The sequence below is a fragment of the Lissotriton vulgaris genome, chromosome 3_1 (assembly GCF_964263255.1).
Source record: "Lissotriton vulgaris chromosome 3_1, aLisVul1.2, whole genome shotgun sequence".
NCBI classification, from domain to species: domain Eukaryota; kingdom Metazoa; phylum Chordata; class Amphibia; order Caudata; family Salamandridae; genus Lissotriton; species Lissotriton vulgaris.
The window spans coordinates 278,346,260-278,418,348 of record NC_141689.1 but is presented as its reverse complement, the minus strand read 5'-3'; positions in this window follow the sequence as shown (position 1 = coordinate 278,418,348).

Sequence of the window (72,089 nt, the reverse complement as noted above, 5' to 3'; positions counted from 1 at the left end):
AATAATACCACATGGCAACTCAAACATTTTTCCAACTGCTATACAAATGGGGTGGTGTATTTGATCACATGTACCTGTAATTTACATTATGTAGGCATGACCTCAAGGAAAGTCAGCACTTGAATTGTGGAGCACAGGAGCAGTATTCGCTGTAAGAAATCCACCACACGCATGACTAACCATTTTATCGAAAAGAACCACACACCAAACGATCTGAGATGGGTGGTTTTAGAATGTGTGAAGAGCAAAGATAACCTTGAAAAAACCCTTCATGAACATGAGCAGCGTTGGGTTTTCAGACTGCAAACAGATGTTAATGGGCTGAACGATGATATACCCTGGGGTGCTTTTAACCGCTGATACAATCAACACCAAGTACCCCAATACTGTATATACTAGAACAGAAGTATGCCTTAAACAGGACAAAGAGGACCTGTAAAGTCCCTTGGAAGAACCAGAGACAGTATCTGTTTTTGAATGGTAACTGAGATAATCCCCTTTTTCTCTAAAATGTTCAGAATTTTTTTGGATTATATGCCATCAATTATGTGACCCTGTGAGCGGTTATATTTGTCGCCTTTGTCAATAACTTTTCCAATTTTCCAGCTATGCATGAGGATGTCGTTTATGTTATGTTATGTTATCCCGGGGTTTTATATAGCGTACGGCTACTCAGAAGAGTGTGCCGACGCTTTGAATTGCACACAATCTCATAACACAACAAGGAGAGTAAATAAAAACAGAGAGAAAGAAACCAAATAGGGCCAGGAACTAAGAGGTAAAAAGCCAAGTTTTGAGCCCCTTCCTAAATGTTAACAGGTTAGGGGAGCTACGCAGGGACACAGGCAGTTTATTCCACAACTGGGGCGCTAGTAGTTTAAAAGAACGGCCTCCGATGCGGGCTCTCTTGACACGAGGAACCGTAGCAAGAAACAAGGCTCCTGACCTGAGCGGCCTAGCAGGGTGGCAAAATGTTAGCCTTTTCTGAAGGTATTTTGCTCCGGAGGAATGCAAGGCTTTGTATGCCAGAGTAAGGGTCTTAAAAATTATCCGCTTCCGGACAGGAAGCCAGTGCAGAGCCTCCAGGAGACCCGAGGCTCTAGCACGGCGAGAAAGTCCATAAATGGCGCGTGCTGCCGAGTTCTGGACAACCTGTAACCGTTTGAGCAGGTATTCTGGCAGGCCGAGATATAGGACGTTGGAATAGTCAATTCTCGAACCTATAAACGCCTGAACCGTGATCTTCCTGTGTTCCTCCGATAACAGGGGAAGGAACTTGCGTAGCATCCGGAGCAGTCCAAAGCAGGTGCCAGTGAGCCCGATTACCTGTGAGCGTAGTGTGAGGCCATTGTCGATCTTGATCCCAAGGTTTTTTGCCACCTGGGACGAACTTGCTGGTGGAAACATGTTCTCAGGCCACCACACTTTCCAGTCCGGATCCGAGCTGCATCCAAAAAAGAGGACCTCGGATTTATCCGAGTTGCACTTGAGGCTGTTATGTTGGAACCACTGAAACACAGCCTCAAGGCAACCCTGGATCCTACCTCCATCGAAGTCCGCCCCCTTCTCACAGGTGAAGAGGAGCTGGGTGTCATCGGCATAGGAAACGATCTGAGCCCCGAAAGACTCCGCCAGTGCCGCCAGAGGGGTCATGAAGATGTTAAAAAGAGTAGGGCTCAGTACTGAGCCCTGAGGAACTCCGACACCCAATGGCGACATCTCGGCGGAGCAAGCAGAAGCCCAGACCGTTTGTCGACGGCCTGCCAGAAAAGATCGAAACCTCTGGAGCACCGTCCCCCGGAGACCGATCTCTGAGAGTCTTTCAAGAAGACCCTCATGAGGGACGGTGTCAAAGGCCGCCGACAGATCTAACATCACCAGCATCGCTCTCCCACCCGAATCCAGCACCTCCTTTATCGCCTCCGAGACTTCCAGGAGAGCTGTTTCGGTGCTAAGATTGGCGCGGAAACCTGACTGGGTAGGGTGCAGTAGGTCGTGGGATTCCAAGTAATCGGCAAGCACCTTATGCACATGCTTTTCAATGACCTTCGCGAAGGCCGGCAGGAGCGAGATAGGTCTATAATTCGCCAACACCTCCGCATCCAGACCAGGCTTTTTAAGCAGGGGAATAATCATTGCCTGCTTCCAGGCCTGGGGAACCACGCCCTGTGCAAGAGAGCAGTTCAACAGGGGGTTCACAAGTGGATTAATGACAGCTGCCATTTTAGCCAGAAATTTAGCGGGGCAGGCATCCCGCGGGGAGCCATCAGGTCAAATGACGCGGCCATCGAGAGAGGCGGGAAGGCTGCCAGGGCCACACCTGCGTTAGGCAGGGTAACAGCGGTATTCTCCACCCGATCGGGCATCTCAGGCTCCAGCACAGGGAAGGAGTCCTGGATCCGTTGGATCTTAGATGTGAAAAAGTCCGCAATCGCCCTGACCCACGGCGCAGGAGGGGGGGCCTGAGTTGGTGCCTCGCGTGAGGTTGTAAACTCCCGCACAATGGCGAAAAGCTCCTTACAGGAATTGGAGGCAGCTTCAATTTTTCTCGCGAAGTAGGCCTTCTTCTCCGAGAGGATGTTCCGATGATAGGCTTTAGCCAAAGACCTGTAGGCGAGTTTCGCCGTTGCGTCGTATTTCACGCGCCATGCTCTTTCTGCTACCTTGCATTGCTGACGAGAGGCCGCCAATGCTGCCGTAAACCAAGGGGCAGATGCACCTTTTTCAGGTTTGCGGAGGGGTTTCAGAGGCGCCAGGTCATTAAGTCTCTCTGAAAGCCAGACCTGCACTCGCTCCACATCCTCCTCTAAGACCCCCGTTAGCGCACAGGGATGGTCCACGCAGGACTGAGCCAGCAATTCCGGAGTAACCCGGTGAAGTGCCCTGAATCCCACGGGAGTCTGCCGGGGGGCAGCGGAAGGCTTCCTAACTTCCGGGAAATAAAATTTCACCAGCCTATGATCAGACCAAAGCACCTGAATAGGAGCCAGCATCTCTATGGGAGTCGTAGAAAAGGTCAGATCTAGGGTATGTCCCTTCTCATGGGTCGGTCCAACATGATAGGGAGCCAGGCCCAGAGGGGCTGTGGCATCCAGCATTTTAATCGCGTCAGCATCCGTTTCCACGTCCATGTGGACATTAAAGTCCCCGGCAACAATACAATGCTCTGACGTGAGTAGCAAGGAGGAGGTCACCGACTGAAACTCTTCAAAGAAAGAGCCCGTGGGCCCTGGCGGCCGATAAACTAGAAGACCCTTCAGCGATTGGTGTGGAGAAAGGATAATGGCAAAGGCAAGGGATTCGCAATCCTTAATCGCGTCCGAGGGGATGATGGTACAGGTGGCCATTTTGTTCACTATTAGTGCAACTCCACCTCCACGCCCCTTTGGCCTATCCTGCCTGAAGATATTATACTCGGGCGGAATAGCAGTGGCAATATCTGGGTTGGACGCCTCGCCGAGCCACGTCTCGGTGAGCATCAAAAATAAAGGTTTTTCTGACTCTAACAGATCGAATATATCCAGAGCATGCCGACCAAGAGATCTAGTATTAAGCAGCAGGCCCAGATGTTTAACGCAGATCGCTGCCTTCTGCGGCGCACCGACCAGAAGTTTCTGCGGGCGCCAGCCACACTCAGGGCAGCAATGCTTGCCCTTGTGGCGGGCAGGAAACACCGTGCGGCAGGAGCCATTAATATGCTGCCAGGAGCGGAGTTCAGATCCTGAGTAGTGGAGCATAATGCTCACATACAGAAGAAAGAATACCGAATAGATGGCCCAGTCCTGCCCGTCGCCTCGTACGCCTCCGGGACGCTGACGGGCGCAGACGGGCAGGACTCTGGCACGACTCCGGCTAAGCGACGGCGTCCCGCTGCGCGATCCCGCTGCGCGGGAAAGGACGACTTTAAATAGGCGTCTCCCACATCCACTCGAGCGTCGGGACGCTCCAAGATGGCGCCCGCGCACACAGACACTCACCCCAATCAAAGATGGCGCCCGCAAATGAATCAGCCCCGGAACCCGGACCCGCCAAAAGGCGGTGTGTTTTCCTAAATTAAATGCGGGTAAGGGGACAGAAGCCCAGTGGAGCGGCGATTAAAATCAAGGGTTAAAGAACCTAAACAACAAAAATAGACAAAGGGAGTTTTAAAAATAGCAGTTGTCCGAGCTAGGTGTCAGCGCGACCAGCGCTCGTGTAGCAATTCACAGGAAGCCTGAAAAAGTCAAGTCCGCCTTAAATAGGCGTCTCCCACATCCACTCGAGCGTCGGGACGCTCCAAGAATGCGCCCGCGCACACAGACACTCACCCCAATCAAAGATGGCGCCCGCAAATGAATCAGCCCCGGAACCCGGACCCGCCAAAAGGCGGTGTGTTTTCCTAAATTAAATGCGGGTAAGGGGACAGAAGCCCAGTGGAGCGGAGATTAAAAACAAGGGTTAAAGAACCTAAACAACAAAAATAGACAAAGGGAGTTTTAAAAATAGCAGTTGTCCGACCTAGGTGTCAGCGCGACCAGCGCTCGTGTAGCAATTCACAGGAAGCCTGAAAAAGTCAAGTCCGCCTTAAATAGGCGTCTCCCACATCCACTCGAGCGTCGGGACGCTCCAAGATGGCGCCCGCGCACACAGACACTCACCCCAATCAAAGATGGCGCCCGCAAATGAATCAGCCCCGGAACCCGGACCCGCCAAAAGGCGGTGTGTTTTCCTAAATTAAATGCGGGTAAGGGGACAGAAGCCCAGTGGAGCGGCGATTAAAAACAAGGGTTAAAGAACCTAAACAACAAAAATAGACAAAGGGAGTTTTAAAAATAGCAGTTGTCCGAGCTAGGTGTCAGCGCGACCAGCGCTCGTGTAGCAATTCACAGTGGACAAAAGCGAGGTTCACAACATACCTTTTTTTGCCAATTTTATCGACATTATTGTTTTGTTTTCTGTTTGTTTGCAAAAGCTGAACCTAGTGAGACTGAAAAAAGACTAACTCGCCAGGTTCGTTTGCATCCCCCTAAAATGGCCACTCTAGCAATACGGTCTAGTTTTCAACCCGGAAATGGGAGTAAACAAAAACAGAGCCCGCGGATCGCATTCTAAGATGCGGTCCGAGGGGAAGCAGCTAGGTAATACTGTGCGGCGTTGCTGAATAGGAAGTAAGTGAACCAGCTCGTTTCCTATGACAGAGAAAAGAAAAACGAGTCTCTGATACAACTACGGCCTCAAAACTTTTCGGTTATTTCGGAAATTAACCGCGTTTTTTTACAATCCCGTAATTTTACAGCATTGTTTCCACCGAGGCGACACCGCCCCCCTCAGAGACCATGATGTGCTATTAAGCACATACAAATGTAAATATTTGGCATTTTCTCTGGTTATGTGTTAAATGTGTGTTCACTGTCTTTGTCTTGTTAAGTCACTTCTGGATGTTTGTATAAGATACTTCACGTTACAATCACCTCACATGTTATTTATCTAGCAGACACCGGACCTGAAAGCGTGCACGCACCAATATGGTGAAAACAACACCATATAGAGTGTGCATATATACGTACGTGTATTGGAAACGTGCATCATGAAAGACATAATTGACCCCGATCTCTGCTGAGAAAGGGGCGAGGTGTTTTTAAACTTTGTTTATTCATTTTTCTTACAGGTTCTTCAGTGAGCAATACATTCGCCCTAAAGGTTTCGCGTATGTATTCTGAACCACGCATGTATCTGAGTAGAACAGCGTCATTCACTGTAAATACTTTGTTCACTAATAATTCCTTAACCCTAATTTAGGTTTCTAGGAGTGGCATAATACAGGGCTGGCCCATGTATGGTCCTGACGAAACGCTAGGGGTAGCGTGAAACATGTTGACCATATACTGAACCTACCTACATTATTGGTCGGTGTACAGTATAACCCCATTTTTAACATACCAGTCTAGGAGCAAAATAAAACATTGAGGCCCACTAGCACGGTATTTTTAACTCACACACTCCACTTTTTTCTGCACCACACATAGTCCTTCACAACTACAGTGCTCCTACGTAGTTCGCAAGTCGCAGCACGCCCTTTTTCGTAGAGAACTGGGATGGCCCCGATGATGAAGCATGTCACCGTGAGGAAACTCTGGTGAGTGAGTGGACTAAAGAAAGACATTTTTCTTTCTTTTTTGGCTACACTTAGACTTTATTTTGTAGTTAGCCACTACACAAGACAGGACTCCGAACCCAGAATCTGGGCTCATTTTCTTCATGGGTCTTGTTCAAAGCCAGGAAGAGCCAACAATATCTGTCTCCATCTGGCTGCAGGTGTCTACATCCAGCTCAACCCACCTCAATTAGTTCTTCAGCCTCTACCCGGAATCTGTTGGTGACAGATTTTGTTTGTCTCGGAAGGGTGCACCACGTCTACTCTTGTGGTTTTCCTAGTGTCAACCTGTTGTTCGTCCTCACAGTTGAGGATCATCTTCTTTGTCCCAGGTGAATCTGTGGTGATCTTTGGCTAGCCTGTCTGATGAAAAAGAATGTGAACAAAAGCCAATATGTTCCACACTGTATATCAATTTAACTGTATTTCATAGAACCATTATACCCCTAAATAAAAGAACATACATCATGCAGTCTTGACCAAACTTGTAGCAAGCGAGTGTTTTTATCTAATATTTGTTATGAACTTCCTACTTGTACGAAAAAAGATGTTCCCCCAAATTTTGGAAACCAGGCATTCAGAATAGGTGAAAGTGTTGTGAAGATAGAATGTTTTTCTTTTCATAATGCTATGCTTAACGCTTAAAAAGATGTGCTGCAACATCTTCAACACATTGCCTATCTTAGATTAGAGTGCATTTGTAGACAGCAACAAAGCATTCTGAAGGACTGTGTCTTATTTTAATTTTATTGTAAAAAGTGTTTACATTTTTAAACAAAACAATATTTATATATATTTTATATATAAAATATATGAATATAAATATAACGTTTTGGAAGCAAGGTTAAGGTGCACAATTTCTCCATCCCAACTGCAGAGATCTGCACCCCACCATGTGGGGCAAAGTCTTTGCATGGGGGAGGGAACCCCTGAATGTAGAGAAAACCCAAAATGATTTATTGTGTCCGAAAACTAACAACGTGAATTGTTTTGTACATAATTTATGTGTTGATAGTAAGGTTTTAAGTTTGTTAATTCTACAACTTGAAAGTTATATGTGAATGTTTGTACTTAAGTGTTTCTTACTAAAAAAGCAGTTAGACTTTACAGCAAATAAAAGTGGCAAATTATTTTTAGCTAGGGCATGGCATGTTTTTGATAGCATTATGTAAATTACACAGAGTTGTCTGAGGGTGATTTATATGGATTGTGTGGTAGTCCACCATTCATCATTACCAAGATACTGTACAGAAACCAAACTAGCATTACAAGGCAAAAAGAGGTTAACTAGCCAATCACTTACCAGCCTAACCTGATCTCTATTCTGTACCATACACTGGATCCCTTGATGTGGGTATAAAACAGGGTCACCAAAAGTACACCTTTTCTGAAAGGCTTGTTAGGATTTGTCAAAAGGCAACAACGTAATTAGCAAAATAAAAAAGGCCTTTTCCATGGAAATGCACACCTAATTATAAATACCCAAATATATTTATAGTTTGGTGCAGTAGGTGTCCTTTTTGTGATTTGGTGTCAATATGTTCAGTAGTTATTGTGAAATTAAGGATCAGAAATATTTGTATGTGGGGGCGTGGCTTCGGAGCCGTTGGAGATGGCCCCATCCTGTGGGAGCTCCGCCGAGACGTGAGGTGTTGGGCCTCCAGGGGGCTTTTCTTCATCCCGGTCTACATTTCCTCACAAAACGGACGTAGGAACACTCTCTGCCTTGAATAAGGCGCTGGGGACCGCACGCGGTGAGGCCGGTACTATTAGTTTTGCGATTCTGCTACCGCGCTACCGTGAAGATATTGCGGCCACCATTTTGTTTTTGCGGAGGTCCCGTTTTTTCTCTGTACTAATTAGTGAGATGTTATTTCCTCACAGAGAGCGCTTCCTTATTGCTACTACACAGAGTTTTTGATGCTCTTTGGACTTATGATGCTTCTCATATACTGCCAACGTACATGCTGTATCAGTTTGCTGCCGCTCCAGATTTTCATGTCTTGACCACCATTTTGTTGTATGGGAGTTCCATTTTCCCCTCATAAAGGTCATGAGATGGCTATTTCCTTACAGGAAGCGCTTCCTTTTTGCTGTTCCTTTTGTTTTCTGGTGCTTTTTAGGCTCACAACTTAGCTAGTAGTCTACCAATCCGCATAATTGGACGGTTTGCTGCCGCTTCGAACTATGGTATTTCAGCCACCATTTTGTTCATCGGCTGTTCTGTTTTTCCCGCCTACAAGTTGTGAGACGCTATTTCCTCACATAATTCATCTATTTTTCATTAAGGCACTTGTTTCTTCTGCTTTTGATCTACAACTTTTTGTCTCTCAGTGACTGGTTTGGGACTGCATAGCTGCTTTAATTGTCCCAGATGGCGATGTCACGCAACAGTCATACTGGACCTGTTCAACCCAAGGAGGCAAGTTTAGAGGACTTTATTCCATTCAATGTCCTACAAGACCCGACGGGGACCTTATTAATGGTGCTGTGACTGGTTCTAAGGGGTCTGCTCCTAATGTCTCTCATGTTGGTACCAAACAGAATAATAAATCTTCTTCTGTTCCAACATCTGCAACTGGCAAACGTGTGAAGGTGATTCCTCCTTCTCCTATTAGTCAAAGCAGAAAGTCCCCTTCGGTTAACACAATCATGCTACACAATTCGTATGGTATCGTGGTTGGAGCGGTTGTATTAAGGACTTAATGTAGTATAACTAAAAAATTGCATCAACGCGTTTCGGTGGGCATGAAAGTGGAGAGCGAACACCTTCTTCAGGATTAAAATACAAGATCCCACACAAAGATAAAATATCTGCATTGTAAACACAATACATAATATAAGATAAAATGTCATTAAAATTAAAAACAGTTCACAGTTAGATCACTAACTGTGAACTGTAAAGGTGTTGGCTCTCCACTTTCATGCCCACCGAAACGCGTCAATGCAATTTTTGAGTTATACTACATTAAGTCCTTAATACAACCGCTCCAACTACGATACCATATGAATTGTGTAGCGTGATTGTGTTTCTTGACTATTGTAGTTCTCTCTAAACTATAGGAAATATTTTCCTTATTATTTTTGTTCCCAATGTATGTTTGTAATTCACTAATGGTGACTACTGACTTTTTAACGATGTATAATTTTTTTACTGAAATAAATTGCATACTTTTCATGCACTTTTCATTGTTATTATCTTTATATGCTCACTTTTTGCTCCATTTTTTGAATGTTGTGTTGGTAAACATTTATGCTTTTAGGCTGTGCTTATTAGTAAAAGATGAAAGAGTGAATATTAACCAAAGGGGACTTTCTGCTTTGACTAATAGTCTTTTGGTACCCCACCCCTTTGGTCTGTGGGTCCCTCTCTTTAAGTAGAGAATCCTCCTTCTCCCACAAGTTCACCATCCTTGATCTCTATGGAACTTATTCTTGATGAAATCCGCGCTCTAAAGCCTCATATGGAAGAAACGAATGCTCGTCTGCATAATTTAGAAACTAATTCGTCGCTTACTGAGCAGAGAGTTGGAGAAATGGAAAGTCATGTTGATCTTGTTACTAATCAAGTCCCTTTTATGTCCAAGGAGATAGTCCAGCTTAAATAACAGATCGAAAATTTGGAAAATCGAAACAGGCGTAACAACCTACGCATTTATGGTTTGGCTGAGGGTCTTGAAGGTCCAAATCCGATTTCCTTTTTTCAAACCTTTTTACCAACGCTTCTGGGTCTTCCTGATAGTCCACCATTGAATATCCAACGTGCACATCGACTTGTTCCAAATTCTCTCTCCTCATCCTCTTCTGCAAAACCTAGGGGTGTTATACTATATTTCCCCGAATATACTGTTCTACTCCAGGTGCTTCAGGCTGACAAACAACGTGGAAAGATCATTTGGAATGGTTCTACTCTCTTTTTTGAGCAAGACTATGCCAAAGTCACTGCTGATCATCGGAAAAGATTCTTGGACATGAGACGAGCGCTGCATAACATAAACGCTAGATATGGACTTTTTCGTCCATGCTTGTTCAAAGTGACCTATAATAATAAAACGACCACCTTCGAAGATTCTGAACTGCTAAAACAATTCCTGCACAGCTGCCGAGTGGAATCCATGGAAATTCCTAGATCTTAGTTATCTCTTCTTTACCTTTTTGTTACCGTTCGTCTTTGATCTGTGTTTATTAACATATTTTTTCTTCCCTTTTTCCTTTTTGTGAAATGTTTTATTGCATTTGATCTTGCTGTTCCTGTTTCATCTCTTCTCCTTTCATATAATGTATTAGTTCTTTTTTCTTATTAGTCTTTTTATTACTTGGTATTTTTGATAAGAAGAGAACATTGTCGTGTCCTTTGTTTGTAATTGGTATTTAATCTCTTTTTCCTTTTACATTCTTCAGGTTGCCGATTTTGTGACCCCTCACCGTTTATCCCCTCAGCCTTCCTGGAAGTCGTCTCCTCCCTTGCCGTCTCGTTTTGAAGTCTTCTGCCCTGCTTTTCGTCTCCCTTATGTGGTTCCACCATCTCCTTTCATCTTTTCTTCTTGTGGTATGTCTTTTGTTGCAATATTTCTTCATTAATTGTTTCCTCTACTGTAGTTCTTCTTTTCTACTCTGTTTATTTCTTTCTTTCCTTTTCCCCATCCTTCCTCCTTCTCCTTTCACTTTTGCTTTTTCCTTTAGTCCATCTTTTTTCTGCTCACTTTTTTCTCTCAATACCTGTCCTATGTTGTTACATTTCTTCTCTATTTTCTCCTTCCGTATTCCTTGCTGTTTTCTATTTCCATTCTTTTTCTATTTCGATCAGTTTGCTCATTTTGTCTTTGTTGCACCTATGTTAACCAATTTTGTACTATCTTGCATTATTACAGTTGTTCATTACAGTTTATAGTTCTAGATGTCAATTAGTATAATCTCTAGGAATGTGAAAGATTTGGGTTCTCCAATTAAGAGACAACATGTTTTATCTCATTTAGCTCATTTAAAAGGAGATATAGTGTTATTACAAGAAATTCATATCAAAGAAACTGAGGTCTCCAAGTTACGCCGTAATTGGGTTGGTCATGTTTTTACTTCTCCGGGCTCGGGGAAACATAATGGGGTTGCAATTCTTTGTCATAAGCGTTTAAATATACAGCTTCTTAATCAGGAAAATGACTCTGAGGGCAGATGGGTTGTTGTTTCTTTGTTGGTTAACAAGATTCCATTAACTATTTTCAATGTGTATGCTCCTACTGTTCATGATAAGTTGTTTTGGCCCCAAGTTCTTTCTTCTTCAATGCAATATAATGATGATTATTTTATTTTAGGTGGAGATTGCAATATGATTTTAGACACCTTTTTGGATAGGAAATCTAATGCCGTTTTTCTTCCTCACCAGCTCACACTCAGTTTACTTCTACCATAGCTCAAAGATCCCTTGTTGATGCTTGGAGGCTTTGCCATCCTTCCTTACAAGAATACACTTACTTTGCTCCTGTGCACTCTTCCCAATCTCGGATAGATTATTTGTTTATTTCCAAAGCTTTGACACAACATATTCGTCATTCTGACATAGGATCCATTTTAATCTCTGACCATGCCCCAGTCTCCTTGCTTCTTGATTTGCTACCCCCATCAAAGGTTCTAGGAGATGGAGGTTTAACAACTCTCTTCTTTTAGACAAAACTTTTACACCAGCTTTCCTTGACTTTGCCACTCGGTTTTTCGCAGATAATGAGTCCCCTCAAATCTCTTCATAATTGGTATGGGATACTTTTAAAGCTGCTTCTAGGGATTTCATTATTGCCTTTGTTGCTAAAAAATGGCGTTTAGCCGCACAGTCTATTTCGAAACTTACTACGCAAATTAAACAATTAGAACTTTCTTATCACTTGTCCAAGAGTCAGTCGGATTTGAATGATCTCCTCAAAGCAAAAATTTCCTTCAATAAACTCTCTACTGATTCTGCTAACCTATTTTTACTTAAAGCTAGTGCCAAATTCTACTCTACACAGGATAAAGCAGGTAACCTCCTTGCAAATTATCTTGAAGTTAAAAAAGAACGTACGAAAATTGATTCTATTGTGACTTCTGCTAATACTATTACTCATAAAGATGAAGACATTCTATCTGAATTTTCTAACTTTTATCAACAACTATACACTCCGGAATCACCTCCCTCACCAGCTCACATTGAACATTATTTCTCTTCCATTCCTTCCCCCTTATTACCTGATGTGGACTTTTCCTCGTTAGAGAGGGACATTCTTCCCAAGGACATCTTAGATGCTACTCGTGTTCTAAAAAGAGGTAAAGCTCCTGGCCCAGATGGATTTACAATAGAATTTTACTCTCACTTCTCAAATTTTTTGGTTCCTAAACTTCATCAGTTATTTTCATTTTATATAGCTTCTGGAAAATCGGAGGGATCCTTTCAAGAAGCTTTGATTTGTTTGTTACCCAAAGAAAATAAAGATCATACCCTCTGCAAAAATTATAGACCTATTTCCTTGATTAACTTGGATTATAACATTTTTGAAAACATTCTTGCTCTTCGTTTGGATAAAAGTCTTCCCCTATCAATTGGTAAAGAACAGTGTGGTTTTATCAAGGGTCGTCATCTTTCAGACAATACACGTCTTTTCTTTAATGTACTCAGCAAATCACAGACTTATAATCATTCATTGGCAGCCGTCGCATTGGATGCTGAAAAAGCTTTCGATAGAGTGAACTGGGAGTTCATTTTTTCAACTTTTCGCTGGTTTGGTTTTGGCCCAGTTTTTCTTTCGTATATTTTATTACTATATTCCTTTCCAAAGTCCTTTATTTTCGCCAATGGCCTTGTTTCCTCTTCCTTTCCTCTTTTCCAAGGTGTGCGCCAAGGATGCCCTCTTTCTCCTCTTCAGTTTATTCTTGCATTAGAACCATTTTTAATGAGAATCCGAATGAATTACAATATTACTGGTTTCCCTAATGGTTCTACTCAACTAAACGTTTCTGCTTATGCTGATGACATTCTTTTATTTATCTCTAATCTTCAGCGTTAGACCTGTCAGCCCTAGGGTGGTCTTTCCCTATTGTTTTTCGCTCTGCCTCATTTTTCCCACCTTCTTTTTGTTGGCCTTAGGTCTCCAGGCACCTTCCCATTGCTAATCAATGCTAAGGTGCAGGTGCCCACTCCCCCCAACATGGCTGCCACTGACCCCTGCTACCGCTACGTGGTCTTGTTAGACGCACTCTAGTAGCCAGGAGCTGGCTGGAATCCCTAAACATTGTAGCAATGCCAGCCTGCCTGCCTGGCCATAGCTAGAATGAGAAAGCCCCTGGAACCTTCCAGAATAGGGAAGTGGTCACCAACTGCCAACTGCCACTATAAAAGAAAAGGGAGGGAAACTTTCTAGTCAGTTGGGGCATCACTTACCTGGGGGACCCTAAGCAGGAGACTTAGGCGGGAGGGCCTAGTCAGGAACCTATACCACTGGGGGTGACAGCATTTAGGCGCTGCCCACCAAGCTGTGTGAGGAACACTGAAGTAGCCCACTGATCTGGCCCGGTTGGAGGGGAACCCAGGGACCACCTGAAGTGACCTGCTGAGGAAAGCCTTCAATTCAACCCCCCCCCCCTCGAATTGTAGTGCCTCTCCAGCGCTTCCCTCTGTGTCCTTGGAGAAGCGCTGGATCCCTGTCACCAGTGCCTGCTACAGCGCTGCTGCCCCTGAGCGCTGTGTCCTGAGAAGCGCTATTGAGGAAGCCTCCCCCAAGCGCTGTAGCCTGTTGACGTGCTGTCTGCCTCTAAGCAATAGCACCCCAAGGGCTGTGATTTGTGAACGGCTGTGCCGGGAAGCGCTGTTGACCCTGTGAGATCTCTGACAAGAACTCACCATCGCGGCCCGGCACCATGCGAGAGGGGTGCCGCTATCATCCTCGGGGTCTCGGAGGGAATCGGGGCCTCGCCATCGCTGACGAGACCTTGGTGCTTCTCCCTGCGTGAGCCCGGCTGCTGTGTGTGCCTACGCGGTGGCCCCCCGGTATCAGGAGAGGGCTGCCGGAATCCAAGGTTGGCCGCGCTAGGCCTTGCGAGGCCTGATGCCGCCTACACCCGCATCACGTGATGGGGCGCCTGGCCGCATCATAGGCCGCGCCCCCGACTTCAGCTGTGATTGGCCGTCTGGCCGAACCCCTGCCATCCCGGCCTCTGATTGGCCTGTTCCCGAAAAAGCTACGGTCCGGCCCCCAGTTCATCGCGTAGGGGGCCAGAAGGAGCGACAGCCCCCTTGCTACTTGCTGCACCCTCGGGCCGGCGGAACAATCGGTGTGGGGGTCCGTGAAGCCCGGCTGCGCCCCGTCTCCGGCTCCGCCTTGCAAGACCCACAGGAGGGCTCCAGAAGGACCACAAGCCCTCCCTCAACAAGCTGTGCCGCCGCAAGGGGCCTAGAGGAGGCCTGAAGTTGAAAGGTAAACCCCCGGGGAGGAGGACGGAAGGCCGAAGGAGGCCCTGGGTTCGCCCCTCCCCTGGGGAAGCTGAAGTTGGGCCCCGTTGGCCCCCGATTAGCCCCTGAACCATTTGAACTGGGCTAAAACTTTGATATGCCCCTGGAGCCGGGGCTAGATAAGTTAACCCCTGCCTGGGATAAAGTTAAAGGCTCATTTAACTCTATACATGTTTGACCTGGCTACCAAAATGCTTTACTTCTGCTAATTAACTGGTCTGCATTTAATGAAACGTCCAGCCTACCTAATGAGTTGCCTGTTCTCTTATAATGAGATGTCGCATGATCTTTACTGACATGTCTATTTTTACCAAATGAAAGGCGTACTTTTGCCTAATGGAATGTTAGCTTTTGCCTAATGCATGATTGAGGAAATGCTGACTAATTGTTCTACATGCGGAGACGTTATTCCTGCTAAATGACACATTATTCGAATGCCTCTCTAAGGAATTTCTTGCAGGTGCTGACTAGGAGCAAGGCTGATGCCAGGCCTATAGTTATTTACTATTTAATATTTATTTATTTATGTATGTATGGCTGAGTAATGAAAAATATGTGTTTTTAAGGAAAGGTAATGAGCTATTACTACTGTGATCTTTGATTGCCCTGATCTTGATCTTAAATAAAATGTATTTATTTGAATCAAACATACTGGTGTGGTCTCTGCATGCACTTATTGTCTCAGTGGATGCGTGTGCTGTGCAGTCACTTAACACCTAAGCTTCGGGTGCCTACCTGCTCGGTCCATGCTACCCCACCGGGGATCTGGTGAACCCAATTCCTACACTCAGTCATCCATCCCAGCCTTCTTATCTGAAGTCACTGACTTTGCTACAGTGTCAGGTTATAAACTTAATGTTGATAAGTGTGAAATTCTTCCTCTCAACAAGTATTGTTTCCATGCGGACTTTGCGGTTTCCTCTTTTCACTGGAGTCCTACTAAAATCAAATATTTAGGCTCATTGTTTACCCCCTCGATTAAAGATACTGTGGCTCTTAATCTAAATAACTTACTCTCTGCTCTCAGGGATTCTACTGCTAGATGGAATCCTTTATTTTTATCTTGGTGGGGTCGATTGGATCCCATTAAAATGATGTTAGTTCCAGTAATTTTATTTTATCTTTCCAACCACCCTGTTAATATTCCGAATTCTTGTATAAATAGAATTTACTCCATTCTCTCTCAATTTTTATGGCAAAACAAGAAAGCCAGGATGTCTTTCTCTAAACTCAAATGTCCTAAACATCTAGGTGGCGTCAACTTTCCAGATTTTCACTCATACCATGTTTCTTTTTCCTTGCTCACTCTGCCTCTTTGTTAGCTCATCGTTTGTCTGATTCTTCATCTGTCCCATTGTTGGTGAAGCTTGAGTCCCCTTTTTTCCATCCTTTTTCTTTTAAAGAATTTGTTTCTTTGCCACATATTCCTTCAGAAAATGTCTCTCCCTATTCTTAAAAATTCTAGGAAAACTTTTCTTCCCTTGTTCTTAGATGGTTTGGATGATCGTTCGCGCTTTTTACAATCTCCTATTTGGTATAACCCTCATATTAAAGTTAAAAATAGAACTATTTTCTGGAAGGAGTGGAAAGACCTTGGTCTCACTTGGACTCATCAACTTTTTAACGATGGTGTTTGTGTTCCTTTCTCCTCTCTCCAATCTTCTTTCTCTCTCCCATTATCCTTTTACCCCAAATATAAATTACTTAGTGCAGCAGCTCAGACGTCTAATAATTTCTTTCCTTTTTCGTCTTCTTCTTCTTCTCAATATAAATCCTCACCTCTCAACCTTCCTTTTCTACTATCCTCTTCTTCTGCTACCCAAATCTACAAGAAATTACGAGAAGTCTCCCCTACTAGAGATAAATCTAAAATAGAGCAGGACAGGGAGTTAGATCTACAAGATTCCTTCTCTGCTATGACTTGGCACAAGATATGGTCCAAAATAAGGAAGTCCTCTAGAGCAGCTAATACCACACAAACTTTATTTTTTATTTATAACAGACTCTTCCTCACTCCTGCCAAATTACATACAATAGATTCCTCTATCCCCTCCACTTGCTGGTCTTGCTCCGTCCCTATAGCGGACCTTAAACATATGCTTTTTAGCTGTCCATTGATTCATTCATTTTGGTCTAATGTCTGGCAACAGATTAACAAAATCTTCTCAACTCGGTTCCCCTTTTCCCTTACTCACGTTTTCCTTGGTAGTCTTTCTGAAATTTGGTCTTCTTCAGATTATAACACCTCCATTATTGACTTACTTATTGCAGTGGCTTATCAACAAATTACTAAATCTTGGAAAAATTCCTCCAATGTCTCCTTTCAGGCCTGGTGGTATGCTGTTTGCTATAAACACAGATTAGATAGAGCTTACGTACATCCTATTACACTTGCCATCAAATGAGATTTGTTGTGGTTACCTATTATGAATTATTTAGATATATCGGCTCAGTCCCATCTTGTACATATTCCACGTATTGAAGAAGTATCCAAACCTCCTTGAGAACATAACTAATTGTTTAATTTTCTTATAGTTTTTCTTATAGTTTCCCTTATACCTTGCTACAGACCGTATTGATATGGTTCTATTGTTAAGATTTGATTGAAAACATTTTTAATATCTAACTATATTGCCCTCTCCCTCCCCCCTCCTTTTCTTCCCCTTTTTTCCTTTCCCTCCCTCCCTTCCCTTAATTTCTTTTCCCATTCTATTTATATGCATTGTCCTATTTACTCACTTTTAAATTTATTGTATGTGAAATGCATTTGTGATTTCAATAAAATCCTGTTTAAACTAAAAAATGTTTGTATGTCTAGACAGTTGGGTTCAAGGGACTCTCACAAGAGTTTCTTGAACCCAATTAAAATAAATAGAGCATTCTGATTGGTCATGGGGCCTTTTTTGCCCTAAGGTCACTATATCTTACACTCTTGGCACGCACAGCTAATTACACCCCATATAACATCACTCATGCCATGTTTTACAACATCATTGATAACATCACTGCAACAACTGAAATAACATCATTGATGACAAGACTTTACATGGTGGTGGCGTGAGTTATAATTGCCATAGGGCAAGAGTTATAGTTATGAGAGATAACTCTCCCTCCTGGTGAATTTCTGTGTTTTTCTTAGACTGGATGCTATAGTAAAATAGATTGTTTGCACACAATCTGGAGTGCCTGTTTTTTGGCGTCTGTGACATCCAGGAATATATACATACAAACACACACACACACACACACACACACATATACACACACACACACACGTATATTTATGTTTATATATACACACACAGACATAGATATGGATATAGATATGTAGAGGTTTAACTTAATGTAACAATACTTACCTTGTATGGTAAAGGCATGCGTGATAAAGGCATATGCATGGTAAAGGCATGCATCATAAACGCATACGTTGTAAAATCATACATCCTTCAGAAAAGCTTTGCAATAAGTTCTCAAATGTTGCAAAGTCATATTGTGTGCCCTTGTCACCCCCATTTTATTCTGACTGGCACCGGTAGTAAAAGACTCTGACTGTCCCTGGGCACAGTCTAAAAAGGCCCAGGGCCAGTGCTATTAGGGAACACTTATTATTGTTTATTTATTTATTTGCAAAGTTTTATATACTGCTGGCAAGACCCGGAGGTATCAGAGCGCTTTACATGAGGATCAGCAAGATACAGGTTACGAAATTATATAGTCAAGTATAACCAGAGGAGAAAAACATGAGATTACACAATAATGTGAGATATTAGCGCGAATACACATCTTCTGGGGAGTGAAAGGCAGAGGGGGAATGGTAAACAGGGGTAAGGAATGCAGGTAGGAAACACAACGGGAGACGAGGAAAAACAATGTCCGATGTCCAGCTGGGTAGGTGACGGCCAAGGGGTGAACCAGAGCCAAACTCTATAGCTGCACAGGACAGATCCACCGGGCATCGGCCAAGGTTGCTCAGGCACCGCTGTAGGTACAGACAGGTATGGTTTCCGCCCATTGGGCATCGTCATATTTCCATCGAGAGCACCAGTCATGGTGTTGCTGGGAAACGCCATCCTCCTCATCCTCCAGCTCGCCCCCTGATCAATAGTGGTGAGAGGAGAGGTGGGAGGGACAGTTCGAAAGTCCGTAGATCTTTACCCATTCCCAGCAGCAGTAGTGAGTGTTGGGCATTTGAGCAGGATCCCAGTGGTAGGGGGACTCTGGGCGTCTCAGGGTCAAATAGTGATGCCGCTACCCGGAAAGAGGTAGGACGCCATTAAAGCCTCCTTGCCTGCACCAGGGTCTCAGAGCACCCAGAGGTATAAGAGAGTATAAGAAAGTAAAAGTGGATTGCCTCCCTCGCTCCAGTACCTCCAAGGCGGTGTCCTTCCCATGTGTCGATCTCTCCTGCTTCCTTGCCTTGCAGTCACAAACAATATGCAGCCGGCGTCATCTTGGGGTCAGGTATTCTTCATTGAGATCAGGGGTCTAGATCAGACCTGCTGAGGGCCGCAGCTCATGTGGGCGCTCCCCACCGGAGGGAGGGGTCTCAGCGATTCCTTTCTCTCCAACGTTAACTTCAGGTCTCCCCACTCAGCAAACAGCCCATCTGCCGTATTCCTGCTACCGTGTCTCCAGGGAGGCGGGCGTCTTCACCTGGCAAGCACGGCTTGGCTTGGGCTTCTGTCCAGCCAATTCCCCACCTACTCACTGGGCAAGCGGTGAGATTCTTCAGGGTGATCGCGGCCTCTGCCGGCACTCCTCCTCAGGTCCGCGATGATCAGCACCATTAGCTGCTTACGGTCAGACTGGAGGGAGCTGCCATCTTGAGCCAATCTGTATTCCAAAGTCCCATCCGGTCTGAGCCTCCAGCGAAGTCTTCCAGGCAGCTGTTAGAGGCTTCAGGTGCCCCCACCCCCGAGGTCGCGCCACACTCAGCGCCCTTGCATTGGCCCTAAGCGCCGCACTTACCGCCTCAGGCCGGTTTATGCTGTGGTACCAGTAGCTGTGTTGCATTTCTTGGCAGAGTTCTGCCTCGTATAACTGCTGTGCTCTGTAATGTGGAAAGTGCTCCTCAACACTGACGGAGTGGCTGGGAAAGCCACTCCGTCAGTGTTCAGGTCCTGGGGGAAGGCCAGTGTAGGTACTGAAAGCCAGCAATCTTGTTGCTCATGCAGCACGGTCCGCGGTGTGCCGGTGACCCAGAGGCAGGCAGAGACTCTTCACGGGACGGAAGAGAGTTAACTCCTCCGGCAGCCAAGAGATTACCGCCAGTCGAGGGACGGACAAGCCTATATATATTGTTATGACCTACCCTCTAAGTCCCTAGTAGATAATAGGGAAGAGGGATTAAAACTATCTATAAGTCTCTAATATATAATAGGACATGGCAGTTTAAAGGCCAGCAGCCCTTTCTGTACTTGCATTTGTGCACTGCTGAGAGCCAGTGGTCATTTTAAAAGCAAACCTGTGTTGCAGCACTGCTTTTAAATGCCAATTGTGCCCAAACTTGACTTTAGTTGTAAGGGCACTTAAAAAGAGATAAAATACAATGTTTGGGCATTTTAGGTAACCACAAGGTTTCCCCTATGTGTCCCGGGGGGGGGGGGGTCATGTCAATATAAGAACGGCCTTTATAAAAAATGTTTTATATGCCCTCAAGATAGAGAAATTGCACTTTCACTTTCCCATTTTAGTAAAGTGCTTTCCAAAATTGACTTAGGTGCAAAGAGCACTGTGGAGTGAGGATCTACACTATTTTAGCATATTCAGGACCTATAAAGTCTCCACTAGGTGCCCCAGGGTGGGGGTGGGGGTATGTAACTATAAGCAGGGCCTTTATAAAAGATGTTTTATATGCCCTGGTGATGGAGAAATTGCACAGTTCATGTTCCCCATGTGGTTCTGAAAATTCTGAACCTGTGTTTTAAATATCATGATTCTGTTATGAATTTGGTATCAGCGAACAGCAAATGACTAATGCGGTATGCATGAGGGTTTTCATCATGTTACACCAATGGATTCACTGTGTATTTGAAGGTTCTGTTTTAACCCTTGGGTTCCATCTTGTGAATAGCAGCCATTTTGTGCATTGCCCTTACAGTAGGCTCTCACCATGGGAGAACAAGTATTTAAGGACATAACCTTAGCATGGGTTTGAGCTGAAAGGACACGTACACCTTTCCTGACTCCTCTGTGACCTGGGCAAGCTGACTCCACTGCCTCAAGCCAAACCTGTTCAGGCAGTTCCTTTTACAGTGGCCAAGCGAGATTAGTATCAAGGCACAACATACCATAAGCCTTTCATCGCACACAAACCATGTCTAATCTTACACACACCTGTCTCTGTTTCTTTCTTTATGATCTGTTTTACAAGGAGGAGGTGCCCGATTTTATTAGGGTTTCATCGATATCTGATGGAAGTTCTGGGCCTGGCTGGGTAATCCATAACAAACTGGACATATGAAAATGTGGGCTGTCATCATGACTCTGCTTTTTCTTTGTAGTAAAAATATTTGTATGATACACTGTAAAGTGAAGAATGTTTGCCTAGGGCATAATAAACGGTATAAAAGGTCTGTGCGGAGACCATCCAGCAGACTACTTCATTCAGTTGCTTTAGGTGTGACTGGGCGACGTAGCCTCACAATTAATTGTAATAAAGATGTCTTTTTGGTATTTCAGATTCTCTGTTGATTTCTTTGCTGCTTTTGAATGGACTACTTATTGGTAAGACCCCTGGGCAGGAGTATGAAGTATTTTTGGGGTATTACCGTTGGCGTCCCAACTGGGGGCCTCATCAAGAAGTGACTACCTGGAGGAGTAATCTTGTCAGAGGACAGAAATCTACTGGGGAAGGCAAGACAGAAATCTACTAAAAGAGGTACTCTGTGCACGGAGGTTCTGGGGTATTCTCTGTCTTTGCGGCTCAGTATATTTTTGATTTTTCTGACTTAAAATCTCCAAAAGATGTCGCTCCTGACTGGGGAACCCTTTTGGCGTAAGTTTTTATTAAAAAGAGACTGTAAGTGCAGTTAGAACTTGGCAGTTAGAATTTGGACAACTATTTGTTTGGTATAGCTTTGATAGGTTTGTATAGGTTTGTATATGCGAATTGCAATTTGTGTAGGCAGGTAAGGAAGGGATTTTTTTTCTCTCCATCTGTTTTAGTTGAAGAAAAAGTGGGTCGCTCCCAGTCCTTTGTGGTTCTTTGCTTAGTCCTTAGTATTATTTGAAGATTGCAATTTTCAATAACCGAGGGTTTTCTATATTTACAAGTGTATCGATAGAGATAGCCCCTTGAAGTTTGAAGCTAGATTAGTGAGCTATAAGATGCCTGATCTTAGCAAATTTGAAGATTTGTGTTGGCCAACTTTGTATACGTTTGGATTAGCCGGTTAAATAGGTTAGGTTTACAAACATATTTCTTCCTTGGTGATTTTGTATCCCCAGGGAATTAAAATATGACATGATACAAAACAAGGATCCTTTGCTCTGTGCAATTTTATGAATGGAGATGCAGAACGATTTTTGGTGTTCTGCCAGCTGCAGCTAGTGAATTGAGTGTATTTTTGGTTTCCTGCACATTCTGTTTCTGCAGTCTTTTGGAACACTATTGAGAAGTGTTTCTTGTAAATATGACTTACAGCTACGTACAGTCTGGACTGTCCTGTTTTCGTCCTGAGTGTTGATTTGTGGGTTTAAATGTGTGTTTAAATGTTTATGTGGTTTTTCTCATTAGTGTAACTTCGGTATGTTCATAGCGTTCGCGCAATTTATGAAAGCACTTTTTTGTGTCCTGAATGTTTCAACACTTTTGTCTATGTCTGAAATGAGCTCAATGTGTGTGGGTCACATTTAATTGATATAAATAAGGCCCCAAACAAAAACGAAATTACCTATTTTTTCAAAAATAAATACATTTACAGCATTTTTCCTTAGATGCACTGTATTAGATGTTCACAGGCAAACCTTTCAGCTGCAGTATATTTGATTGGAATGTTCATTCAGCCAGCACTTTTTCAGTTAAACATTTGCATAACCGTCCTTTCACATAAATGTGGCGCAGAAATGTGACGCAGGATTCTGACGCGTTTTTAGTTAGGCATATGCGCTTAGGTTTGTGAGTTCATGCATCTAAATGATAGGCAAGGGATGCAGCGGACTTTTATATGTAGAACAATCACAAAAAGGAATAATTGGTGTTTTTTTTTAGAAGACAAAAAATTATTAATTATGAAAATAATTATTACAAATTTGTGCTACAAAAATCGTTTTTTTATATTTATAAAGCTTAACACTCATACTATGACCTCCTAGCATTAAAATTTGATTTAAGTTACGTTGCATCACTAAAATGACAAGTATTCGTGTGTATAATTTCCCCTTGCCATAGGCGCAAGCAATCTCATTTTTATAAAGTATAAGTAATTATTTTCAAATGCCTGATTCATGGGTTATTTAATAGACATTCTAGTAATGCAAGAAAATTGTAGGATATTCATTTTTTGATGCCCAAAATATGAAAGTCGATTTTGAGTAAAAGCACTGTTTAAACTGCATTTTGCTTCCATTCAGAGTGTTTTTTTTTTTTGTGTCTCAGGCTTATGCTAATGCATACATTTAGGTTTTGGTATATATTTGCAGGTTGTGCCTTCTTATGATTCAGTGGGTTAATGTGCCAGTACACAGGCTTGTTTTAATATTGGGGTTGAAGGTTCTAGCTTCAGCTAGCCCTACGGAAAGTTAAGGCTGATGAAGTGTGTACCATAGGATCGCAACAAGCATTCACTCTAAAAAAACTGGTCTGTGTGTCTTTAGGTTTTGAGAAACATTGACAGTTAATGTATTTTAATGATCTGGGACTAGAGATAATTTTGGCGCCTAAAAAAAAGAGAAATTATTTTCCAAAATAGAGTGAATTATTGTAGGTTAGATAGAGCCTACTGGCTTTGTCAACTTCAATGTGGCAGAGGCCGGGGGCCGGGAGAATCTGCAGAGGCTGGCTCAGTGCGCTGCTGAGATGTTATCTTTTAGTTTCCTGTAAACAATGGAGAAGGCTGTCATGTTGACATTTGTGACCCTTTAATTAGGACTTTGCCTCTGAGGAATGCAGAATGACCTCTCTGAACGGGCCTCTAGAGGTGAGGTTTCTGGTTTCTCTGTGAGGACATCAATAAAACGAAAGAACTTAATTTAAAAGGGAAAATAAATAGGGGTTTCTCTGAAGGTCCCAAACATCTGTTAACCTCTTCGCCGCTAATGACAAGGGTAACTCGTCATGGACTTTCCATTGATTTCAATGGAAATTATATGAGCCTTCAAATAATGCCTTAGCAGCCAAGTGGTTAAATAATCGGCAGAAATTATACATTTTTGTCTCCACGCTAAGGAAAATAGTGTTTGCTAGCTGCGTTTATTTTACAGAAAACGAAGTGTTGCATTAAGTCTTAGATAGAAAATAAGATGCAGCCCTTCTCCAAATTTTGATGGCTACAGCCTACAGGCCTACGTAAAAAAAAGATTTGCTCATTAGGTATTATTTTTTTCAGTGCACATTATAGGTGCCAAATTAATATAGAGTGTCAGTATAACCATTTCTTTTAGAACGGTAAAAATATGATGGCTTGATGTATCGATGCGAACTGACAAGAGAGTAACAATTAAGTAATGTAACTTTATTTTTGTGTATGTTACAATGTTTTTTGTGCTGTGTATTTTTCTGCTTCTGCCAACAGATTATTCATGGATTGTTCTAAGGCAGACAAGACACGTGAGTTTGGTTAATTGAAAGGAGATGTGTTTTATTTGCGTAATTTCTTTGAATTTTTTTTTTCATGTTTTCGTTTGTGTATTTGGCCCTATCGTGAAATGTTTTAATTGGTCCTGTATGTTAGGAGAGAGACAGTAAAGTTATACTTGACAGTAGACTCCAACTATGTTGTGTTCTACTGTCAAAAGGATGGTGCAGGCCCAAATATTGGGTTTTGGCTGCAGGTTTGCAGTGCATAAAGTACATATGCCATGGTGCTATGTGGCACCGCCAACAAGTATATCTGATGGCATGACACGTGCATTTTTATTTTTTTTGTATGTTTTGTTTTATGTTGTTACTATTACAAGTTCTCCTGTGTTGTGAAGGGGTCCGTATGACGATACGTATCGTTACACAAGAGTTGGATGGATTTGGTATAATGATAAATTTCACAGATATGGTTTTCATACTGTGAGGAAGACAGGCAGCATTTTTACCAGTGCATGCCTAAATCCGGCTGTAATGATATTGAAGAAAACTAAAAAGATATACAGAATCAAAGTGTATCACTTGATGTTAGTCACTTACTGCACATTCCCTTAAAGGAATAGGCAGCCCTAAATTGTTATGTATCCTTGATTGGACCTAAGGATGGAATTATAGATCTGTGACTCAAGGTGACCTAATTTCTATATTGCATTATTTAATCATGTTTTGTTTCCCAAATAGCATATGGCTTTGTCCCTTGAAAGGAAACCAGGTTTCAGTTAGGATTACCGTATATGGTGTAGTTGCCAGCAGAGTTAGAATTTGTGTAACTTTGGTCTTTTGTGTATCCCCCCGTACTCTTGGTCGCTGTGTCACATGCCTGAGGCACCCAAGCAAACTCTTGTTCTTCCTATAGATTTTTCTTTTGTTGCTTCTCCCCTGACCAATGTCGCATTATGCTGTCAGCCCATTTATTATGGGTGTATTGTTTATGAACACACTTCTAGACTGTAGTGATGTATCAGGGACCCCCCATGTTATGTAAAATGTTTTTTTCAGACTGACTGTCAGGGTAGTGATAGGCTGGTTAACTGACCCAATATTATAGCAAGACAAGTTTTCCATCTCAATAGGAGATACCTTAAGTTTACCCTTTTGAACATGACGAATTTTCAATATCTATTTTTTAAATTTTTCAGTTCTCTTTTGTTCCTGCTGCTTTAATTTTTGGTGGGATCAGATGTGTTCTAATCATGCAAATACCAGGACTTTCTAGTGCTTGTCCTTTGTCTGCACATTTGATCATTAGCCTTTGTATTGCATAGTGCACTTGATGCACATTTTTTAAAGGGACTTTTCTTCATGTCCTTGATAATCTGTATTATGTAATTTCTCTATTTTGAGATGTTCTAAGATAAGGAATTTAGGAACACCTAGGCTTAATAATTGAGGGAAATATGTAATTACTCCATTAGACAATGTCACTGTGTGAGGACATCCATTTAGATTCCTATGGTGTATTGCCACTCCCTTGCAGATTGCAGGCCACCTGCTAGGAGTCCCCTTGTTAAAATCCATGAACTGTTTTTGTGCTTGATTTGAGGGAAACTAACAATTGTGTTACATTTCCTCCATCACTAGGTTCTGCTGGATCTTCCAGAGTCAAAGGAAGAGTGATTCCCTGCAGACCTGTGATCAAGACTAAGCCCACTCCCCATCAGTGACCGCTACAGATGAATAACAGATTTATTGGCTCTACAATTCCTGCAACAAGAAAGTTGCGAGGCTGGATAGCAATCATCAGCGTGACATCAATGGTACCTCCCAAGTAAGGCATTTGCTTCAACAAAAGGCGTTGCAGAAAAAGGAGGAGCTGGTTCTTTGTTTGCCACAGAATGAGAGCTTCTGTGTGTTTGAGCTTTGTACCTGTTATGTGCTGGAAACCTCTGTCAGTGTACAGTCCTTTGAGCTCTTGGCCCGAGTTTTGGCCATACACACACCTCTTTTGCTTTGCTCCAGCGGAAAGGCAGTGCACCCACGTTTGGAAAAAGGCACTACATTCTGGCGTCCATGGAAAAGCAGCTTGAGTGTCCTCTGACACTAAATAATGAGTGTTGGAGTCTGAAAGTGCTGCTGATCTTGCTAGGTTGTTTCTCAGTAGTGCTTGGATCTGCACGCAATGCTTTGTGCCCTTGATCCATGAAGAGCACATCATTTGTAGTGTCTGCCACAAAGAAGAGACACTGGTGCATTGTTTTGAGACATTGAGACTTTCGAGTGAGCTGTGGGTGTTTTGCAAGGAGGGCACTCCAACTAAATAGTATTTTCTTTCTTATGAAAAAGCCTGAATTGAAGAGGCTCAACGCGGAAGAAAACAATGGAAGTGGATTTGTAGGCCAAGAACTATGACTATGGACAAATAGAAATATTTTTCTTTTTGATTGTGCAGCTCTCTCATCCAGGAAACTTGCTCATTTTTGATTTTCGAACCGCCATCTGGTTCTGCTGCTAGGGTCGCGGTTGCCACAGTCTTTGGAAGTGCAGCTGGAGACGGTTAGGTCGACAGTTCTGGTTGGTCTAAGGGAGTTACCCTGGACTGAACAGAAGCACTCCTTAGCAGAATCAATCTCCCACCGCGGGCAGCAACTTAGAGGATGGAGTTTCCAAAGATGGAGAGACCTGCTAGATCAGCGAACTTTGAAAAGACAATATGCACTGTGATGGCAAGAAAAACAATTTTTGATAATATGCATTTGTTTATGTTGCTTGGTGTGATGGTGTTTTTAATAGGTTATGTTTGCTTCACTTTTCAAGTGACATCTGTACCCACTACACATCCCATACCTCCTCCTACTGTTTCCTCGCATTCTTTTCACCCTCTGCCTGAACACTAGTCTGCTAGAAGATTAGAGTTTGTCAATAATTCATTCGTTCAGCTTTTACACCAACACCAGTTAGTGATGAATATAGACCTGGACTCAGATTAGCATGAGTATAGGTTATTGCCTATGTAAGGGCAAAAGGATGGTCTGTGGTTCTGAAAATTCTGAACCTGTGTTTTAAATATCATGATTCTGTTATGAATTTGGTATCAGCGAACCGCAAATGACTAATGCGGTATGCATGAGTGTTTTCATCATGTTACACCAATGGATTCACTGTGTATTTGAAGGTTCTGTTTTAACCCTTGGGTTCCATCTTGTGAATAGCAGCCATTTTGTGCATTGCCCTTACAGTAGGCTCTCACCATGGGAGAACAAGTATTTAAGGACATAACCTTAGCATGGGTTTGAGCTGAAAGGACACGTACACCTTTCCTGACTCCTCTGTGACCTGGGCATGCTGACTCCACTGCCTCAAGCCAAACCTGTTCAGGCAGTTCCTTTCACAGTTGCCAAGCGAGATTAGTATCAAGGCACAACATACCATAAGCCTTTCATCGCACACAAACCATGTCTAATCTTACACACACCTGTCTCTGTTTCTTTCTTTATGATCTGTTTTACAATGAGGAGGTGCCCGATTTTATTGGGGTTTCATCGATATCTGATGGAAGTTCTGGGCCTGGCTGGGTAATCCATCACAAACTGGACATACGAAAATGTGGGCTGTCATCATGACTCTGCTTTTTCTTTGTCGTAAAAATATTTGTATGATACACTGTGAAGTGAAGAATGTTTGCCTAGGGCATAATAAACGGTATAAAAGGTCTGTGCGGAGACCATCCAGCAGACTACCTCATTCAGTTGCTTTAGGTGTGACTGGGCGACGTAGCCTCACAATTAATTGTAATAAAGATGTCTTTTTGGTATTTCAGATTCTCTGTTGATTTCTTTGCTGCTTTTGAATGGACTACTTATTGGTAAGACCCCTGGGCAGGAGCATGAAGTATTTTTGGGATATTACACCCATTGTAGACACCTAGCCATATAGGATAACATTGCACCAGTTTATGGATGCATATCTATCACTTGGAATCAAAGTAAATACCATTCAAGGACTTAGGAGAATGGTATTGATAAATCCAACAATATGTTATTGTTGAATTTATCCTAAAATATACTGAAAAGAAGTTCTGACTTTCTTTCAGTAAGCGAAAATTCAGCCATCCTGTGGTCTACCCTCATTGGTTAGAGTTAACAGGATTTGCCATGCTGCTTTGATGAACTGATAAGTAGCTCATACAGAGAGAGGCTAACTGTTGGAGAGAGTTCTGCTACATAGGAATGCCAGAGTAGGGGGTGGGGTTGTAAAGAATGAGCTCCAAAGAAGAAATAGGACAGGCAGGGAATGCCAGGTCCATCTACCCACCAGCCCCTCTGATCCAGCCAGATGGCAGGCTTAAGGCAGGAATTTGCAGATGGCAGAGGGAGGAGAACTATGGAAAGGAGCCATACTGGAGTTTGGTTTTGCTAGTTCTCTCCTCTGCTGAGAGTTCAGCCATACTGAACTTTGGAGGAATAGTGCTTTCTGTGAGAAGATTATGTCACACTTTGGAGGAAGTGGTCATGCTCTTGGTGTTGCACTGCATCTCATTGGACGGAGGTGTTCTCCTGCTTGCCCCAGATCTTTTAAGGACCATCCTGGAGATTCTAGACCCTTGGATTGTGTTTTGGACACTTTGCACCCTCAAGAGGAACTTCGGGATAAAGTTCCAGAAGTTTGGAGAAGTGTGAAGCAGCTTTAGAAAAATTACCAACTTCATCCATGAGACAGCCTGACTTGCTGGTTCGACTTTCAGAATATGACCAGGAGCTCCCTAAAAAGCAAGCCGGCGTACCCCCACCGAATCCAGGGTGGTCAAGAGCATCGAGGTACCCCGACTGAAAAAGCTCCAGAAAGCTTTCTAACTGCAAAGGTAACATCTCGACAGAGGCCTAACACAAGGGGTATCCGAGCAGGGCTCCATCGCGGTCTGCCTGAAACTTTGACTTTGTTGCGGTCAGGCACGACCAGATGTCCCAGGGTGGCGCTATATAGTGCTAAATTTATTTATTTATTTTGTGTTTTATAGAGGGAGAACTAGACAAGCATGGATATCAGAGCGCTTTACAGGATTGACTTGAGGTATACAAGAGAACTTAGGAGGGGTGAATACATTAGGGAAAACATAGATAGATAGTTTTTACTAGAAACAAGCAGTCTCGAATCCCAGGGAGTACACATTTGAGAAAAAACCAGGTAGATACATCTTACAAGAAAAAAGCGGTCAAAGATCCCAGGGTTGGATGCCCAGAGGTGTTGGGTGGAAATCATACGGAAAACCCCTGGTGAGGCCCTAATGGGAGGTAGAACAAAATCGCTGAGGTGACTGTAATGCAAGAGTTCGGAAAAGAATTTGCCCATTAGGAATGTTTTGCCCTCCTTTTTGAAGTGAGCCAGAGATGGAATTCTTCTAATGGCAGGTGGGAGTTACTGCCAATTGTACGGGTTTTTTTCCGCAAAGCGTGCTGGTTAGAGCAGGAGGTCTCTGGTAGACCCGGAGTTTCTGGCTCCTCCAGATATTATGAGTTTCTGGGTGAGAAAAGCAGGGGGATTGGAGTATAAGCCCTTGTGAGTGATGCAAGCAGGCTTAAGTTGGATTCTGGCCTTGAGAGGAAGCCAGTTCAAGGCTTTAAGGTGTGGAGAGATGTGGTCGAATTTCTTTGAACCTGTTAGGCGTTTGGCGGCAGAGTTGAGGCAGGCTTTTAATGGGGCCATGGAGATCTTGGGAAGACCAGCGAGGGTAAAGCATCCACATTCCAGTCTGGAGATTACTAGTGCATGAATTGCCATTTTAAGGTCAGGAGGGACCAGGCAAGGTTTCAGGTTTCTTAGGTAGCTCAGGTGAAATATGGCTGTTTTTCCGGAATGTGCAAGAAATTGCACCTTCCGCAAAGAAGGCGGAAAAACGAGGCAAATTTCCGCACATTCACGGGCAGAAGGTAAGTTGGCCGCCCGCCGCCCTCCCGCCCGCCTCCCGCTTCCCGCCTGCCTTATTACATTATATTTAAAAGGGTAAAATAGTAACTTAAGTAAAACTTACCTTATTGAGCCGCAAACTTCCCTCATCGCAGCTTCCTCTTGTAAACTGCGCATGAGCCTGCACACGCGCATTACTGGCCAAGACAGTTCATGCGCAGGCTTCCTCGCATGCGCAGTTTACAAGAGGAAGCCGCAATGGGGGAAGTTTGTGGCTCAATAAGGTACGTTTTACTCAAGTTACTATTTTACCCTTTAAATATAATTTAATAAGGCAGGCGGGAGGCAGGTGAGAAGCGAGCAGCGGGTGGGTGGGTGGCGGGAGGCGGGCGGGAAGCGGGCGATGGGTGGTCGGCAGGTGGGCTCGCGGAACGGAAATATCGCTGAGAGGCACGGAGATTGGTTCAATCTCCGTGCCTCTCCTCAATAGTCCCTTCCGCGACTTCCGCCCACCCCTACTGTTTTGGCTATCGAGTTTATGTGGCCGCGCATATTCAAGCTGCGATCTAGGGTTATTCCAAGGGATTTAGCGGAGTCCACTATGGTTGGTGGGTAGTTTAGCGCTGTGACCGACTTGATCCATTCCTGAATGTCAGGCTTGGTTTTGGGTGAGAAGATTAGAAGAAATATGTTTTTTTTGGTGTTAGGTTTGAGCTGGTTAGTGGTGAGCCAATGGACAGTCAGCTTTAATGCCTCATTTAGGGAAAGTGTGTCTTCAGGAGAAGAAATGTTTATGTAGATCTGGATATCGTCGGCATACATGTGGTAGGAGATATTGGCGGTGCAAAAGCACTTCAGCGAGTGGTTCAAGGTAAAGGTGGAAGAGAGTAGGGGACAGGGTTAATCCTTGGGGGACTCCAACCGCGATAGGAGCGGGAGCGGACAAAATACCATTGATTAAGAATCTCTGTGAGTGGTTCTGGAGAAAGGACCTATACCATTCAAGAATGAGGCCATCCAGTCCCATCCTGATTTTGAGGCGTTCAAGGAGTATTTCGTGGTTGAGCGTATCGAAAGCCGAGCATAGATCTAGGCGGATTAGGAGACAGGTTTTGCCTTGGTCGAGGGATTGGAGGGCATCATCCACGATGCGGAGGAGGGTTGTTTCAGTGCTGTGCCCAGGTATGAACCCGGATTGGAAGTCGTCTAGTAGATGGAAGTTGGTGGTGTGTTGGCTCAGCTGCTGTTGCACATATTTCTCCAGACCTTTAGCTAGGAGTGGTATATTAGCTATAGGTCTGTAGTTGTCTGGGGTAGCGGGATCCAGTGTCCGTTTTTCAAGATGGGGATGACTTGGCCGGCTTTAAGAGAGTCAAGTATCCATCCCTGTTGGAGAGGTGTTGATTATTAAAGTCTAACCCGGGATGATAGCCTGAGAGGCGGCGACTAGGCAGTTAGATGGGAGAGGGTCATTGAAGTGGTTGTTCGGGGTTAAGGAGGATAGCATTTTCGAGACTGCATGTTTGTCATAAACCTTGAAGTTGGACCAGTGCACTTGGTTTTTGGATGAGGTCTGCTGGGTCAGCGTGGATAGATGAGGCAGAGGCGGAGGAGATTGGGAGGAAGTGGCGGATCTAAGATCGTTTCCTAGAGCAGTGAATTTGTTGGCAAAGAAGGAGGAAAATTTCTCGCATGAAATTAGAGATTTGGGGGTTTCTTTAGAGGTTTTTGCCAGTTTGTTGGATTGGTGTTTGACCATTTCGAATACCTTACGAGGTCTGTTCTTAGAGTTCTCCAGATCTATACTGAGCCCTAGACCGTGTTAGTGGCCTTATTGCCAGTGGTAGATGCATAGTTACCACTACTAATAACCCACTTTCTAAAATCAAAAAATTTAATTTTCTGAGACTCTGACAAACCTTTATGAAACAAGCAAATAGCATTATATATATGTGTGTTGCTTACTATTGCACCTAAAAACGACAAGAAAATCTGCTAATTAAAGCCAAGAAATTGGGCACGATTTTAAAAAACTTACACGCTAACAGAATTTTCTTAAAACTTTGGGAAATCCTGAGCAGGCTGCCAGAGTTATTCAGGCAGCTTTGTATTCTCTTTTGCTTATCAGCAACACACCTCTAGAGTAGGGGGTTTGTTATTGTAAAGCAAAAACAATATCTAGAATGAGCAGAAAGTATTCGCCCTGTGTGTTAGGAACACTTTCATCTTTTTCTTCCCAGGAAGAATAAATCATGATAGAGCCCCGACCTAAATAGAGCGGCGCTACTGTCTGCCATCTTGTTACCTATTGTAGGAAGCTGACTATTTATGTAGTGTACCAAAATGGGGTACACTATGTAGAAAGTCCAGACAATGCCTTGTTGGCTTAGAGGGCTTACATAAATAATCCCAAATTCTCTCTTTTGTGGTAGTGTGGGTGAGCAGTTTAGGCTTATCAGAGGGTAGTATTAATGCATTTGTTGAACATAAACAATAAATGACACATACTCAAGAAGACACTTGAGACCAATTAAGAAAAATAGCAAGTATTTTAATTTCACAACGAGAGGGAGAAACACTCTCTCTAAAACAAGGGTAGGACTACAGAAACAATAGCACAGGGCCTAATACCCCAGAGAGAGTCAAACAGGAGAGTTACATGACGTTTCAATCAATGGAGTCAAGCATATAATTGGAATGTTAATTCTTTATTTCTTGTGTGCACTTTAAAACAGGGACAAGTACACAGCCAACATGTTTTGTCCTGAAACATCTGGACTTCTTCAGGGCACGAAGACCAGAAGCATATTGAAAGCCTATAAGATTTTTTTTTATGCAGAGTTCTTTCACGTACTCTTTCAAAGGGTATTCTGTACAACAAGTATTTTTGGCCTGAATATTCAGCCATAAAGTTTCTGAGAGTAATAAAATGAGCAGTCAAATCACGAGTTTTCAAAATGTATTTGCAGCATGCATACTTGTCAAAAATATGCACCACAAGAGATGCGTACTTGTTGCACAAGGTGCTAGGAGGCCAAGTTCCAAAGTACCACCAGAAGTTCGCGTTTACCTGTCCTGAAGTACAGAGGTGCTGGACGAGCTGGTAGACTTGCGGGCTACAATGTATGCAAAGAGGGGGGCCACTTAGAAACAGGCTGCAGAGGGAGAATTCAGGACAAATCCAGGAGCTCCCAATGGGGTGCTCAGTTTGTGAGGAGGAGAGCACCATCAGTTCTTGTAGACATAGGCTGGGGAGCTTGGGTGCAGAGGGTGTTGGTTTGCTGGTGCCTGTGCGTCAATGGTACCCACAGTTCTTGGTTAGATCTGCAAAGAGTGATAAATCACGACACCTGGGCTACTCTCTGTGCCAGCCTCTGTGTTACTGACGTCCCTCGTTGGCTGCTTGGTCACTGTGTCATTGGAGTCTGATTGGACTCAAAAAGGTTTTGGTTGCTGCAAGGGGTTGGGAACCCCGAGTTTTGGTGTAGAGCGGCTTCGGTTGGTCTTGGCATCTTTTCACTTGGTAGTGAGATGGATCTGACCTCTTGGAACATGGTGGCTTCTTCATGGGCAGCTGTTGCATTGGTGGACCCAGTGAACAGCAGACCGGTGAAGCCGACATTTGCAGTGGGTGCCTGCAGGATGAGAGAAGTGGCTCCTCTACTTCAAGGGAGATGTTGATGGCTTGGTGAAGTGCTGAAGGTTCTCTGGGGCTTTTGGAGGCCCAACAACTGCAGGACAAGCCAGGTAGTCATAAATGTTGGGACAAGAGCAGGTAGGCAGGCAGGGTTTGGTGCCAAAGTCCACCAGCAGTCTGCCGTTTTTGCTTCTTTGGTTCTTTGTCTTCTTCTTTCTTCAGTCACTCTAATATGAGTACCTGGTGTCAGTTGGCCACCTAAATACTGAATTTAGGGGCATTAAGGGGAGTGAAGGGTACTAACCAATGGGTTACTTACCCTTAGGGTCACTACACCCCCAATATGATGATTTCCCATGGAAATTGGGCATAACACTTCCCAAAATTCCTATTTCAACAAAAAGCAAAATGGTGGAACCCTTCTTTCGTGGGCCACTTCAGGCAGCCCACCATAGGGATGTGACTGGCCTGGTAGACCACCACGCCTACTTGCATATCTAATGTCCCACCTGTCCTGGTAACAGATGGGTCTCAGGGTAGGGAGTGGCATCTCCCAGGTCTGGGGGAACTGGGGTCACACACGAAGGGAGCAGAGGCTTTGAAGCCTCTGGCTTTGGTATGCAGATTCACTAGCCATCCTGCTAGAGGCATTGTTTCTGACCTCTGAGAGCATGGGCTCTCACCTCAAGGGGGTCAGAAACTCATTTGTGGTGACAGGCTGGACAATACCAGAGACTGGTGGGTTTTCAAGGAAGGATCTCTAATAGTGAGCATATCTTAATAAATCCACTACGGTAATCAGAATGGATTTATTAGGATAAGGTGCTTGATACCAAATACCATAGGTTTCAGTGAAGCCATCATGTAGCTGGATAACTTACAATGACCAGTACCCAGTACATATACCTAAGATGGTTTCCCTGTTCACTTGTACTCTCTAGCAATCGAACTAGATAGCACAGAAGCATATCTGCTGTTTTCAATTTTGTCTGCACCATTTCATGCAGCCTGCAATGGCAGTCTGCATGAGTTTGGTGGTGGGTCCCTTAGGGTGGCACAATACATGCTGGAGCGTTTAGGGACCCTATTTAGTGCCCATGGACTAGGTACCAGTGGGACCATTTACTAGGGACTTACAGGGGTACTAAAGGCCTTGTCAATTGGGGAACAACTGAACAGTTACCTTATTTTAGGGAAAGAACACTGACACTTGGGGCTTGATTAAAAAAGGAACCACAACACCGAATCCGCCCTAATCGCCGCCACCGATGACATTAGGACCCTGCTAGACAACAGGAAGACTGAACTCATCCTCCTTGACCTCTCCGCCACCTATGACACCGTCTGCCACCGCACACTACGTGCACGCCTCCATGCCGCAGGGATCTGAGACAAGGCTCTAGAATGGACCACCTCCTTCCTCTCCGGCAGAACCCAGAGCGTCCGCCTCCCCCGTTCCATTCCGAAGCCTCCGAGTTCATCTGCGGTGTACCCCAAGGATCCTCCCTCAGCCCGACACTGTTCAACATTTACATGGCCCCGCTCGCACACGTCGCCCGACAGCACGACCTCAACATAATAGGAATATTGAGTGTTGCCGTCTCTGATTGCAATTTTAACACCCCTTTTTCTTCAACTTAAGCGCGGTCCTGATGAAACACCACAGGATCCACTAGGGACCCAGATAAGGTGTGAAATATGTCGACCGAATGTACTCACACCCACTATCACCTTTACCGACTGCCAAAGGGAATAGAAGGAAAATACGAACTCCTCTGATAATTTCCCAAGAAGCCTTCATTGTCATCTGGTTTTAATCTTACCACCCGGACCTTTGAGTAAATCTTTCTTGGGGTACCAAGGTGGTAATTTTATCCCACACACCTTTTCCCCTCCAAAACACCCGCACTCACAACTGCAGCGTTACTTCAGGAAGAACTCTGACAAAGAGACCTCTTGCGGGCCCGTGGGGGACTGCAGCACCACCCCAACGAGGAGCAACACCCGATGATGAAGTATGACACCGGCATGTGTGTGTGAGGGCACTTTTTCCAAAAGGAGGAATTCCCCGACTTTTATAATGATCCATTTCCAACCTTTAATGTGAGTGCTTTCCACTCACTAGTTTCCTTTAACTACCAAACTGGCCAGCTTCTTCTTCCTTTAGGAACAGTTACCCATAAGTGATTAACACAAGAAAACTAATGCACCAGTGTGATATTTGAAAGTTAATTTGAATCCCGATTCGGCGCACACTCCTGTTTGGATAAGCAAAGTGCTAACCTGTCATGTCACTATAAATGAAAAGTTGAGCTTAGCAGTTACATGCATCACGCCTGCTACTTTGCACCACTTATTTCATATTGTCCAGCACATATGAGTAGATTTAGCAGTTCCCTCTACCTCATCAGAAAAGGGCCATTTAGAGGCATTGTCTGCATATTTAATCTGATGGTAAAAAAGTCTCCCATTTCCCAAAATCAAAAATGCAAATGTCCCCCCTACCATTCAATGTGTATTATAAATTATAATCTGCTCTCTTGTATGGATATTGAGTACATTAGTAATGGCCCAATTTTTTATTAATGAACTCAGACTGTTAATAACGTATGCATAGTGCATAGGTGTGTTGGGTGTGGTTTGTGCCCAATCAGGTGTTTTAAACGATAGAAAGCAGCAGCTGTTTCTACTATCTACCCAATTCTATCATATTTCATTTTTACTCCTAGAAGTTCCCCTCTGGTCTTGGTGTTTGGCTTTGAGTGAGGGCTCAAAAACAGCTACTCTAGTGGTCCACAGGAGCAATCTTAGAGTTTCTTAGGTGCACCTAAGCATATGTTAATGAGGGATTCTCGATGAAGCAGAAATTTACAAGACTAAGGGCCACATGTACAAAGGCTTTTTGTGGTCAGAAACGGGTGATTCATAGAACACGCAGACATGAAAGTAACGTATTGAGTTTTACAGTGGCTTGAAACATCCCCAAATGGGTAGCTTGTTTTTTCATACCCATTGCAACTACTTTCCTTTACTCTGTTCCGAGGTGTGCAAGTCTGGAATGCGAGCAATTTACTCGCACGCATTGTTCATAAGGTTTAACCCCTTCCATTCTGATGACGAACCCCAGCCGTCATGCACTACGGTGCTCGTGTGCTGATGACAGCTGGGGTTCGTCACGGCCCGCCCCTGTTCGTGTTGTTTACAGCACACCAGGGAAATCACGGCCGCATCGAAGGGGTTAAATTCCAAAAACATGCAGAAAGCATGCTAGATGCTCCATTACTGTTCCATTTGTAATTGTGAATCATGTGCAAATTAGCGTTTGCAATCGCAGTGGGATTTGCATCGGAAGGGCTGTACGGTCTTAAGAGATCTGTTAACTATATGTATTTTCTAATTCTTGCCTTAATGCAGCAAATAGGATGATGTCAAGGACAGAAGGGTGGGGCATGGGCCAAACGTCATATGCCCACAGGGGTTAGAAGATGAATGATGTCACTTCCACCACTCCTGGAATTTTGGTATAATGAAGTTCACAGCAGCCTGCTTAGGCGTTCAGAAAATGGCTGCTCAATGTATTGTGTTGAGACGCAGCATTTGAAAAGGAAACACAAAACACAAAAAATGTAGTAAGTGCTAATTTTGGGTTCCGAAACAGCATGCTACTTGCTGAAAGAAGTGCTCCACAGCCGTGTCAGAGGTTGTAAGTGCTACATAATTACATTTACATTAAAATAAAAAAAGCTGAATAAACATAATTTCCCTGTATATGATCTTGCTAGCAAAGTAATGGAAAATACTCACATCAACTGAGTAGTCAGCGTGCAGCATTTGTCCACAATATAGACAGACTTGCCCTTGAGAAATGTCTTAATGGATGCTGGTGTTGATCATGCAGCAATGTGTTGTAAGTGTGATGATACGTGCTATGCATGCAACAAAAATATATGTTACACACATGTAAATTCCATCTGAATTTGCAAATGCGGGAGGACACATCCAGAAAATGTTACTGTAGTGGCAAAAAAAGCATTCAAATTTGGAATCATTCCTAAAACTTAACTTTTTATGAATTCAGAAACATTCTGGGTACGGACTCACCTCACTAAACTCCGACGTAAGTCATGCTCAATGTACAGATATCCATTTTGAGCGTTTAGATCAATCTGTCCATTTTGTATAGGATGTGTGTGGAAATGACTGCAATTTATGTAAAATGTATATATTTTTTTCTGCAAAAGTAGTACAGTCAAGAAAATGTAAATTCTACAGTATTGCTTACCCCAAGCATGCAAATGTACAGTTACAGAAACGCATGCGCTCAGACAGACACATACACACTTAACTTAACAAAAGTATATTTTATGAATAATTTGTTAGGGAGTATACGTGAATAGCCATAAAGTTACAAGCTGTGCATGTGGGTAAATAAGTCACACATTGTGTAGTTTGGAGGTCAAATGACTGCCGACTCTAGAACTAGAGAAACAGGCTTGGGTCTTGGCGTGGCTTCAACATCCTGTGATTCTGCGCAAATCACTGAATTTCCCCTTGCCTAAGATACCAACCAGCATTTGCAATGCAATAGGTCTCGCTTTTGCGCAAGTTTGAGCTATTGACATTGCAAATAACAATGCCTTTTATATTTGTTTTCGTTTTAAAAACATAAATAAAAGGCATTGTCATTTACAATGCCAATAGCTTTAACTCCTGTAACTGCGAGACCTATTGCATTGCAAATGCATGTTCCTTTTTATGGCTATCTTTCTCAGGGTGTCCATAAATTGAGAGTGTTACATTGACGTATTTCTATAGGTTGATTAAAAACATAAGTCAAAATGTCCAGCAGCATGTCATCTTCTAACTTACTTGAGTCCAAAATGATACCCCCTCCATTCATGTAATATTTTTACATAATGGAGCTTGCATGGTCCCAAATGAACTACCTTAGACGCATAAAGGTCCTACGAAAAAGTTCATGATCTTTGCTTTATTGATCTTAACTTTCTCCCAGCAGACTTTGCACTGTAAAAACCACAACACACCTGTTGGCAGGGTGATCATTGTGGAGTTGTTTCTCTGCCTAGAAGAACTCCTAGGTGTTGATGTTGCATGTCAGAAATCTACTGTGTGCGTGCCCCCATCCCCCCCCCCCCCCCCCACACCTTCCACCTGAAACCGTGGCTTCAGAGCTCTTAGAGTGTTCTTCTGGAGTTTGGAGTATTGTTTCTTGTGGAGACTGAAGTCTCTCGACTGAAGTACTTTCCTGCTCCAATCTTCAGCTAGGGGTACAGAAACCACCAGGTGCAGCATGGTATTCCAGCTGGGGGCCAATATAGGAGTGGCTTCTCAGAAGATACTGCTTGTCTGCCTCTGATCTTGTGGCAGAATTCTGTCGGAGGTCTGTAGGCACTTACAGGTGGCCCATCCTACACCACTGTGCCCGTACTCCATTGGGGAGCTATAAGTATGTGGGCTTCAGGGTGTGGAGCACCCCCAACTTCCGGAATAGTCCTCAATGTGTTACCCTTTCATCATGGGAGTTACATTGGGAGTCATTACTCGTAAGATTTATATCACAAGTCAGTACATTGAGATAAGTTTTGCAGTCGTTTGAGTTGTGAGAACATATTGTTTGAAATGTGATGCTTAGAATGTAGGAATGTAGGTTTTAGCTAAATTAAGAACAATTTGGGTTTGTCGTCAATTTTGCACTGTGATGCTGCAGTTTTTAACACATGACTTGAGCCGCTGTTTACTCTTAGCCATAACAAAGGATGTATAGGGTTCACTAAACAAGATGGTGATTTTCCATAACTAAGTAAACAGACTTCACTTTCCCAAGGACAGAGAGAAAGTCCCAGACTGAATAACGTACTATGTAACATTTCATTTGCTGAGAACATATGTGATGTTTATGACAACTCTATGCATTAGAATAGTGAGAAAATCCTCAAATATATTCTGTTGCTTGTTTTCTATTGGTTAAGAGCATGTGAATCATGTACTGATGTAGTAAATGTATTAAGCTTTTGTCTAAACTCTATAAAAGAACATGATTTCTCCATGCTAGGAAGATACCCTTTCCCCATTCTTAGAAGCTGAGTCTATGCTGGATTTTCATTAGAACTTTACTGATTTCTTTATTGTATTATTTATTATCATATGCTTATAGACTAACTTATTTGATGGCTACTTCTGGAGGCCCCAAAAAATCTGCTGGGGAAGTTACAACGGGTGCAGAATATGGCCGCCAAGTTGGCTCTTTCCCGCCCTAACTTTAGCTCTTCTACTCTAGCTCTAAGAGATCTAAATTGGCTACCGGTACCTCCTGCGTGTACTGTATAAAGCGGCATGCCTGGTGTTTAAGGCAGTACATCAACAGGGCCCAGTGCCCTTGCAGAATATGTTTGCCTGGTACTCTGCTTCGCGGCCCCTCCGCTCTTCTTCGGCACATCTGCTTGTGGTCCCGAGGTTTCAGAGAGTCAGGATGGGTGGCCGCTCATTTAGTGTTGCAGCGGCCAAACTCTGGAACTCCCTGCCACTCTCCTTGAGAAGCCACAGGGACTACTTCCCGTTCAGGAAAGCGTTAAAAACGTATCTCTTTCCTAGAAATGTTTGAGCAGTGAAAAGTGTGACCGCCCGAAGTTCAAGCGCCAGGATGCCCTTTAGGTGACAGGACCGCGCTCTATAAGTACACCTACATACATACATACATACATGGCCCAGCATATGTATTTCTGTACTTTAATAAAATTTGAGTAAAGCTTTAAATTGCAATTCTTGTCTGATGCTATTCACAAAAATGCTTTAGTTTTGACTCTATACTTCTATGTGTTAATCAAATAAAAAATTAAATCACCAAAGTTTGTGTGGGGGGGGTGTGTGTATGTGTGAGGGAGAGAGAGAGATTATTAGCTGTGCTGTTCTTTTATTTACTCCAATTGTCATTGATAATCTTCATAGGACCATCTCTTAATTTACATTGCAATATATGTACTTAAAACTTTACATGTATACATAAGTACGTCCATTATTTTCCATTTCATGGAGCAGTGTGGTAGTCCGTCAGGCGCACAACACCCATTGGGCTCACCGAGCTTCAGCCCCCCCCCCCCGTCGTCTTCTTCAGCCCGGGCTAATTTGACACACACTGAAATGACTGCGCATCGGAGCTGAGAATGTCATTTTTATGATGCTTATTCTGAGAGGCCCAGCAGCCCGAGCCAGCCAGCCTCTGAACAGTTTCAGTGAACCCCCTGCCCCCACCTCTTGTTTTGCTTTACTGGCGCGAGGTGATATCCTTGCCTGAAGGCAGGGATTTTACCTAAGCACTTGATGTGTTCAGCATGGGGTGGGAGTGGGAAGATGCACACAGCAGGGGGAAAGGGACAGCCAGTGCAGGTGACGCTTTTCCTCTGTAAAAGAATTCCTGCTGGCGTAATAGCCCAGGGTGTGCTTTCTGTGCACTTGTATGGATTCCATACAAGTGCACAGACAGCAAACCCTGGGCTATGATGCCAGCAGGAATTAATTTACAAAGGAAAAGCTTCACCTGCACTGGACATCCCTTTCCCCCTGCTGTCTGTGCACTTATAGGGAATTCACATCCAGGGCACTGCTCACCAGATAAATGGTGAACAGGGCCATTTCTCTTTTTGCATCCAAGGGCACCAACGACGCAGAAGCAGAGGAGGCCCAGGCAAGGAGAAACCAGGAAACATTTGACCCACACCTGTCCACACTGTGAGATTTTCGGGAGGGGCTAGACGCCAGGAAGCAGTGCTGCTGATCAGCCCAACTCAACTGAATAGTATCAGAAGAGCAGGCAGCCGTTTTTTATGTAAGTTTCAGTAACTTTAATGCATTCTTCAGCACAGCATTACCGACTGCCTGCATATCTAGGTTACTCTAAGTGAATGTTGTTTTTGACTTACATGGAAACGTCAAAGAGGAGAGTTCCCTCCGAATATGCAAATGTAGTGTAAGTTTGTAGTGTTAATTTTTTGGGGTGCTAGTGGGTAACTTTAGGGTTCAGGGTGGGTGTGGGTTTTAGGGTGCCAGGGAGTAATTTTAGGGTTCAGGGTGGGTTACGGATTGGGGTGCCAGGGGGTAATTTTAGGGTTCTGAGTGGGTATGGGTTTTAGGGTGCCGGGGGAATTTTAAGGTTCAGGGTAGTAATGGGTTTTGGTGTGCCAGGGGGTAATTTTAGGGTTCAGGATGGGTATGGGTTTTGGTGGCCAGGAGGGTAATTTAGGTGTTCAGTGTGGGTGTGGGTTTTGGGGTGCCAGGGGGTAATTTTAGGGTTCAGCGTGGGTATGGGTGTTGGTGTGCCAGGGGTAATTTTAGGGTTTAGGGTGGTTAAAGGTTTTGGGGTGCTATGGAGTTAATTGTAGGGTTCAGGGTAGGTATGGGTTTTAGGATGTGAGGGGGGAATTTTAGGGTTCAGGCTGGGTAGTGGTTTTGGGGTGCCAGGGGGTAATTTTAGGATTTAGGGTTGTAATGGGTTTTGGGGTGCCATGGGGTTCATTTTAGGGTTCAGTGCGGGTATGGGTTTTAGGGTATGAGGGGGGACATTTTAGGTTCCAGGGTGGGTGTGGGTTTTCGGGTGCAGGGGGCAATTTCAGGGTTCACGGTGGGTATGGGTTTTGGGGTGCCAGGGGAGAATTTAATGTTCAGCATGGGTATGGGTTTTGGGGTGCCAGGGGTAACTTTAAGGTTCAGGGCGGGTATGGGTTTTGGGGGCCAAGGGTGTAATTTTAAGGATCAGCGCAGGTATGAGTTTTGGGGCTCCAGGGTTTGATTTTAGGGTTCAAAGTGGTAATGGGTTTTGGGGTGCCAGGGGGTAATTTTAGAGTTCAGGGTGGGTATGGGTTGTGGGGTGCTAGGAGGGTAATTTTGGTGTTCAGGGTGGTAATGGATTTGAGGGGGCAAGGGTGTAATTTTAGGGATCAGTGCGGGTATGGGTTTTGGGGTGCCAGAGGTAATTTTAGGGTTCAGGGTGAGTATGGGTTTTGGGGGGTAAGGGTGTAATTTTAGGGATCAGCGCCGGTATGGGGTTTGGGGTTCTAGGGGGATGATTTCAGGGTTAAGTGTGGTGATGGGGTTTGGGGTGCGAGGGGCTAATTATAGGGTTGCATGTTTTCTCCGCTTGACCTGAGCATTAATTGATCCTGATTATCTGCCATTTTAGCCCCGCCGCATTGATTAACATTAGCCACGCCCCTTCATTTGCCATGTTAGCCCCCCCCGAAATTAAGACCTAGTTGCGCCCCTGTAGTCCGTACAATATTAATATTATTATTATTATGCAGTTTGTAATGCGAACAGATATACCCCAAAGGGTGTCCCGGCGCTGGGTAGCGTACATGTCACATGCAGTAAGCTAAAATAGCACTGTCATGGCTCATCTCTTCTTCCACTTCATTCAAGTGTCGGGAAGGTATTCCCTTAAAAATATATCTGTGTCTAAATGCGAGATTCCAGGTTCCGCCCCAGCACGCACTCTAGCTACCAAGAGTTACAGGAAATCAGAAAAACCTCATAAGGTTCTGTGGTATCTTCCATCTTCTTCACCCCCGGCGTCTCCGCGTGTGATGGAGCTGCTCGCGGTGACATCAATTAGAATGTCACCGCGACGAGCGTTCCAAGGCGAGCGCCAGGGATTACTGTGTGGGAAGCTGCGTGAGCGAAGGCTGTGGCTGAGGTCGCAGTGAAGATTACTTACTTGAATAAACTCATATGTTCCACCTACGAGATGTCTTTGTCATCTGTAGCTGTTACCACACTGGCGACGAGGGAAAACACACTTGCGACATCAACACGCCCGAAGGAAGGAGAATATTACAGCTGACTTGTAGCAGCAAGAAGAATTCCCACGAGGAAAAGGACACAGCTGACTGAGACGCATCCGGAAACAGCAGAGGCAGACCGTGTCGAAGAAGAATCTTCGGAAGGAGAAGTAGCAGCGGGGTCGAGAGGTTAAGCGAAGAAAGAATGAAGAGAAGGGCGACTGCGGGACAGTGAGTAATGCCACCCGTCAGTGCGAGGAAGAAGTGAGGTAACGCCTGCCAGCATTCTCAGCGCGCTGCATGGTATGTACTTGCGTCTGGGGTCAATTGAGCGGATTAGGCGCTTTGATGCGGAGGGTGTGTTGTAAGCGGAGAAGCGAAGCACTCACTGACTCGACTTTGCAAGCGAGAGCCAGGCGCGCAGTTCCCTCACCCGCCTCAGGAATTAATGGGGAGCCTGTGACATTCTGTCACGAAAAACGTAGAGCAGTCACCTCTGACCCAGTTCTGTCTCTAGCGCATTGCGGCGCATCTCAAGACAGCGTGAAGTTAACAGCACGAGAAGAACTGGTTGTTTTGTGCCATTCACCTTTCTAAGTGACTTTGCCTATGATCGAGTGTGCAACCGGATTAAGTCGGAAAAGGCACAGCTGTTTAGGATCAACACAGCAAGGCGTGTGTGGTAAAGGCAACTCCTCTGCAATTTCAATGGGAGTTTGATGTATAACATTGCCAGCAATCCCTAGTCTAGATGAAACGAGTGTAACACACGCACTACCACAAAGGAATGTGAGCAGAGTCAGCAGGTGGAAGTCGTTCTACCATAATCCTTCATTGACTGTGTGCTGTTTCCTAACGCATTGAGGGGCAATTGAAGGGGGACTTTTCTTTTTCTCTGTCTCCACGGGTGTGGTTCAACTTGGACTGTGCTGGCAGTAAGAAGAAAGGAACTTGGTGTATGCACCTAGTGAATACAGGAGTGGCATCCTCAAGGGGGATAACAAAGAATTATTAGAGCCACTGTCATTCTGCAGTCAGCCTTATGCAGAGTGCAGTCTGCTCCGGGGAGTGTGGACCGCGCAGGGAAGAGAAAACCTAGGAGTTTTATGAAGCATTTCCGCTTTGGGCAAAATGTGGACTGCGCTATACATGTATGATTTAATTGTCCTGTAGTTTAGGACCCTTTAAGCTCATTCAACTAGGACACACCCAACTGTCCCTGCAAGAGGGTTGTTAGAATCTGACACTAGTAGTGCAATTACCTCACATGTAATTTATGAATGTTTGCTTATTTTGCTTCTTTTGGCACTGGCAAATAGTACCCTTCCTTACATTTACTGTTAGTCCAGCTGGACTTGTACGTTCTCACCTGGGTTGTACACCTTTATTTAGCCCTGTGACCAATAACCATGCAAAGTGTGACTCCTCCACCCTTTTTCTTGACCAACCCAGGTGATCCCACCATCCAGTGGAAAACATGGAAAAAAGTGTTTCTGAATTATGCTACTGTATGTGGGCCTAACCTTGGCTTAGAAAGGAAAGTTACATTATTAGCCTATTACCTAGGTGCAGAGGGAGAGGAGGTTTTAGATCACCTCCCAGACTTGGGGGCGCAGGAAGCAAGGGGCCTGAATGAGTTTGAAGTAAGTCTAAAGAAACTAGATTTGCACTTCCTCCCCAAGACAAGCACAATTATGGAGAGGTATCACTTTGGGAAAAGAGCACAGAGGGGAGGAGAGTCTATTGAAGATTTTGTTTCTGAGTTGAGGAAATTAGCGGCCACTTGCAAGTTTGGTGGGGCGAGTGAAGAAAGAATTAGGGACCAATTTGTTTTGGCTTGCAGGATGGAGCGAGTGTGTGAAGAGCTATGGCTCAAAGATGACCCACCATTGAGGGAGGTCCTCATTATAGCAAGCAGGTGGAGCACATGCTGCAGTGTGTCAAGGAAATTAAGCAAGACGCAGGGAAAAAGAAAAACGATGACAAGACCAGTGTCAGTGAAGTGGTGACAGAATGTGAGGCAGTGTCTGTGATCAAAGGTCAGAAGGTAGCAGGAAAAGAACAGAAGGAGAGCAGATTGGGGGGATCGTTCAAGGGTACCTGCTATAGGTGTGGCAAGCAAGGACACCTAGCTAACGACAAAGAGTGCCCCACCCTCAGATTCACGTGTAACAAGTGTGGTAAGAAAGGTCATTTTAAGCAATACTGCAAGAGTGGGCAAGGGGTCAGTAGGCAAGGTAGAGGCAGAACAAATGTAGTGTGCGATCAAATTGTAGTGCAAGTTAAAGAGTTGCAGGTCTCAAGTCCCAACGACCCCATGTGTGAAGAAATAGTGGTACAGGTTGATGAGGGTCAAGTCAACAGCCTGAAAGACACCATAAAAGTAGGGGAGGTTGACCTGGAAGCATTGTTTGATTCCTGTTCTAGGATAACTATTATCAATGCAAAGGAGTTCTCTCGAGTGTCTAAGGGAAAGATAGTCTTGAAGAAAATGGATTTGAGGCCAGGGGGGTATGCTGGTCGCCCCATCTCGATGAAAGGATATTTCTTAGGGAAAATTGAATACAGCAACAGGGCAACTGTGTCCAAAGTGTACGTGTCCACTGTAGGAGAAAACATCTTGGGGTGGCAAGCACAGAAGGAGTTAGGGGTCTATCTTAATCCCAACAGTAATCCCCAGATCCTAATACAGGAAATACAAGAACACAAGGCTGACATAGTGACTGAGTTCAAAGGAGTGTTCAGAGAGGAACTTGGATGCCTAAAAAACTACTGTCACAAGATAAGATTGAAAGAGAATGCCAAACCAGTTGTGGCTAAAGTCAGGAAACTCCCCATTGCCATCCAAGAAGAGGTGAAATCCGAATTAGAGAAATTGTGTAAGGCTGGAGTCATCGAACCGGTGGAAGCGACGGAATGGTTGGCACCCATCGTGGCCACAAAGAAGAAGGATGGTTCGGTCCGGCTCTGCATCGATCTAAGGGCGTTGAACAAGGAGGTTGTGGTCGACCGATACCCCCTATCGAACATCACCCAAATGATGAGCATGCTGGAGGGAGCCAAGGTGTTTTCCACTCTCGATCTCACCTCGGCCTATTTCCAGATAAAACTACACGAAGAGTCACAGGAACTCACAGCATTTGTGACACCGATGGGCGCATACAAGTTCAAAAGGATGCCTTTCGGACTAGTCTCGGCGGCCGCCGTGTTTCAGAGAATCATGGGCAATATCTTGAAAGGCATCCCAGGCGTAATGTGTTACCAGGATGACGTGCTCATATTCGCCAAGAACCATGAAGAGCACGATAAGAGACTGAGATGCGTGCTAGGGAGGTTCCAGTCACAAGGACTAACAGTGAAGAAGGATAAGTGCATATTTGGTTGTGCAGAGCTAGACTTCCTGGGACACAAGGTGACGACAGAAGGAATACGTCCCAAAGCCGAACTGCAAAACACCATCGTAAACTTGGCACCTCCCACGAGCAAAGACGAAATCAAGTCATTCATGGGGATGTTGGAGTTCTATGGAAAGTTCATAAGAAATCTGGCAGGAAGGACCTACGCCATCAGGCTGCTGCTGAAGAAGGAGACGGAATTCAACTGGAGTCAGGAGTGCCAGAGGGAGTTCGAAGAGGTAAGGAGGGCACTTGCAGAGGCCCCCAGCTTGAAGTCATATATACCCAATCGGACGACGGTAGTCACCACCGATGCGAGTGCCAAGGGGATAGGAGCAGTCCTCACCCAAGTAGGCAAAGAAGGAGAAGAAACCATAGCATTTGCTTCGAGGTCACTCCAGAAGTCCGAGAACAACTACTCGGTAATCGAAAAAGAGGCCCTAGCAGTATCCTGGGCGGTGGGAAAGTTCAGAGACTTCCTGTGGGGAACTCAGTTCACTCTTCGTACTGACCACAAGCCGCTGGTGGAAGTATTCAGCAAGAAAGGTCTGGATGCCATCTCAAGCAGGATAAGGCGTTGGGTGGTCAGCCTCCAAGAATACACTTTCGGTGTCGAGTACGTCCCAGGAACGCGAAATTTTGCTGCAGACTGTCTGTCGAGACTCGTCAGTGAAAATGAGGCGAAGGAGAAACAAAAGAAGTTGGACGAAGAAGAGGATGGACTTCAGATGGAGAACGTCTGCACCATCCAGAGAGCGTTGGGAGAGGAAACATGGAGAAAGGCGTTGGAAGAGGACAAGATACTGGAGGAGGTATGCAAGAGAATAAAAAGCAGATGGAAGAACGAAGACAAACGGGAAGAAAACCTGCGGCTGTTAAGGATGAATTGTCCATTGTAGACTAATGCCTATTCAGAGGAACGAGGCTTGTACCGCCCGCATCAGTGAGAAACAACTTGGTCGAGATAGCTCACGAAGGGCATCTCGGTATCACCAAGACTAAGCAAAGACTCAGGGAGAGCTATTGGTGGCCGAACATGGATCTAGTCACGGAAAGAAGAATCAGAGACTGCGTCCCGTGCAGTAACAGTGACAAAGTCCTGAAGCAGATGACGCCCCCTATGGTATGTAGGCCGCCACCGTCAGGACCATGGGAAGAGTTGGCGCTAGACATCGTAGGCCCAATGTCTGGAGAACAGCGTACGCCTTACATCGTGATGCTGATGGATTTGTACTCTAGGTGGCCGGAGATGAAGTTTGTGAGTGAAGTAACGACCAAGACAGTCATCGGGTTCCTGGAAGAAGTGTTCATCAGGGAAGGGCTGCCCAGCAACATCCTCACGGATAATGGTGTACAACTATGTTCGAAAGAAATGGAAGACTTCCTCATGGAGAGCGGCATCAAACACAAACGCTGCGCCTTGTACCACCCCGAAACCAACGGCATGGTTGAGCGTTTCAACAAAACTCTCAAGGAGAGCATCCAATTAGCCAAAGCTAGTGGCATAAGCTGGAAGAAGGAGGCGTGGAGGCGGCTAGAAGCATACAGGTTCACACCGCACCAGACGACGGGAGTCACCCCTTTCGAACTGCTCCGTGCAAGGATACCCAACACTAAGCTGTCCCCAGGGTGGATGGAGTGGCACAAGGGGTGGTTAGACCAAGCCAAAAGAGCGGAAAGCTTGAAGAAGCAAGAAGAAGCCATGAAAAAAAGAAAAGAATGATATGACCGGTTCAAGGCCACACGGGAGGCCGAATTCAAAGTAGGGGACAGCATCAAGATCAGAACCCCCACTGCGAGAGCAAATTGGTCAGGGTACAGTAGTCCTACCAAAATCACAAAGCTATTCAAGAATACGGTCAAGACTCAAGAGGGAAAGATATGGAACTTAGGGAGAGCAGCGAGGTTCCACCCACCAGGGAATGACTCAGAGAGTGAAAGGGGGGTGAGGGTGATGCTAGACAGGACCGAGGTCCCAACACTAACAAGCCAATGTCAGTTCCTCACCCTGGTATTAGGTCTAACAGGAGAGTGACCAGACCCCCCAGGCATTTCGATCAGTACATCATGATGTAGCCCCTGCTTCTCTGCCATTCGCCTTCCTCCCCGGACTTCCGCGCCCGGAGGCGCTCAAATTCCAGCTGCCCTCCCGCGTCGGGCCGCGCCGGGCAATCCGGGGCAGGAGGAGGCAGGGCTGGGCCACGATCCCTGGACTAATTCCTATCTCAACAGACTACCGGGACTACACCACGGTATAGTGAGACTCTATGATATAGAAGATCACATTTAGGAAATAGTCCATTTTATATGTGAACAGTTCATGTGAAAATATCGGTTGTTTATAATTTTATTTTTATATTTAGCTCCCCCTCTAGATTTCCTTTAAAAAAAGAAATAATCATCAGCATGTCTAAAAGCAGGGTTCCCCTGGCCCCTGCAACAGTAACTATGGACAATTACCTCGTAAAAGTTGTTAGTAAAATAAATAGCGAAAGGAGGATGTCACTGGGTCTTAACAATTCTCCGCCACCCTCATCCCCAGGAAGGACCATTGTTACCACTGATGGGGAGGTATCTAATCATCCGATTAATCTGGATATAACTCCGGATGGTTTGGTGACGCAACAAGATATCCCTCCAATCGAACATGTTGATTCTCAAGACATCAGCACCCATTACCCTACCACTCCAGTCACTCCCATCACCCCTGCTGTTAGAGCAGTCAGGGCATGTAGAAAAGTCCTACCTAAGCGGGGCGGTGCTCGGATATCCCGTAAAAAAGCAGTAGTTCCCTCAAGTGAACCCATTAAAATAGGTGAAGATAGAGACAGCAAGGATAGCGTGCTATTAGACTCTACCCAGCTCAACTTTTTAGCAAGTTTCTTAGAAACTAAAATAGATGGGATCATTAAACCCTTGGTAGATAAACTTAATACAATGGCCTCGGAGGTCAAGAGGTTGGGAGACCTTGTAACCAAGTTGTCGTGCCCTGGCACAGCATTGTCGTTTGCCCAGGTAGCTGGCTATAACCCCACGACTGCACAAGGTAGTAGCGGCAGCCTGGTGTCTTTACAAGCCACTGATTCTAACTTGGTAGCTCGGCCAGCGAGGGGTTTACCATTTACAGAGGGCCCGTCTATTGACCCAAAGCAAGGAGTAGGCCCCGTTACCCAGGGGACTGCAGCTGAGGCAACTAAGGGCAAGGAGAGAGAGGAGGGTTGGACTGAGGTAAGACGCAAGCGTTTTATTAACTTACCACCAGAGTGTGCGCCCTATGTGGTTGTACTAACCAATGTACCTGAGGTAGTAAACGATACCGTTCATGAAACACATGAATCCCTAAAAAATAAGACGGTGTCTTGGTTAAACAGGCAGTGTGGTTTTCCTACTGAATATTCTGACCAAATTATAACTACCAGGAGGGTTAATTGGATTGGAAGTTCAAGGAAGAGCAGTAAAGGTGACTGTATTATAGTTAATTTTAAGCACCCTCAACATGAAGCCACTGTCCTTCTAAGGGCAGCCTCTTTGCCTGTATCTGACCATAATGTGGGTGTACGTTCTCTCGCATTCTTTTATTGTCACCTTAGTACTTCCCTTCAGACCAGTACTAGTATTAGGAATGGCTTATTTACACCGGCACATGGGTCTGCATTTGTGACACCAATGCATAATCGATTCTATGCACTTAGTTCATTAGATTGTAATGATTGACTTCCTGTGCCTCATTTGTCGCTTGCCCAGGGAGAATATGATATTGGTGAAGAAATAGGAAAATGTGATAACTCTGTTCCTATTTACCCGGAGACAGTAATCTGCCTAGGGTACGAGGCTGTAGATTGTAAAAATGTAGCCCTGGACAACAGGGGTGATAGTAACACTGTTGAAGTATGTGGCCTGGCTGATTGTAGGAGAAGGGAGATCAATCACAGTGGTCACAGCTTGAAGGGAATCACACTTGCTAGCTGGAATGTGGCAGGGATTAGGTCAATGGAGAGGGATCCAGCCTGGATTGATTTTGTTAATGGTTATGATATCTTGTGCCTCCAGGAAACATGGAGCAGGGAGGAGATCAGTTATGAGGGCTTTGAGTCCTACAACCTACCTGCCTATGGTTCAGGCCCAGGGCGAGCTAAAGGGGGCCTTGTGGTTTTAATATCTATACTACGCCCCATTGTGGGGAAAAAATACTTGCAAATGGGTGTCCATGGGCAGATCCTCTGGCTTGTCGAGACTGGGGTTCGAAACATTATATTGATCAATTATTATAATAATATTTTCGACAATACTAGGTCCAAAGTGGTACACGATTTAGCTGATTCCCTTGAAAATCTATGCTCAGATACCAAGGTTGTATTCGACTTTATTTGGGTTGGTGACTTCAACATCAAGATATGTGAACATTCAACTTTGGGGATCTGCGGGGTTACAACTAATGATGGCTGGGATGCTCCGCATTTTAGCCATGGCAGCTACGGAGATGAATTGCATAAATTAATGAGCTGTTACGATTTAGAAATCTTGGAACCCTGTAAAGATGAACATGGTCTAACTGTCCCTACATTTAAGAATGGTCTAGGAGGTTCGGTCATTGACCATGTGATTATATCCTCCAATGTAATTTCATGTTGCGCCACCCCAAAAATAGTTGTCTGTGATACTAGTGATCATAATTGTATCACAATAGAAACTACTTTCTGGGCGGATAAGTCAGTTATAGTGGGACCTACTGTTTCTAACCTGGAACCCCATAGGACTAATGGTGTCAGACTCAGGTGGGCAGGGGATAAAGCTGGGGATTTATCCAGTTGTATTATTAAGGAGAGCTTTGCAGAAATCGATTCAATTTTATCTAATGTTAATGATCATGAGAGGGTACTGTTGTGTTTTAAAAGTATTAACCTAGCTATTAGTAAGAAATTTACCGGGAAAGCCAACACTCTATCGAGGAAGAATCCAGGATGGTTTAATCATCACTGTACAGTCTCTTTAACTTCCTTGAAGTTGGCATTATCGGTTAAACCTAGGGACCCTGTTTTAATTGCCAAATCAAGACTGGAATATAAATGCGCCCTTATTGAGAGGAAGAGGGAACTTCAATTGCAGGCATGGGATTCACTAAATTTAGCTGCTGAAACATCGAATACCACCTTGTTCTGGGCAACAATTAATTCCCCATTTCTTAAAGCGGACGATACCCCAGAACTAACCTCCACTGTGTCTAGTGAGGGGTGGATAACTCACTTCTCCAACATTTTTGACACGAATAGAACAGTGTTGGTGGTGCCCAAGGGGTGGGATGTGGTGCCGCTTGACATCACTCCCAAGGAAGTAGAACATTGCATCACACTTAGTAAAGGAGGTAAGGCTCAGGGCCCCGATGGGGTACCCATCGATGTATATAAGACTGAACCCAAACTGTGGGGACCCCTGTTAGCATCTGTTTTTAATGCTGCTGTCTGTAGTGATGCACCTGTTACCTGGGGACAATCAATTATTGTACCCATTTACAAAAAAGGTAGCAGGTCAGAGGCCAAAAACTATCGCCCTATATCCCTCCTTGACTCGTCGGTCAAAATCATGAGTCGGGTCATGCTAGTAAGATTGGAGGAATGGGCTGAGCAGGAGGGTATTCTGGCTAATAGCCAATATGGCTTTAGAAGGGGTAGGGGAACTCTCGATCAGTGCATCAATTTGGATCTGCTGATCGGGAAGTACACCGAGGCCAAACAGGGCTCCCTATACCTCTGCTTTGCAGATCTGAGCAGCGCTTTCGATCTAGTGGACCATCCCATTCTGTGGACCACCCTGCTCAATCTAGGTGCCCCAGAGGGTATAGTATTCTTTCTGGCTAGATTATATGATAAACTGCAGACCTGCGTTCGTTTTGGTAAAGGGGGGGAATGTACCCCGAATTTTGACGTCAAGCGGGGAATTAGACAGGGCTGTGTCCTGGCCCCACTTCTTTTCATTTTATTCATTAACGGGATTGATAATGTTTTAAAGAAAGTTATGGCTGATGCCCCCCAGATTCATGGCGACCCTATTCCAGTGTTATTATATGCTGATGACGCTGTTTTACTGTCAAGAACGCCAATAGGATTACAGCGTCTAATGGATAGTTTTTCAGCCTTTATTAAAGCAAGGAAACTGGTGATTAACAAAGGGAAAACTGTAATAATGACCTGTGGGGAAAAAAGGAAGTGTCCAAATGCCTTTTTTATTGATGAGGAAAAGTCCAACATGTGGATACATTTTGCTATCTGGGAATTACCTTTGCAAATGACAGGAAATGGTCCAGTGAATACACCAATATCCGGAATAAAATGGCCAAGAATGCCTATGGTGTTTATAGATTTGCCTCAAAAGTGGGGGAGAGGCGCACCTTAGACATGCTTAAAATTTATCAGGCAAGGTGTGTGTCTATTGCACTATATGGTGCAGGCATATGGGGCTACAGCCGGCATGACAGCTTGCAAATTGAAGAAAATTATTTTTTTTAAAAGCTTCTGTGCCTACCTGTTTCAACCTCTAACGAATTAACCCATCAAGAGCTTAACATCCACTTTTTAGGTGATTTGTTATCCCTTAGGCCTTTGATGGTATGGCGCTCGATCTGGCTCAAGGAAGAGAAGGCCTTTAACAGATCTGTCATTGAGGATTGCCTTTTAATGGACAAATTTTTAGCAATCCCATGGATCAAATATGTTGTTGTCTGTTTTTCGGAAATCTATGGGGTTAACATTGTTAATGACCTAACTGCAGCATCCAATATTACTAAGACTGAAATGAAAAATATCTTTCTTGGATTTGCAGATAGAAAGCGTAAATTAGCCTCTGGATCATTATCTACTGTACTGTTTTATAACTCATTTGTTATAGGAGAAGTGGTTCCGTTGTATCTCCTGATGGTAACCAGACAGTCACACAAGTTTGTACTTACAAGGTTGCGGTTCGGGATGGCACATTATTTAGTGGCTCATCCCCAGATTAAGAAACATCCGACAGGACCATGTATGTGTGACTCTACATCTACCCAAAGCACTCAGCACTTTCTTTTGTTCTGTGAACTGTACAGGGAACAGCGTACTATGTTTTTGAAACCTATGCTGAACAAATATGGTATACGTACAGTTAAGGAAGCCATGGGCCTGATTTTAAATTTACAATCAGCAGATATTTGTTTTTATACTGCAACATTTTTAAATAAGTGCATTTATTCCAGGAAAAATATGATTTTTTAATGTACCATATTTATTGTCCTTTTTAAACTTTGTATTCTAATCCCTTTTAATCATGATGTATTTACTGTTTTACCTTGTGCTTTCATGGTCATTCACTTGTACCGAATAAAGCTTCATGAACTGAACTGAACTGACTCAGAGAGTGAAAGGGGGGTGAGGGTGATGCTAGACAGGACCGAGGTCCCAACACTAACAAGCCAATGTCAGTTCCTCACCCTGGTATTAGGTCTAACAGGAGAGTGACCAGACCCCCCAGGCATTTCGATCAGTACATCATGATGTAGCCCCTGCTTCTCTGCCATTTTTGTGTTACTCCTCTCAGCAGGACTATGACCAGTCTATTTGAACATTCCGAGTAGGACTTCACCGTCCTTCCTGTTGCCAGTTGTTCATTCATTGTTCCATGTTTCATTTCCGCAGGGGAGGGGGATGTGTGGTATCTTCCATCTTCTTCACCCCCGGCGTCTCCGCGTGTGATGGAGCTGCTCGCGGTGACATCACTTAGAATGTCACCGCGACCAGCGTTCCAAGGCAAGCGCCGGGGATTACTGTGTGGGAAGCTGCGCGAGCGAAGGCTGTGGCTGAGGTCGCAGTGAAGCTTACTTACTTGAATAAACTCATATGTTCCACCTACGAGACGTCTTTGTCATCTGTAGCTGTTAGCACAGGTTCCCTTTAGCTTTCTGTGGCATGCCCGGTTGAGGCAAAACCAGGGTCGGATTGGCAAGGCGGGCATTCGGGAAACGGCCGAAGGGCCGTTGTCTCAGTGCCCTCTGTGGGCCGGTTTTTTTCTCCCCTTTTTCAGTTCACAGAGAGTGCTCTCTGCTATCTGCTCTCTGTGAACTTGGGAAGGGGAGAAAAAAAAACGGCCCACAGAGCGCACGGAAACAGAGACAGAAATGAAAGCGCTTCACTGTGTGCCATGCAGTGATTATTAGCTGTGGCCTCACTTCACCCCCTGCCCCTGAAAAGCAATCACGCCAAGGGTGGGCTGGGGAGCGGTGATTGTCTGCGAAAATCGGCCTCCCTGGGGGCCAGGTGTTGCTCAGGCCTTGAGCCATTTCCACCTCGGCCCCCCTGGGGCCCACGCAGCCGAGAAACGGTGTTAATCTTAACACCTCGCCCACAGCCCCTCAGATTCAGGGCACAGTGGGCGAGGAAGAGTGGGTCTGGCTGTGGGGGCTAGGTGATGTTTTGAACTCCCACCATCTTCACCTCAGCCTTCCCCTGTCTACCATTGTGCTCCACTGCCAAGACATTGCCCTGGGGCCTGGAGGGCTGGGGCCTGGAGGGCTGGGGAGGGCTGATTAATTTACTAATTGCAGGGGCCATACTGCTGTTCATGTGCTCTTGAGCTAAGTAGGTTAGTAATAGCAGGGGCTTCCCTTCTTTTCAGGTGCTCCTGCACTGAAGTTCTTGAATAATTTTGTGACAGAAAGGGGCCTTGCTGTTTTTTTAGTTGCTCAGCATGTAGGCCATTGTCACCTTGGGCCTGTGTCCTGCGCAAGAACAGTATCCTCCCACTTTCATTCCTTATCTTTGCATAGGCATAGGTGGCCTAACGCCAGAGTTGCAGAGATGGGGATTCAAGTTTGAATCCCAGGGTCTGCTCAACAGCCTGTGATTCTGGGCAGATCACTTCCTCGCCCAGGCCCTTAAATAAAAAATCAGATCATGTGTACTGTAATTGGTACTCATGAATAGAACTCAAATAGCCTTTGTCTTGGGCTGAATTTACACTACATAAAACTGTCAAATGGTAAGAAAATTATAAAAAATAACCATTTGTTCATGCTTTATGATTCTGCAAAGGGACCATGATAATTAAAGAGGACACTTTATAAAAACATGTCCATATTTTTAACACAGCTTTTCCGATACAAAATTTCCATTTCATGTGCCAGTTAACAATTTAACTCTATTTTAAAGGCCTAATCCAAAATGCAGACAAGGGGCATATTTCTCTATATGCCAAAAATATCATTTAGTAAGTTTTGGTTAGTTTTTTTTTGTAGTTTGTAGGTCATTCTGACAGTAAACACCCATTATCCCGAATCTTTCTTGCCGCATACCATCACTCCGCATACTTTTATTACGAATCTACTAGGACTCCGCAATGCCGTTATAACGCATGGCATTACATTTTATATGCTTTTACCACGCATACATTTACAACGAAACTCGTAAATGCATGAATGATAAAAGCATGTTTTTTTGTATATGTTAGGATAAGGTAAGTATGGGTATATAGGGTATATGTTTTGGGGTTCTGAGGTATATGTTTTAGGGTGATTGGGTATTTTAAGGGTTCAGGGATAGTTTTGGGGTACTGGGGTATTTTTAGGTTTCAGGGCTAGGTTTTGGTTTTGGGGTACAGGGGTATTTTTAGGGTGAAGGGATAGGTTTGGGTTTTGGGGTACAGGGGTATTTTTAGGGTTCAGGGATAGGTTTGGGTTTTGGGGTATAGGGGTATTTTTAGGGTTCAGGGATAGGTTTGGGTTTTGGGGTACAGGGGTATTTTTAGGGTTCAGGGATAGGTTTGGGTTTTGGGGTACAGGGTATTTGTAGGGTTCAGGGATAGGTTTGGGGGTACAGGGGTATTTTTGGGATTCAGGGATAGGTTTGGGTTTTGAGGTACAGGGGTATTTTTGGGATTCAGGGATAGGTTTGGGTTTTGAGGTACAGGGGTATTTTTAGGGTTCAGGGATAGGTTTGGGGTTTGGGGTAAAGGGGTATTTTTAGGGTTCAGGGATAGGCTTGGGTTTTAGGGTGCAGGGTGTATTTTTAGGGTTAGGATGGGTTATGATTATGGGGTGCAGGGTTATTTAAAGGGACCATGGTGGGATTAGTTTTTAGGGTATTGCACAACTTTTTCTGGTTGGTTGTGTTTTGTTATCATGCATGTGGGCCCCAGAACGTGCTTCAGAGTTGGTGCTACATAATGTGTCTTACACATGGAGGACATGCAAAAAATTGTGAGGGATTGTTACACGGTTGGAATATTTAAAACCAATAGCACTAGTTGTTTGCAGGTCTCTTGTACCATGATTCAGAGAACAGAGTGTGTGTATTGCTTCTTCTATATAAGGAGGAAATTATTAGATTTCCTCCAATGGAATGGTGAAAATCCTCAGAACATCGCATTGGTTTTCATTGTTGCTGAAAGAATGGCATAAGTAAACATAACTAAAGCTACAATTGCAAACACAATGCCCGTATGGTTTATTGTGATATTGTGTGCTAGCTCATAAAACAACAACCAAATCACCCTTACCACTAAAAATGTGAGAAATAGGCAGGTTGCACACAGAATTCCACGTCAAATGTTGTTGCAATTTAATGTACACAATTTACCCAAGGAATGATTTTGCAGCATTATTCCAGATTGTATTACATTATGATATAGGCCTGAACATAGGTGCTCACAAACATTTTGCCAGGAGCAACAACATCTGGTCTGAGTTATGACCAAGAGCTATGTTGATACCAGATGAGTTGCAGTTGGGGGTAAGGTGAATGTAAGGGAAGTGAGGCATATACATCTAGTTTCTGAATTGCACAATGTGATACCAACAACTTGGCATTAATACTGGTTTCGTATCTTAATCAGATCATGTGATCCTAGGCAATTGTTTTATTTCACTCCCCATGGCCCAGACTTTAAGGCAGCAACAGATATGAATAAAACTGTGTTTTTTGTATATAGACATCACCTGCTGACTGTGAAATAAATGTATGACTAGATTGTACAGATACATTTTTTCAGCATTCTTTACACCCCAGACTGCCTTTTCCTCGTTTGTGAATTCTTACTTTTGTTATTACATGTTCTATTACCAGAGATTCCAGTCTTACCCTTTCTCCTTGACTTTGTACTAGATTTCTGGTTTATGTGATGATTAGAGTCTAGGACATAGCTGGTTAGGAAAGAGTATCCAACGACATTGTGCAGGGCGTTAAGACTGCAAGTAAGTATTCAGTTATCTGAACTGCAGTGCTCCTAGTCTTTACCAATGTTACTTGCTCTGTAAGCTTTAAAAGGCTTAATTTACTAAATATTTGTCTACAAATTAGACCTCAAAGAGTAACCAAATGGTGTTTCATGAAAGGGCATGCCCCTCGAATGTGGGCCACGCCCCTTAAATATAGACCACGCCCCTTAAATGTAGGCCACACCCCTTAAATGTAGGCCACGCCTCCGTAATGTGGGCCACTTTTTCGTCAGTGCCCGGGCCAAATTGTGATCCCAATCCGACCCTGGGCAAAACCTTTGCAACTACGCTTTTCCTTATCTTTACCAGCAAGATCTGTAGGGTTCGCGGATGGGTCTAATCAGTAGCAGTTAAATATTCATACCCCCGATTGCTGAATAAAATGCAAACCTATTGGGATGTCTGTCATTCCTTTAGGCGCCCGCAGCTTGATTCGCGCTTTTGCAGGAATTACCTATTGAATAATAAATTCCTATTAATTATTGACGTAATTTTCCGTGTAATACACGGCCTACAAATCCCACCCTGGCCTGTATGTTTAAACAAGCGGCTCTTTTGTGAACATCAGAACGGGTGGGCTGCGGTGCCGTCGTCACGTCGTTGCTGCGAGCTTCCTTCACAATGGCCTCTGTGGAAGAGCGCGCTGACACATTTTCTCACACATCTCTGAGGTCACTACAGGCTGAAATCCCAGCGGGGGCCAGGTGCACACTTTCTTTCTTCGCCATCTGTGGTGCTGTGTGTGTGTGGAACATTCTCTGCTGCGCTGACGTCCTGTAGCAAGGCACAGAGCGAAATATTCTTAATACACGGCAAAAGGAAATTGTACGTTTTAAATCAGCGAGTTCTAAAAACGTGTACTGCTCCGCTCTTTTTTCACACGTCACGTCATTTATGAGAGACTCACATTGAACAGGCAGGTATTGTTACCATCAGCGGCCAGGGCAGATTTCTGGGCGCAGGGATGGCTTGTGGGGAAGGGGCGGGCAGAATTCTTCTCTGCGTTCACGTGAATGATGTCTTTGTGACCAGGATTTCGCCGAGGCTACCATGCCTCCAGACCCCAGAACGACCAATCACAGAATGTTTCCCATGCACACAGGAGGGCTTGTTCTCCCGCGAACCTTCTTGCTTCCAATTTCTGTAGCACATGTCATTCAGATTCCGCACCATATATAATTCCGTGTGAGTTTATTTTCTGTCAGCGCTCCGCAGCAGAACTGTGGATATTTACGGGGTTGTTCTGTGTCTGTACGACTCTAAATACAAGTCTATTGCACTTTGATTTGTAAGAACACGGGGTACTTTCAACCTGCTATGCAGTTACTAATTTTAAGGCCTTTATGCTGTAGCAGCAAAAAAGCACGAGCGCAAAAAAGAATTATTAGGGGACTCTCAGATGATTAAAACTCAAGATATTTTATAAAACCGATTTAACGTGTCGCCAGCATCAATGGCCACAATTTAATTAGCTATAATCTGGGCCCGCGCTGTGTTAGCCTGGAAGGGTATTTTAATCAATTGCAACATATTCAAAGCAGTCCGAGATTACAGACGGCTTTGTTTCTGTTTAAGGGTTAGGAGTCCGGAGACAAGCGTGCCACAGCCAGGTGCATGCGTTTAAAGGTTTGTTCTAATTGCTTGAAATGCTGCTGGCTACTCTATTGAAATCGAATTGTTTCTCAGATAGTTTCTGAGGGGGCACACTCGTCTGTTAGTTCTAAAGGATTAAAAACTCTAGGTTCTCCATGTTAGTCAAAAGTCTCACCATAGACATGACAGTTTTAAAACCGGTTTCCAAATCCCTTCTACTTGTGTTTGACAAAGTCCTTTTTTTTAACCTCGCTGCAGACCCCCTCGAGTTACAATAACACACACGCTCTCCTCTTCAAGTACTTGACTATATAAAGTCTCTAATCCCTTTAATTTGACTGTTTTTGTCTGCCTTTGAGATTCCTGTTTGGTAACTTTGGATCAACGTTGGGTCTCTCTTCCAGGTCAACTGGGCTGCGTTGGTGGCTGGCAGGCGGGTGACTTTGCAATCAATCAGGATTTTGTAGTGCGCGCCAATCACCTGTGAGTTTATCTAGGTGCTAGTTCCAGAAAGCAAGGGGGTTCCCGTCAAAGAGTCATTTCGAAGTCCCTTTCTGTATTCCTGAAAGGAGAGGTCCTCAGGTGGATGGGGAGGCTGTACCAGGACTTTGCGGTGAGGAAGGAGAAGGACCGTCCTCTACTGTTGCTGCGGCAGATACGAGTGGTCTGAGTGAGAGGGAGACAGACAGTGGCGGCTCCTCCGCTAAGGAGAAGGAGCGTCGCCTCACTAAACAAAAGGAAAAATAAAATGATAATAACTTTTGTTATTATCATTTTATTTTTTCCTATATAAGTCAGTGGCTCTCAGGCTGGGCTGGCGGAGTAGGGAGAGGAGTGGTTGACACTCCTGAAGTGTCCTGGACTGCTTGGGCCACCCCAAGCTGTCCTGCGCGCTTTGCATGTACCCCACCAGGCTGAATTACACAGCCTGGTGAGGAATATGCAAACCCTCCCAGAACCGTCTGAGCCCAAGGATCTCCCACCGGTGGTTGTTCTTCGGATACACGGGATGGTGGCAAGTGAGAGGTCGGCAGAGCATAGCTGGCAGCTGGGGATGTAGAAGGAGAGCCGTCTGTTGAGGTAGGCATGGGCGGGTCTTGTGGAGTGCCTTGTGTGCGTGGGTGAGGAGCTTGAAGGATATCCTCTTGTTGACGTCGAGCCAGTGCAGGTTTCTCAGGTGGGGGGTGATGTGGAGTGGTGTGGTACGTTAAGGGTCAGTCGAGCCAAGGCATTTTGGATGCGTTGTAGTCGTTTGATGAGCTTGGTCGGGACTTCCGCGTAGAGGGCGTTTCTGTAGTCGAGTCTGCTACTGACGAGGGCCTGGGTAACTGTCTTTCTTGTATCTGTTGGAATCCATCTGTAGATCTTGCGGAGCATGCGGAGAGTGTTGAAGCAGGAGGAGGAGACGGCGTTGACTTGCTTGGTCATTGAGAGTGTTGAGTCGAGGATGATTCCCAGGTTGCATGCGTGGTCGGTGAGTGTTGGGGCTGCCCCCAGTGCCGTCGGCCACCAGGAGTCATCCCAGGCTGAAGGGTTGGAGCCGAGGATGCTTGTCCTTCTAGTCTTCCACTGCACCTGCCTTCTGAATTACCCTCACTTGCTTGAAGGCTATCTTCACGTTCCTGGCTGTGGTTCTCTAGTGGCTTTATCTGTGTCTTTGTCCGCATCTTCTTCCACAGCTTACCTCGTCCTGGTGATCTGAAAAAAAGAAAAAAATCCTTTGAAAATCTCAGAAGGAGGTAAATATTCTTTATCTTGAAGTCCCGACAAGCTTTGTATTACTTCATGCTGCCACCATTCTGATATTAAGCTCTGCAACAAAATAGATACATAGAAAAGTGAGTTTTGATTTTTGCCCATAAATGAAGCACATGCCAACATCATTTACGACATGTTTACTGAATGAAAATGTTTTAATACATTATTGGCAAGACTGCTATTGCCATAAACAAATGTCTACATGATTGAATATTATGTGGGAAACTATGTGACTGGTGAGTGAAGTTAACTTACCTAGTTACCAGTTGCCTTGTTCCCAGAACGTTGAAGGTTTACAGCATGCATGCCCCCTATAGAACATGATCGCATATGTCTACGTTTTATTTATGTTAGTGCTAATCTAGCTTTATTTTTTACAAGACATCAGTTGTATGGTACAAGGCGCTTCGTGGTATACCTTGGGGTATGTACATTGTTTTATATCCCCCTTAGTGAAAATATAGTTCATATATCTGTGATATACATACTAAAAATTCACTACTTCTACATTTACCTGTAGGTTGCCCAGCTTCAGGTGTTCCTGTCCCTTCCTAGCCTTGCCATTAGAAGTCTCCAATCTTCAGATAGGCAGGAAAAAGATAAGAACCAGGTATAACATTGAAAACACTGGGTAGTGTTTGGGATATAAGATCTCAATCATGTAGCTGTGTTGTCCCACCGGTAAGTGGAAGTGGTAGCGGAGGGGGCTGGTCCAACGTACGCCACTCCAGCGTAGGAGTGGGAATACATAGGCCGGAGCTCTGGGTGTGTTTCACTTCTGGGAAGGCCAAAGTGTCTGACAGATGTTGGTACCATGGTAACGGATGGGGATTGGACATGAGTGCTCACTACCACCCCTCTGAGTGTTGCGGAATGCCTGTTTTAAATGAATAAACTTCTATTACCTTCACAGGGCATATCCCACATGGGTAAGATAAACAAATATTTAATTCTACCCAGGCGGCATGTCCCATTTGTAGTGTGGTGGGTCCTATCTACTAAACCTGGCATGGGACTGCCCACACTTGACTGAATTCTGGAAAGACATAATGGCATTTATTAATGACATCACTGACCACAATATCGCACTATCACTAAGCCTGGGTGGAATTCATGGAGTTCTGCGTGGAACTTCTCAAAATGGAAAAAAACTCCACTGCGCTACACGGAGCTCCGGAAGCAACGGAGTGCCTTAGATAAATGCTGTTTGCTGTGATTTTTAGTAGCAGATGTTTGTCCGCACTGTGCAATCATTGCGAATGACAACATGCACAGCACAAGCGGTCATTGCTTCCTTTCTGCCGCTCGAGTAGATTTCTACTCGAGCGGCAGCTTTCTGAAAGCGAACGGACGGTTTCTCAATGCAAGAGGTCGCAAGCATAAGCGACCACTCGCACTGAGAAATATGACGCAACGCATTGAGAAATCTTGTCGGAGGTTGATTTTCCACGCTCGCACTTGCCAACTTGATGCTGACGATCACGAAGCAAGTTTTTCGGAACTCCACGAGCTCCGAGTAACGCGGAGAGCCAGGAAAACTCTGCAAATTCCTCAAGCAGAGTGTTGTTCACCCCCCAAACTTAACTATCACCCTCGACGTGCCTCTTGGGTTTTTTACCAAGGCCGGCCAAGAACAAGGTGACCACTAAGTTTATAGACACTGCACTAATATTAGAAAAGAGACAAATAACCATAAACCCCTGCAGTACTTCTGCGTATCACCCTGAGCGACTTACTCCATGACATAATGTAATCTCCCCTGTATATTATGTGCTTTGGATGACATAGGAACTTATCCATATGCCTACTGTTGGGTGACTATTGGACTGGGCTCGAGGGGCTGGATTTGTTTTTTTGTTTCCATTGGGATTTCAATGTGGTGATGCTGGCACAATGGCCTCCTGAAGTGAGTACTTGCATACAGTATTAGATGGGGACTGCACAGCCCCGAATTAGATGTTTGTTGTATTATTTGCATACGTGTACTATCACTGAAGTATTTTATAGACTGACTCCTACAGGTATTTTCCCTTGACCTTGTAGACATAAGGTACCAGGATGTGATGTAACAGAAATGGCAACTGTTTTAGCTCAAATGGTAACAAAAGTTTAACCCCATGTACTTTGCATAGGGGTGGACATGATGGTACGCATTTGTGCTGAGTCAGAGGCATTACAGAGGGTATTGTTGTGTGCATGGAATGTCCAAAGACAGGGCTGGAATGTGGTCAGGTTTCCAGCGTCGCCACGTGAGGGAAGGACGTTTGTCAGGTTGTATGTCAGAGTGCAAGTATAAGCAGACGAGGCAGGGAACACTAAGAACTGTACAGTGTGTTGAGTTGCATGAGGTAAAAGTCCACAAACATAACAGTCAGTTGCTCCCGCAACTTGATTAAACTGGTGCAGCATTTGGATGAAAGTATTATTACTGAATTCAAAATGTCTGTTGAAGTGAGAATCATGCCACGGAACATGCAAGTGTTCAGGGATTTCAGATGGTTGTGGGATGTGAGGCAAAACAGTGTGATGGGCTGGAGCTGTTTCTTCAATAATCCAGAACACTACACTGAACAGAACAGCAAGCATAGTCAGGACGAATAATACTATTTTCCTGGTACTGTAAACTCCCATTCTAGCTTTCTTCAGCGTGGGGGTAGTACCACAGGTGCATGTGGCCTCTGGATCCATACCCTTCCCCTGTTGTTGACTGTTTTCTTCATCGGGGAAACATTGGCAGACCTGGATGATGGCGCTTGTTGGTAATCATTGTTCAAGGGGGTGCGTAGTCTTTGGTACTCATGATTAGGACGGATCGTGACATATCCGGGTTTTGGGGAAATTGGTCCCACATTATCGTAACCTCCAGCCATAATAGCTCTACAAGTGTCTCAGAGAGTAATGCAATGTCCCTAATAGCTACCGATAGTTTTTGGTTGCTTCACTGGCCAATATCTGTCCTGGTAAACCACTACTAGGGGTACCTAGGACACTCAGCCAGATTTTACTACCACCCTGCAGCAACAGACAATGGAGTACTAACGACCCTTGGAACTGGGTTGGTTCTTCAGCTTAGCCTTGGTAGGTAGTATCCATCTGTTCCCTTGTCACAAAGTTCTAGTTCAGGTTTCGAATTTGAGTCACAGTCTATTGGTCTGTTGTGGGTCAGAACTTCTTTGTGTACTTTCAAGTTGTCTTCAGTCATGGGATTCACCTTTCAGCAGTGGGGTAACTAGTCAAAATATTGAGTTTTTAATTTTGACTAGACATAATATTGAGTTAAAAATATAGAATAGACATAATATCGACTAGATATAATATAAACTACAAAAATATCGACTAGAAAAAATTAATATCGACTAGAATAGCAATAATATTGAATCAAAAATATGGAATGGACATAATATCGACTAGACAGAATATAGACAACAAAAATATCGAATTTAAGGTAAGTTAATATTAATAATTAATTTTTGTGTAATATAATTCTGCAGCGGGTTGTGGGTTTATAGGGGAATAGGGTGGGAAGTAATTTAATTATAATTAATTAAATATGTTATTTTATTTATTGAAATTTATTTAGAATTAATTGTTAAATTATTAATAATTGCTAATTAATTAAAATATAATTGCTAATTAATTTTAATTGATTAATTGATAAATATTTTATTTTTAGTAATTTATGTTTTGTAGCAGGTTGTGGGTTTATAGGGAAATAGGGTGGGAAGTAATTTAATTATAATAAATTAAAAATGTTATTTTAGTTATTGGTATTTATTTAGAACTATTTGTTAATTAATTAAAAATTGTCAATTAATTAAAATATAATTGGTATTTCATTTTAATTGATTAATTGATAAATATGTTAATGCTCTTACTTTTTTTCTGTGCGGGTTGTGGGTTTATAGGGGAATAGGGTGGGAAATAATTTTATTATAATTAATTAAATATGTAAATTAATTTGTGGTTATTTATTTAGACTTAATTGATAATTAATTATTGATTGACAATTAATTAAAATATAATTGGTAAATAAATTTAATTGATTAATTGGTAAATATGTTAATTTTAGTAATAGGGTGGGAAGTAATTTCATTATAATTATTTAAATATGTTATTTTAATTATTGGTATTTATTTAGAATTATTTGTAAATTAATTATTAATTTGTAATAATTAAAATATATTTTGTAATTTATTAATTGATAAATATGTTACTTTTATTAAATTAATTTCTGTAGTGGGTTGTGTGTTTTTAGGGGAATAGCTTGTAAAGTAATTTAAATGTAAGTAAATACATTTTTGAATAAAACATTTATTGAGTTAATTTTTCAAAATACTTTTAAATTGTTAATTATTTTATTATTAATAGGTAAATATTTAGTATTAGTAGGTAATTTGTATTATTAAATAATTTTTATTTGTATTTTAAATTGATTATTTAATATATTTAACACAATTGTAAAATATTTTAATTAATTTGTAATTGGTGTTACTATTTATATTATTTATATTTAAATAAGAAGTATTTATTTGCCCTACTATTGCACTCACTGTAGTTGGAATAGTAATTTTACTCCTACGCTATCCAACGCTTTCCCTACTGTTGCACTCACTGGAGTTGGAATGGTAATTTTTACCCCTACACTATCCAACGCTTTCCCTTCTGTTGCACTAACTGGAGTGGGAATAGTAATTTTTACCCCTACGCTATCCAACGCTTACCGTACTGTTACACTCACTGGAGTTGGAATAGTAATTAAACCCCTACGCTATCCAACGCTTTCCCTACTGTTGCACTCATTGGAGTTGGAATAGAAATTAAAACCCTACGCTATCCAACGCTTTCCTTACTGTTGCACTCACTGGAGTTGGAATAGTAATTTTTACCCCTACGCTATCCAACGCTTTCCCTACTTTTGCACTCGCTGGAGTGGGAATAGTAATTTTTACCCCTACGCTATCCAATGCTTTCCTTACTGTTGCACTCACTGGAGTCATTACATTAAATTTAACCCTTTCGCTATCCTACAGTAAAAATATTGTATATGTTTTGTAAATAATATGTATATATATATATATGTATTTAAAATATATATATTTTTAGTTACATTGATTATTTCTCAATTTTACGTTTATTTAAGTATTTTAAATATGTTTAAATTAATTTAATTTATTATTATATTACTTTTAAATTACTTTTAAGACATTTAAAAAATTCGATATTTTGACAGTATATATTTTTTACACTCAATATTTTGGAGTCGATATTTTTGTACTTACCTGTTTGAAGATAGGAAGTCGATATTCTTGCAGTCGATATTTTTACCTCGATATTTAGTCCTCTCGATATTTTCACTGTTGATGACACATGGAACAAATGGGTTTGCTTAATTTGAGCCGCACATCACAAAGTTATGCCAGTTGTAATAAGAACATAGATTATTAACAGGAAGCAACTAGGGCTAGGGTGCTCCTAAGTTATTTGACACCTACCCACCAAAGTGTCATTCAGTCCCAGGATTCAAATGAACCCAGGTCAAACATATATACAAATAACACCCAAGCACACCAATATCATTATTTCCAATCTCAGTAATATAGGTATTTCTCCAAACAATCAGTAATGTCTCAGCGCCCTATATGTTCTAGATCCAGAGAGTCTCAAAAGGAAAAAACAAGTGTCCAAATAAATCTTCCTAAGTTGAGGTCTGATTTTAATTTTGTACAAAATCAGGTTGATTATTCTGAGCCACAAGGGATTTTGCATGCCCAATTGACATTTGCAAAGTTTCAATCAGATTGGAATCAATCACTATCTGATGGACATGTACAAACATCTTCCTTGCAGCCTTGAAAAAGCCCTGTGGGCGAAACGTGCGTCAGCTGCTGTTTTTCTTCTGTGAACTGTGGAAATTAAAATCAGACCTCAACTTAAGAAGATTCATTTGGACTACTTGTTTTTTCATTTTGTGACTCTCTGGATCTAGAACATATAGGGCGCTGAGACATTACTGATTGTTTGGAGAAATACCTATAATACTGAGATTGGAAATAATGATATTGGTGTGCTCGGGTGTTATGTGTATATATTTTCACTGTTGATGTCCTGTCAGTGATCCCAGCAAAGGGAAGCATGAACCCAGCATTTCTTTCCCTCTACTCTCAAGGCCTTTCTGTTCACCAGCAATACAAGGGACCCTTCCAGCGAGGCTGCAGAGACTGGGTGCATGAAAAGTTCTTCAACAAAACAAAGTCTCCAGGTTTGATATAGTGGCCAGGGCCCTGAGATCTGTTGGTGACGGAGGCTCGGACCTGTTCATGGAGTAAAGACATTGTTTTAGTGAGGTCATAAAGATAATCAGTCAACACTTCCTGAGGAAGGGCAGACAGGAATTTTGGAGATAGGGCATTCCAAATATTCATCGGTTTACCAAAAACTGTCTCATAGGGCGTAAGGTGTGACTTACAATGGGGGACTGATCTTATAGACAGCAGAGCTAGAGGTAGAGCATTTACCCTATTCAATCCTGTCTCAGTTGTTATCTTGGCTAATTTCTCCTTCAGGATCCCATATATAGCGCTCCACTAATCCTGCTGCCTGGGGGTGAAATGCGGCGTGAAATTCTTGCTTGACTCCCAATCCCTCTAAGATTTGCTTGACTGTCTGGCCGATAAAATGTGATCCTCAATCACTTTGCATCAATCTACAAAGGCCATACCAGGGAAAGAATTACTTCAGGAGTACTTTAGCTGTAGTAATAGCAATATTATCCTTGGTGGGGTATGCTTCCACCCATTTACTGAATGCACAGACCACCACCAAGGCATACTTTTAGCTGTTAACTCTGTTCATTTAGATATAGTCCATCTGGAGGGCTTCAAAAGGTGCAATGCAAATCCTGCTGTCGGAACCTTAGTTCCCTTTCCCATCTTAAACAGGTCAGACAGTGCTTTACAATCGCTCGGCCAGGGGTCTCAATTTGGGATGGCGCCATACTTCCTTGAGCATAGTATACACGGCTTGGGACCCAATGCGTGCAGGTAAGTGTGTCATTGTAAGTAAGGGAATAACATATACTGTTGGTAGTTTCCACCTAAGAGTAGCTTGACATCTCCAACATCCCTCCTCATCTAACATACCATCAGTTTTCCACTGTTCTATTTCTTCTATGGCAGCGGATTCTTGTATGTCAATTATCCAATGTCTGGCATTGTGCCATTTCTCAGCTTGTGATTTTAGGACGTACATTGGTGCAGGTATTATTCCTAAGGCTGTGTTCCTGGTTCTGCTGCCAGCCAGAGCGTTAGCCTGCCATACTTCGTCAATAACTTTCTTGTCTGCCGTGCATTTGATCCCCGCTAACTTAGCAAGGAGAGTGATGGCTTCTAAAAGGGCATTAACCAATTCACAACGTTGTATAGGCGTCCCATGAGAAGTGAGAAACCCTCTTTCTTTCCATAGTAGTGCAAAATTGTGTACTACCCCGAAAGCGTACTGACTGTCGGTGTAGATGTTTACAGTCATTCCTGTACTGAGTATGCAAGCGCGCGTAAGTGCTGTTATCTCTGCCGCTTAGGCTGATTTCTGTAATATTCGGGCAGTCGCAACTAATGAAAGTGCCGCTGTGACAGAATAGGCTGCAGATGTGGTGCCATTCGGGAGTTTCAGGCAAGAACCGTCTACCCACAGGTGGCCTTCTGCATCTGGTAAGGCTGTGTCTTTAAGGTCCACCCTTCGCTTGGTTTCTGCTTCTGTTCAGAATACGCAATCATGATGGGGTGGCTGAGTGAGGGAGTCGGTGTCAGGTAGGGGTAAGAGTGTAGCGGGATTCAGAGTGGTACAGTGTTGAATAGTTATGTGCGCATTTAGCAAGGTAAGTTTGTATCCATACACTCGGTCACTAGTAAGGTGTTGGGTTTTGGTTTTATTCAACAGAATAATTATGGGATGTGGTACCAGAACTGTTAATGGGCACCCTAGAACTATACCCTCTTTCTGGTGCACTGCCACAGCAGCCACTGCTACAGCGCACAGGCATGTAGATAAAGCTTGGACGATTGGATCCAAAACAGCAGAAAAATAGGCACAGGGTTGTTTGTGTGTGACATGCATTTGACAGAGAAGTGAGAGGGCACAACCTGACCGTTCGTGTAAAAAGAAAAAAAAAGGCTTTTGATAATCCTAAAACAGGGGCTGAACACATAGCCGGTCGTAGGGTCATGAATGCTTCTGCATGCTGTGATGTCCAGGGAATAGGATCAGAAACATCTTTATTCATCAGGGAAAGAAGTGGCTTGATAATGAGTGAAAAATTTGGGACCCGCTATCTACAGAAGGAAGTGAGACCTATTAGTGCTCTCACGTCTCTTTTAGGTGGTTGGAGTAGGGAAGTTCAAAATAGTCTGAATCCTGTCTGGTGTAAGAGTGCGTTCCTCCTTAGACAACAGGTGACCTAAGTAAGTCATCTGTTTACTACAATACTGCAATTTGTCTTTGGATACTTTGTGGCCATGTTCAGCAAGGAATTGTAGGGTCATTAATGATGCCTGGCGGGCCAAATGGGTAGAGTCTGCTGCTAACAAAATGTTGTCTACATATTGAATAAGAGCCACTTCCTCTCGGAGATGGATCTGGTCAAGTTGTTTTTTCAATGCTTGGCTGTAAATGCTTGAACTTTTTGTATAGCACTGAGCGGCGCGACAGAACCTACACGATCTGTTCATTAGGGTGAAGCCAAAAAGAAAACGTGAGTCTTCATGAATGGGGATGGAAAAGAATGCGTTTTGCAAATCTATGACTGTAAAGGCTTTAGCTGTAGGTAAAATCATGGTGAGGATAGTGGTTCTGTCAGAAACTACCGGCAATTGTGGTACTACAATCCTATTAATGGCCCGCAAGTCAATCACAAATCTGTACACCTTTTGGTGTGTAGCCGATCGTTTTAATACCAGCAAAATGGGGCTGTTGCAGACGTTGGAAGGAACCTGTTCCACCCCGCCAACCTGAATTAGGTCTGTTAAAATTTTTTGTAGTGCAAGCTCTCCTTCTTTAGATATTTTATACTGAGGTAATCTAGGTGAGGGTGCACCTTCCCTGACAGTAATGTGAACGGGTGGCATCTGGATAGTACCTACATCAGTATCAGAAGTGGCCCATAAGGTGGTTGGGATGGTAGCTAAATCTTCCTGAATGTCGGGAAGTTGGAGTAGCTGTACAGGCAGTTGGCAAGGAGAAACATTGTCATAAAGAATGACTAACATTATCGGGGGAACATCTGACAGTGACATGGTAATGTTTTAACAGATCAAATCCTATGGGATTCTCAGGACAGTCTGGTGATAGCAAGAACATTGCAGAAGTGTCAGCACCATTGATAGAGAATGGCGTAGGTTTGGAGAGGGGGTTCACAGAGGGCTTACCATCGAGCCCAGTCGAAGTAATTAGTTTGCCGGATGGAGGAGCCCTTGGAATCAGTGGGGTGGTCAAGGTGCTGCGGGATGCTCCTGTATCCACAAGGAAACATCTTTTAGTGCTGGCCACTGATGCTGTAACATAGGGTCCCTGTTGATCTACAGGTACCTCCACTGGTTCTTTCCCCCATCCTTGACCTTCCTAGGCTGACCAATATACTGGGCTCAACTCAATATTGTCTTCGGCATAATCCTGAAGGGTAACCTGACGTTCTAATTTATTATCAAACCTGTGGCCTCTATATTGATATTGGGGTGGGGGGTGTTGGACTGCAGTGATTGCGTTTTTCCTGTGTTTTTGGTATCAACTAATATCGAGCAATCCTTCTTCCAATGTCCCGGTCTTTTGCAATAGGCACAAATATCAGTAGACTGGGGACCAGATCGATACGATTGCTGGTTCTGTACTGAAGTGTTTTGTGTTTTCGAGGTTAACCTGGCATTCTGCTGATGGACATTATTTGTGTCACGAGGGCGATTACGGGTGTCTAACTGGCTAAGCAACACTTGTTCTTTTGATTTCTTCTTTTAAGTCTCCTTTTCTTCTTCTGCGTTTTTGTACTGAGCCTTGTAATATTGTGCCATTGTCAGTATAGTGGCGGGCGTTGCTGCCAGCCAGCTACTTTCACTGGCCATAAGCCTATTTCCTACTGCTGGTAAGAACCCTTTGACAAAGGTCTGAATAAGCAGGTGGTGACCAGTTTTGGCTGCTACATCCTGACCACTGAAATCGGTATATGCCTTTCCAAGTCTAGTAAAATAATCAGAGACTGATTCATCAGTATTCTGTCTGCAAGGATTGAGAAGGGTCCAATATACCTTTCTCTCTGGAGTGAGAGTTTTTAGTTTGGTCTTATTCGGCAGTGCTAATATATCTTCATGTGGCTTTTCACCAGGTTTTCTCTCTTTTTCCCTTGTTTCCAGGTCTTCCCATATAACATGGAAAGCTGCCTGATGGTTAACATA